Below are 63,201 nucleotides of genomic sequence, written 5' to 3' on the forward strand. Positions count from 1 at the left end.
AACAGCTTACATTGAAAAGGTGCATATTTTCTGCAGTAAATTGCTGTTTAACTTCAGCTTCAGTTTCTTTATAAAATCTGCTCACTATGCTGCTTCCAATTCTCACAAGGCCTACTTTCAATTTATGAAGTGGATACTTCTGATGCCTATTCCTTGGTTGTTTCCTGTTTCTTGTACCAGCATATGCTTTGCAAGCTTGATGATTGTGATGAGAGATTTTGAAGGCTAATTGCTTTACCATAAACTGGGTTATGATGTGTCTGTAATATATGATGGTCCCTGAGACCCTAAACTGTTGAAATTTTTTAATTTGTCCAAAATTACCACTGTCTCATTATGGTGCTATGGTTTAAAAGTTGCCATGCTTTAAGGAGAATCTCTCCATGTTTTCAGTTTTCATTTAAATGTGTGCCTTGTCCACAAAGAAAAATAGAACCCAGTTTATAAAAAGTGGGCTGCCACTGCAAGCTTTAGCTCTTGCTAATTTTATATTATTTTGAAAAATAATTGATAACAAGTGCAATAATTTGATTCCAAATTGAATTTTTATGATATGTGACTACTTATTTATGTTTTATATACATTTTATACAATTTTTACTCGATAATTTGTTAAAATAAGGGTCATATTGATTTTTAAAAAGAAGTATTTCTTAAGTAATGAAATAGATTAAGCTTGCAAAGCATCGAAATTCTAAAGATAGAGAACTATGTTGTACACTTGTATTCAAGATTTGATCATTGGCACCGATAGGAATAAGTAAATGTAACAAGGCAAGTAGGACATTGGAACCAAAGATAAACAAAACAAGATGAACAAAACAAGATAAACAAAACACGATGAAACAAAACAAGATAATTCTGTTAATCCTAAGTTAGAGGATAACCCATGAATGAATAATATAACTTTTTCAAGTCTTCGTAAGTTCGTGCTCAAAGCACTCTAAAATTTTAAGAATTTATCATTTGTCATTGATGACTTAAGACAAAAGTCAAGCGCTGAAATGGGGTTCTCCTAAATAATGATCTCTTATTGTTAACCAAATCTTGACGAAGGAGAAAGTGATGTCAGATATACTTGGATATAAACAAAAAAACAACATCCTTTTGAATTGTCAAATCAAACCCTGCCCTGAAATTTGTCGATTCGCTCCAATGAATCCAAACCGTCTTGTATTATACGATTTAGATACATGTTCTTCTAAAACCGTGCCAAAACGCAATGATACTCCGATACTCCGAAGATGTATTTATGCAGACTAGGTTCAATTATGTTCTTGAAGATTGTATACCAAAGGCAATACCATGCCAGTAGAAATTGAAACAGAGTCTGACATAGTACTAACATACACCATCGAGTCTTTACAAATCATTGGATCCCTTCCCATCCCCTTATCATCTGTACTCCTACTCCCGAGAGCATTCTCCTAGTGAAGAAATCGTCCTTTAATGTGTATCTGTGAACCTTTTTTTGATAATGAAGCATGTGATGTTTTTATTGTGAAATGAAAGACATGAAAAGCAATTTTTCATTTTGTTATTATTTTGTACATACTTATTTTTTGTCTTTTAAAATCTTCTTTTCATCGACCAATGTCGACATGTAGTAAAATAAATATTTTTTTGAAGTCAAACTTTTCTTTAGTTGTTGGTTTCAGTATAGATATATGTAGATCCTTTCAGATGGTATGTTTGTCGTGACATAGACTTTAAATCTCTGGCGGGGAAGGTTGAAGTCACAGTAACTTTAACTTGACCTTGAAAAGTCTTTTCAACTTTTCATAAGTTGCTGACTTTCAATACAGGTATACATCTTTTCAGACGGTATCTTTGTCGTGATATAGACTTCGAAGCTCTGGGACGGGGGTGGGTGGAACCACAGTAACACCGGGTCGCATTCCTTGAGATAAGCTTGACCTTGAAATTCAGGTCTTTCAAAAACCTATACATCCTTTCAGCCTTAAAATCCTGGGTGGTTTTGGAACCACAGTAACGCCATCCTTCAGATAATCGGGATTATGTTTTTCCCATTGCCAATATTGCAGGAAGCGGCTGTGACAATTATTGATAATCCGTTGCTGAGATAGATTTTATTTCTGTACGCAAACGACTGAGCATCTTCATCGTCCCTTACTGGATATACACGTTGGATATAACATGTATGCCGAGTTGATAATCCCATGGTGATTTCATTCCATTATGCTTCTTAAAAGCCTGCAAGACATCAACAAAATGGTAGACTTTTACACCTTAATAATCTTTAAACATTGTAATTCGATGTCAAGCTGATAACAGAATCAGTAACATAATATTTGCTATAACAACCTTTATATAACATCGCACTAGAGAATATTCTTTATACTGTTACAAAAACTTGATAATTAGAAAATATGTCCCTTGGGAGTCTGGACAACGCGTTAAGGTTTTTTATTTCATCTAAAACTATCCATGAGATAATTACATTTATACAGACTCGTACACATCTCAGTCTTCTCTACATACTCTTACTTAAATATCATTTTGATAGCAAATTATATAGGCTTATTCAGATCGATAGTTCAATGCTTTCTATCTCTTGTCATACATCGTAGTCCTTTTCACAGGAAATATGAGACTGGAAATCATTAACCGCGAGACACAATTCAAGAGAATTAGAATGCTTTTTTTAAGGATACGGGAGTGGAAACCAAATCAAAGGGTGAATCTTTATATATCTATGTTATAAACCATTAAATCAAAAATATGCAAAAATCTAAAACATTTTGCCGTCATCCTCTAACACTAAACACATCTGCAAGTGGAGTCAAATGGTTAAATAGTAACATGTCCAATAAATCAACGTGCGTAATTTGAAGAATACCGTTCTTTGTAATGATTTGCCTATTTTATGTAGTCCAAGCTAATATTGGAACTTCTTTTAGACTAATTAAAAGTACGAGGCATTCATCATTTCTCTTAGTTTATTTTACATTCTAGAGAAATGAGACAGGAATTAGATCAAAAATCACGATCCTAAAATACTGACAGTACATTCTTCACGTTCTATTATTCAACACACGTCCCAGGTCTCGACCTTCATACGGTGCCATTTTCTCCTGATATTTGATTTAATATTGTAACAAGATTAAAGTCAATATACGTGTTAGTCAATCTGCTGATTACGTGGCCAATCTTTCTCCATTTTCAACTTTTTATCTGAAATTGGTAATTCTCAGTATTTGCTGAAAATGAATCACAGAGGGAAAACAAAGTAGAAACTTGAATTATGTTATGAAAAAAAACTTTCATAATCCCTGTTTTTTCTCTAGCGAAATACTTTAACGACGGTTTGTCTTAAAAACATTTTAAGAGTTATTAAATAGTCTGAACAACGTGAATATTATCTCCGAGGAATTAAGGTTTCAGAGTTTCGTGCGTTCTGCAGATTATTATCTATTAATATTCACGGCGCATGTAACTACACTTTGATATTGACATCATCATCGGTACCATCTTCATTAAAGTCGTCGCATCATCAGCACAACCATGGTCATAATTCTACCCTTACAGAAATTCAAGACAAATAAACTCAGTACTAACGATCCGAACCGCAAAACGAAACAACATTTGACGAAATATTGGTAGCAGCTATTGAACTTTTCACATGAGGAAGTATTTCATACTGAAAAGTGGTATCAAGTGTCTAGAAGAGTCAGAATACCCTGCCGTAAGGGCTTTTCAACTTGATGAGAGAACACTCCATTGTTTGTGCGAATAGAATCAACAGAATTGACACTCAGTAGTGACTGGTGGAGACTTTTAACCATTTTCCATTGCTTTTGTTTTCAGTTTAAGAAGAGAGAAAAAGCATGTGATCAACCTCTGTACTGTTCATTAATGGAACAATTCATGAAGAGAGATCTTGCTGAAAAAAGTGCAATGCAACACTAATAACACTAACACTTATATAACAGTTTTAGCTATAATTTTTTTTCAAATCTTCCATATTTATAAGAAAGGGTTAGGTTCTTAGCCTACATACCAGGCTACCACAACCAGACTGTGTTTGAGGGGTGAAGATCAGAAATGGAAAATCGCTTCGCCAGCCTCCCAAGGGTACAGAAGGTCTATAATATATCTATAAGAGATCTGATCTTTGATCTACCATAAAGAGAGCAAAAAAAGAGAACAGACTGCTTATATGATTTATTAGAGATACTTTGAAAGTAAATATACGATAAACATATCTATAATACAATAAATATCAACATATACAAAATTTATGGACGGAAAACAACGAAATACAATTATATTTCTAACAGTTTAGTTCTCATAAACAGAATGCTTTATTCTTTAAGAAACAATAGTTAGTTATTTTCAGACTGACACATCATTATTCTAAATCAGTCGCAGTCAAATGAAACCTTATTGAAGTTCTGTACATTTCAGAATATTTGTAATTGTTGACTATTATTCTTCTTGTCAAATGATCAATCTTGAAGAAGTTGAAGTAAATGATCTATATGTCTAGAGATGATGACATGCCAAAATAGAAATTTACGTCTTCACGGCACATAAAGCCATCTCACAGACTTCCAAGGAAGAATAACTTTTCTGCAGTAGTAGAACATATCTTTTACAGAACTAAAATTTGTGACTTAGGCCCTCTTGTTACAGTGGCATCACCAATTCCATGTAAATACCAGGAAACTAATTATGAACAATGATAATCTTATAAACTTAAGCCCTGTTTATACGTCCAAATGTTACCCACATCAGCATATTTACTCCAGGAGTATAATTGCTTATAAGTAAATATACTTTTGCACAACGTCTTGGAGTATATTTGCTTATGTAACCACTTTTACTTGTGTGAGTTTATATACTTGTGTTAGCTTATATAAGTAAACGTTGCCGTATCAACGGGGCTTTAGTGAACATAGTAAGTTGATTCATTGTACAAATAATCTAAAAGAATATCGGAGGCTTCTATGAAATATAAAGGAATGTTCTTGTATTTCATCATGAAATGGACGGAATATAGAAAACAATATTCATTTTAAAAGCTTAAATCTTAAGTAAGACTTTTTTGGGACAGTTTATGACTTCTACCATTTTAAATTTTAGGATTTCATGAAGTTAATCATTTTGTATTATTGTAGACCAATAGTGTCCCAATCAACAACACTATAGGCCAAATAAGTGCACAAATAGAATACAAAATTTACTTAATTACAAATAAATCTTACATTCAAGGAATTACAAGTTAGAGTGGGTGGATTAAAATGAAATAAATAACTAAATATTTGGATCCAAATATCACAGAGTTCAAAATATAATTAACTTTCTCTATGGATGATAGAGAAATCTTATTAAAAAACAGCTGTATTAAATATATCATTTTTATGTCCAACAGTTTCCTCAAGACATCGTAAAACTGAGTAGACATCATGATTCAAATAAATGATGTGAAAAGTTCTCATGAACATTGACATTTGATAGGTTATATCATTTCTTGAGGCTGAACTAGTGATACATTGCAATGTCTTCAGATTCTAATGCAAAACTGAAATGATATACTCAAGCTGTATATGAATCATATTGATAATAGTGAATATTTGTAATGAAGTAGGTGTCTAGGATGAAGCTGCTAGTGTTGGTTTAGGATGAAACTGCTGATATGTTGGTTCAGGATGAAGCTGGAGCTGTAGATGCAGGTGTTGGTCTAGAACGAGGCGCTGCACTACCACCAGATGGTCTCTCTCTTTCTTTCTGATATTCCATTTCTATCTTAGATTCTATTTTTTCCCAGTCTATTTCAATCTGAAAATATAATTAATTTATTTATTACAATGAGCCCCATTTCTAGCAATTTTTTTGAGCCAAAGGTAAATCAACTCAGACAGTGAAAGATTAGAGACTTAGTGCATACATTGAAATTACAGCAACTGAGAGAGAATCCATTGATTCTATTGCATGTACATTGAAAGCAACTGGCTCTCTACATGCTAGGCTGTAGCCCTAGTCGTGTGATCATTTGACTACAGCTCTGCATAACCATGTTGTTCTAACCATGTTGTTCTAACCAGTTGTTCTAACCATGTTGTTCTAACCATGTTGTTCTAAGTAGTCGTAGATCAGGTGATAAGAGCAAAGTCACCAAAAACTAGGATAGCAACTTCTGATTGAGGGCAACAGTTGTAAGTGGCCGTACATCAACTGATTTAAGCAACTGATCGGTTGCAGACTGTCTGAGAGATTTGCCAATAACCATTGAGAGACTAGTTATACCCTGTTGCAAATGTTGATCTACCCCTTGCTTTATATTCAATGTGTATAAGTTATTACAATCTAGATATAGATAACACATTAACATAACTCAGGTCAAACACAAGAGTCAAATAATAACAATTGCATTAAAGTCACGATTCATCACAAGCTTGGAGACTATACAAGATACAAGTACCTCAACCAATTTCTCAACTCCCTAGCCTAATATACACCGATGAAATTTCAAGGGAGTTAGAATTAGATTTGAAATTTGAATCCTGTACATCAAGTTTAAAGCATGACAAAACTTTCAACTTAAAATTTAATATTAAATTGGATAAGTTTTCTAATTTATATTCATCAAATGGAACAAAATATTGTTAAAAGAAATCAACAAGCATGTCAGTAAATTAATAGAAAGAGAAATTTTATGAGATATATATTTTTTCTGTGGTCTGAAAGTCTAACAAGATCAGAAAATAAATGTTTGATCTGACCGTAATAAATCTCTTTATTCCTCTGACATTTATTGAAGTCTCATCTCAGACCTGAACAACATAAAATATCCATTTTGACTTTCTTCAGACATGTTAAGAGTAAAATACCTGTCTACTTGAGTGCTCATATATTTTCTATGAGATATAGTTATAATATTTAGTCAATTTATTGATATTCTACAGATAGTTAACATGCTATAATAAAAATATAGATCATATTACTATGATTAATAAAAATCAAACAAAGTCAATAGTTTCTTTAACATTGTCTTTTAATAAACTATTTGATAAACTGATACCAGTACATCTTTACATCATATAAATTGTCTGGTTAAAAAACTATTACACAAGAGACATGTTGAATTCAAAAATTTATTTGTTCAGTGGCATGAGGGGAGCCTAAAGGTTGAACATCATATAGTATCATATAGCCAATAATGTTTTATTCTGTAGTGACATTTTTAAATTTTCATGGAGAAACGCTGAAGAATTACAAAGCAGTTTTATTGGTAAGCAAGCTATCTATGTTGTCTCAGCAATCTTTCCCTTATTGCACACTCTATAAGTCAAATGATATGAAGAACCAATGCCCAACTGTTGAAGGAACGAAGTAAGTAACTATTAGAATTGGCTACCATATGTAGCTGGTGGTGATCTGTCTTTGAAGTGCTGGAAGGAAGTTGTGGTGACTCAGTGAGTAAGGAATAAGAAACTTGTTCTCCAATCTGAAGTTCCAGGGTTCAATCCCACCATGGGTCAAGACCTGTAGAAAATTCAACCCAGTTTCCTCCTCAGCTACACTGCAACCCCAAAAGAGGTATCTATACAATTTTCCATCCTTAAACATAGCTGTTGTTGGTCAATGAACTTTTCCTAGTATTAATTCCTGAAACCCACCTTCATTTTATATATATACAGTTTATATAATAAGATAAATTTCCCAATGGACTTGTCTCTAAAAATAAGAGAGGATAATTAGATCCCCTGAATTCAATTCAATTTGACCCTTCTACTTATTTTTTATAAATCCTAATTCAACAGAGAACTCTAAAGTACAAAATACAGACCAATCATTTGTTTTTCATCCGCAAAATTGATTCAATGCTTTGTGGGATTCCAATTGTCAAATGTCAAATAGAAAGGTTTCCGTTAGTTTGATACTGGTAATACAAGAAACATGTTAAGAATAGACAGTGACCTATGTTTCTATTGATTATGTAGTTTTGCGTTTCATTTCACAATTTCATGACAAAGAATATGAAGAACAGACACTCAGACAGATATCATTAGATTCACTTCATCTTTTATATCAGGCTCAAATTTCCACCTCAACATTTACATTTATTTTCCTCCAATACCAATTCAATCGGCAACCATTTATGAAATTACATACGTTTAGAACATGCAATAAAAATGAGTTTTGTGTCTGTGCTGGAGGTGAATTTCAGAGAATAAAGAGAAAGATATGTAATAACGCTGTTCTACTCTAGACGTAATATAATTAAAGATTTAAAATAACTACATTTACAAGTTTAGAATAATCAGAAAATTAAATTGACTGTCTAGATAGAGAGAAATATATTTATTACTGATGTATTATCTAGATATCAAGAGATCTCAATCAACAAATTTTACTATCATGTTTCAGAATACAAATGCACCCAGGAAGCACTAAAAATTAACGCACATATAGAGCTCATTTAATGTCTACCATAATTTTTATTACCTTGTTTATTCCATAATATATAAGTGCAAATTGGCAATTTTGATTTAATAATCCAAAATTAGGCTGAAGCCATGTCACCATGTCCTTGTATCACAGAAGTTTGTAAATGTAGCAATTTGGTTGTACATTAGCGAAAATAGCCAAGCAGTCCTCAAAAGATCTTTAAAAGATAAGCCATAATGTTTATAATCTTTCTGTCGAGGTCTCTGATTGGCTGTATTCGATGGCTTACAAACTAATCATATTTTTGAATTCTGTGAGGGTGGCTATTATAATCTAGGTATAAGTTCGCAATAGCTTGACATTGTGAAGATAATTGCTCTAGAGTATCACAAGCTATGCAAAAGCGAATGCTTCACATTTGAAACAACAACCAAACTTAAGTTTTGACTCTTTCATTTACTTGTATTTTTAAAAATACATCCAGGATAAATTTTTCTTAATTTTAACTTTGATTGCATTTGACTGCCTTGCTAAAGATTAGGGCATGGTCTTTTGCTCAAAATATTAAACATTAAAAATAATCTAATCATAAAACTATTGTTAATGGTCCTGAAGATGATCTGTGTTAGACATCACCGGTTTAGGACTTCTCATTGTTCAACTTTTATCATGTCAATTTACAGAAATATTTCAGAACAATATCAGTTCATAAGAATTCAGCAACACTGAATGCCAACTCTAAGTGTTTATGTCTACGGGTATCCATCACTATATAACAGACTTATTATGAAACTGAGGTAATGACAGTTGCAACAATAATGGAGGAAAAGGGGCTAGAAAAATGGTTTGTAGCCCCACTTCATATTTGACAAATCTAAAATATGACTTTTATACATTTTTGACTCAAAATATGTGTCAGAATGCGCCAAATCAATTCTATTATTCAAAACTTTTCATAGGAGAATCTTTTCAGACCCTCCATGGAATTTGGAATCCCAACCCTCCATTAAGTCAGTCTACCACCTATTCGTACCCCCAGTCCCAGGAGGTTAGCACCACCTCTGGGTAATGGACTGGAAAATAAACAGTGCCAGACATCACATGTCATTGACCATAACTTTCATTGTCCTTCATTTCATTAGAATCGTCAAAATACTGGCACAATAATTTGACCTTTTCTATTACAAGTGTCCTGAACCAAGTATAATATTTTAATACATGGATGGATCTAATAGTGACAAGCTAGACAATATATATCACACTAGACATATTATTATAATGTCTATCTTTTACAGACAATTTAATACTGTCTACTAATCAAGCTGAATAAAAACTATTGATGTTATTGCTAGACTATCAATATATTATAACACTCATGGATGTGGAAATAAAATTCAGTCATTTGAATAAAACAAGTCCAAAGATCTTAGACAAATGAAATTGAGAAAAGTCACAAGAGGAAATTTGACATATAACCTATCTGAAACTACAAATCGGAAGACAGAGGCTAAAAGCTAGCAAAAGTCCTGTAGCAGACCTTTAGTGAACCAATGGGAGTCTGTAATAACTAAGGAAGGTGGACAGTTTGTATGCCAGATTTTTTTTTAAGATTCCTGATAATTACCTAGTTTGCCACTTGAATCCCTCAAAGCTCCCAAAGACAATGACGGGACAATCCTCTAGAATATAACCTATACGTAGATCAAAAAGAGAAATGAATTGTTCACGTGTTTTGAACGGAAAGAGATATACATGGATCTAAACTAAAATCTATGCTGATATTTGATCTAGCCTAGACTATCTACCTTTATAAAAACAGAACAATAACCATATAAAGACAAGCCATTATTATTCAATACATTGAACAGAAAGTTTGTAAAAAAAAAACATGTAGAGAACCATATCACATATTCCATGAATTTATTTGTAATTTGAGTTGATTATATGGTAGAGATAATTTTAGAGCTACTGGATTCCTTTCTAATGAATAATGATATCCGAGTCAAGCCGACCTGTCCAAATTTATTCCAATCAATTTGTTGCAGTTTTTAAACTATCGTGAGCTGATTGCTTATTTTTAAGAAGAAGAAAACGGAAATTAGAAAGAGTGAGGAATTAGAAATTAGAAATCAAATACTTTTCATGCATGATGCAGTCAAGTTGAAATAATGTCATGTGGGAAACAGGTGACTAGAATACAACTCAACCAATCTGAAATGTCACAAATCTTCCACAGAAATTTGATTCCTTTTTAATCCTCATTTCATGCAATATTGTATCAAGTATTTCTTCTACACAAAAACAAAAGAGTTTTTTTTTTCTTTTTCAACACTAAGTTATATCTGTACAATAATTGAGAATATACAGATTTTATAAGAAATATCTAGAGCAATTACATGTTTTTTGATCTGCAAATATAGGAAACATGTAAATGAACATCAAGGTTAAAAAACCTTATTCTGACCCATTAACACCTATAATGGAAAAATTGTAGAAATATTGGTATTTTTGGGTCCCATTTAATGATAGTGGAGTTTATTTGTGGCAGCTATGCTTCATCTTATTCATACCCAATATATCTCAAGACTGAGTTTTGGGAAGCACCATGTTTTTTTATTTTTTAGTTTTAGTAGAATCCTTTCACCAATCTGGTAAGAGTCAGTATGTTTTATTAAGTGTAACATTTGAAATGTGTTGTACATCTAACATTACAGACATATGTAGGTAATATACAATATAAATAAAGAACTAGATAAAGTGAGACTAAGATCAAAATAAATAACTTCTACTTTTACTTTAGCATATATCAGCAGATTTCCACGTGCTAGGAGACCCTAGTTAATATATACAGATAAATATATTCTTGGTGCAATATATATACAATTTGTACAGTCATCTTCATTATATCATAGTATATTCTTAACTCAAATCTATTTCAATTACTGTACAGTACTATCAAAATATATATATACTGTTCATATAACTTCTGGGGATTAAAAACAGGCTTTCTTGTCTTTGTATCTTATTTGATGACTGAGGTCCTGTAAAAACTTGACCAATTACCACTAATTATCAAAAATTCCATTTGGCATATGACCAGCATTTGTGATCAGTACAAAGTTATCTATTAATGATTATTTTAATTGTCTAAACCACAGAATGTAGATGTTATATTGGAATGGTGATAAGACATGATACTCTAAAAGACTAAAAGATTTTACAATCCCTACATGGGGTGAAATTTATTTTGACTTTGAACAAATTTGTATAATGAATTAGAAGAACAGAACAAGACTTTGGTCAAGATCATTCTAGATTTATTAGCTAATTAGACCCTTAAAATGAACAGCTCTTGCTTCAGACCTTGGCCCATGTTTTCTATAAATAATATTTTCATTTCACATGAAAACTAGATTCAAGATATTATCTGACTATCTTCAATGAGATTAACTGTCTAGAAAGTTTCAATAACAAGGGCATTTCGTTCACATTTTTAAGTTGTCAGACAAAACATTTGTTTTAACAACTTTTAAACTTTACACATAATAATGTCATAACTGTTATTCAAAATATTTTCAGAAATATTCAGAGCTTATAAAAATATAATGAAGATATTTGCCAGCATTATCAAGATTCAAGATGTGTAGCATTTCATGTAATGTGTCCAAAAAAAAACAAGTAATTTTCACCAGCAACAACTTTTAAACTTTACACATAATAATGTCATCATTGCATCATCTTTAATTTCAAAAAAATTTTCAAAGCTTTTAAAAATACAGTTAAGATGTGTTGAGTATCACGTAATGTGACAAAAACCCAATAAGTTTTATCAGTAACGTACTGAAACATTCCACAACTATTCTCAGTCACGTTACATGGTTCAGGTGTAAATGTATTCAACATAAAGTTTCCAGTTTTTATTGTTCACTATGACTCAACTTTGAATCATCCTCTACAATCAGAGCTCTGGTATTCCCAACAATGGTAATAGATAAGAATTCAAACTTATTAATAGTGACGGCACACAGTGTTCAAACTCTAATCTAAAGATACAGGATTTCTTAAAATTTCTCAGTTTTTTGTTGAGAACTATAGTTGTTATACAATAATTAATATAAGACAGGACAGAAGAAATTGATGACTTAATGAGGATGTTGATTTGGCTCTGGTTTCTAGATCACAGATATGGGATAAGGATTATCACAGCACCATAAAAAAAATTGCAGGGTTACATTGACATATCCTTTCTGGCTAGAAAAAAAAACACAGTGAATATTAAAGTGAATGTAACCATCTTATACAATTCATTGGTTAATAAAATAGCATTTGACTGATTAATACGACTCGATTAATTAACATTTCCACGCCAAATTTTAGAAGGAAATATTTTAAAAACATTCAAGGCACAAATCAACCTCCGAACCATGGCCTTTAAGGGGTATAATGTAGAATAGGCTTGATAAAAGAACATGACAGAAGAAAAAGACAATTGAAGAGATAAAGAATATCAATACAAGAGACTAATGAAGAGAAATCAGTAGGAGATAGTTAGAGATAATTTCAACCTAATATTATTCCTAATTACCCTATAATACTCTCTCATAAATCTTACACATTGTCAACTGAAACACCTGGTATTACTCTCCACTTCACCATTACACAACATAATATTATTACTATAATTACAGTCGTGTGTCTTGACAAGCCTAATTCATGTCTTTTTATCCAGTCTCATGTACCGAACATCTTCTATTTTAGTTCTTAACATGATCAATTCTACAAATGATTAGGATTAATTATCCACTAATAAAACAGAAGACAATCTATTTCATGATGATAGAACAGAGCTCAGGTGCATATCTTCAATCAGACAACTTGACATGTATTATAATTATATATTCTAATTGAAAATTAAAGTTATCTTGAGTAATGTTTCAAATTGTATATATAACAAAATTTATAATACAAGTTATTAACAAGGGAAGTACAATATGAAAACATGACAGCCTTGATTGAAGAATGAAATTATAAAAAAAAGGCTTATGTCCACATTATCTGATTCTGATTTGGATAAGAAAGAGTATAGAGCAGTAGGCAATGAGGTGTTTTTTGAACAGAATGTTTACCATAATTGATACACCTCTGTACAATCTTAGAAGTCTCAAGATTTTTTGTGCGAACAGGAATTAAAAACCACATATTTCATATTATCATAAATAAATGTTTGTTTTTGCCATTTTCGAAACAATCCACGAAAGATTCGATCAAATTAAAATAAGATTACAATATCATTACTTTTCTTTCCGATATTTTTTGAAAAATATCAGAAGAAACAAAACAAAAATGTAATGTAATTTTAATTGAACTGTGGTTAATATTCCGAAGAATAAACTTAACACCAAGTCAACTATAAGCACTGAAAATATATAATATACAGTGATAGGTAACACATAAGAAAATGCGATTTTAATCATCAACTTTCAGAAAACAAAAGTTATATATTGTAAGAAATGTAAATGATTGTGTGTGAAGAATTTTGGTAGATAAAATGCCAAGTTTTATGAAGATTTATTTGGGTATTTAAAAGAAATAAAGATTATCTAACTGACGTGACATTAGAAGTTTAAAGTCAATTAAACAGGTAATTAGATTTTTATTGGTTGATATTACACAAGGTGTAACGAAATAGAAACCAAACTTTTAACTTTTTGATGTATAGTGATAGATAGACCAAATATCTTAAATAACATGTTATCTCAGACAATCTTATACCCATAAACATCCACATTTGATTCAAAATGGCACCTGCATAAAAAAAATAGTCAGAATGAATGTAAGGCAAAAAGCTGTAAAACTCAGGGCTATGTAATTCAACTCTACTCCCTTCTTCAAGATTGAGAATAAAAAACTGTTTACCCATAAACTTTCTGATTTGAATCAAAATGGCATTTGCAAATTTAAAAAAAAAAATTGAAGTAGGAACTTCAAAATTCAAGGCTATGAAACTCAACTTAACACCCATCTCCTAGACATCTCCAAGATTTAGAATAAAAAACTTTTCAGCTGCATGTATACCCATAAACATTCAGATTTGAGTCAAAATGGCACCTGCATAAATTTTTTTAAAAATCCAAGAACGAATGTAAGACAATAAGCTGTAAAACTCAAAGCTATGTAACTCAACTCTACGCCTATCTCCAAGTTTTAAAATAAAATTGTACATTTAAATAACTGTACACATATAACATCTGCTCTGGATATCAACAGTGATTGATCACAAACAACTATTTCAAAACCATTCTTCAATTCTATTTCAGTTTTCAACCATTCCACGCAAATAAGATTTCTCTTTTTAACTTGATTTGAAATTTGAGTCTGGCAAGCAATTAGTTTAACGACCTTCACCTTGCTGCCATGAGAGTGATAACGACCACGTCAATTAAAAAGAGAAGAGCAGATCTGTATCTCCACTAATTAAATTACTGAAGTTTTGACATTTTCAGGTTTATTGCTAATTTCTGTAAACATAACTCTATCTCTTCCATGTTCTGTACTACATTATCATGCAATACATTATCAAATACGTTTCATTAATTCCTACCTATTTCTCCTTCTTCTGTTTTGTTACCTTGATGGATTTTGATTCTGCCTCTTGTAGGGCAGAAATTTTTATGTTGAAAAATTAGCAATAAAAAATTATTCTTTTTCATGCACTGGATCTTATTAAATATGGCATCAGAAACAGTGACATTACTATATATTATTAGGTTATTAGTAGAGGCCACACAATTTTCATTTTCAAAAATTTTTTTTTTAAAAGGCAAAATGTTTTTCAGTACATCAATGCCTACATTTGCCAGTGTCAATATAAAATCTGTTAATTCATGTTCATTGAAAGAAAGATTATCGAGCAGCTCTTGAAACAAATGTCCACAGCAATTCTAATGACACAAGAAAGTATAAATACACTCTCTATTTTAAATCATCAAGTCTTTCAATATAACTGTATTTTCAAAATCCGTGCACCATAATTCTTCTTCAAGTAAACTAAAGAATTGAATTGAGACCTTCTATAATCTCTATAGAGACACAATGTTTTAAATGTCAATTGCTCAACTCATGTATAAGTTGCAATGTTAAGATGTTAATCTCTTTCTAATTTCGTTTCTATTTTAAAACATTAAAAAACTTGTTTCTTTTGAAAATCTATAGTTATAAGATTTAAAAGCAAGACTTTACAAGAAGTTTTATTGATTTCAGCTTAATATAAAGAGAGTAAAAAGATCTTGCAATTTTTATCTGAAAATTTTATTTGACAAATGTCAAAAGAATGCTTTCAAAGATGTTTATTGCAGTTTTGATCTTCTTGTCAATTTTCCTTTGATTTCAGTAAACCAAGCACAGGCTTTCTATCATTAACTAGGTGATTTATTGTAAGTAGTGTTTTATTTTTAGAGCTAGACATGTTTCAGACAAGGTTAAAAAAAAGTCATTTTTTCCTCCAAATGAGGTACAATACTTGATGTACAAAAGTCTATATTTTTTCACCTGCAAGAGGAACAATTCTTTTCAGACACCTACACTAATAAAAGACAATCCAAACTCTCCAAACTCTTCCATGGTGAAAGAAAGGAACAATTAGATTTTACATCTAAGATTCTTCCAGCTGGTCCTATGCAAAATCTCTTGGCATTGATCTTTCCCAGATTATCTGTACCCATTTACAGGTGAGTCGACTGGAAGATGACTTATTCAAGGTCATCAGCCTTACATATGCCGATTGAAATAGGAACCCACAGCTGCCATTTGCCTGACGTAACCAAGTAAATGATGTCATAAAAAGAACCAATGTAATGCTCTATAGAATCTCACATAAAAAAAATATAACTATAAAGCACATAAAAAATCTTGAAATGTCAGACACAACATCTAAGACTAACTAACTTTGTTTTTTAACAAACTGCAGTACCAAAATATAAAATTATCACTAATATACAGATTGCTTTTATGTGGTTGGTACAAACATACTCATCAATATTGGACAGCAATCTAGGGCATTTCAATTTAAATTATAACACAGGTATTAAGAAATATGTGGCACATGAACAATTTACAGTTCCTCAGTCAATGTGTTAGCGATAAGTGAAATCTAATAGAAAGGGACCTAAGCATGATAGACTGTTATTAAATATATAATATAATTATAGGTGTCTGGTGTATGTATTAAGTGGTATGGAATTCAAGCAAGATGATGGACACTAACTAGATTATACCTATCTAATCTGTCTAGCTATATAAATCTAGAGATTACCATGTAACATATTATGTCATGACATTACAGATAACATCCTAACTTAGTTTGACATTCTTAACATCTTCAAGACACTGTAAATTTAAACTGTCCTATTCTACAATCATTTTAAAGAGGCAGTCTAATTTTTTAAGTAGATTAAGAAAGGTTAGGTGCTCAAATTAATGATAACTCTAGACCAAAATCTAGAGAAATGTGTTCAGGTTAGTTTCTTTGAAAGTTTTAAGAAAAATATAGTGCTGTTAATTTTTCAAATGACAAAACTTTACCAACTATGCCACGATACGATACATATCACATTACTAGGACTACAATAAGATACGTATCATGATATGGGTAAAAGACAAAATATAGCAATTTATCTTCCATGTTTCAAGATTATTTACTATGGTATATTTTCAGACAATATAAGATTAATATTACAAATAATTCATTGTCAATAGACTTACTATTGCCACATTTAGGTTCATACATATGGTTTGTGCATTTGGATGGCATCTTGTTATATGTGAAAACACGTTCGTCAAGAATTCTTGATATTGTCAAGTATCAATACACGACCACACAATACAATACACATATCAAGGCATGTTGTATCCAGATGTATCAATTAAGATATATATCGGTGCCAGCACCATCAAAAATACTTACCCCTTCTTTATATTGTAAAAATCTTTTATTATTTTCTTTCTTATCAAATCTGTCTAAATATTTTAATCTGTATCCCATCACTGTATCAACATGAGTTTTATGTTTAACAGCCAGTTCTAGAGCTCTGAAACAGCAGGTAAATTGATCAAAATACTTTACTTTTTGTTTCATACTGGTCACAATGGAATCCATTTCTCAAAATACTGTCTAATATTCAGTCTACAGGGACAAAACATAAACAATGGTAAAGAATAACCTGGAGTAGGAATTCTTAACAAACAATATATAGACTTGTATAACTTTTAAAATACTTTTTCCAAATGAAAAAAAAAAACTTTAAGAAAGACATTCAAGGGACTGCAAAAGGCCATTTAATAAATAATGCCAATAAAAGTATTAAGTGGGCCCTGATATACATGCAGTGTTTAAAGTCCCTTTAATGTTAAGCCCTAACCCATTCAAAAATCAAAAAAAAATCTGACTCTATCTTACCTGTCCCAGTTATAAAGTTGAATATTTAACATGATAGCTCTGAATATTAAATTAGCTTGTAATAATATAGCTTCAGCATCAGAAGGATTACCACATAATAAAGCCATTTCAGCATTCCTAGCTTCTTTAATGGGTATATCTTTAATATTCATTATAAACTGTACTTTATTTACCTGAAATAATAAATCAATTACTCAATTATAATAAATATTTAACAGTTATATGTCAGTACTGGTACTAAAATAATATATCTGAAAGGAAATTGAATGTCTTAGAGCATCCTAGAATATTCTTAACCTTTGAGTTTTGCTTCCACACACTGTGACCACAACAAATTAGATGAAAATTCAGAATGACCAAATATCTGGGATATTGGTTAAAAAAGTAATAAACATGTTGTTGAATGTCATTTAGAAAAAGGAAACACATTGGAATATTAAGAACAAAAGAAAAATTTCAATTCACATACACAAATCTTTATAATGCTCTATGTGAATTAAAGGAAAGCATAGTATATCTATAATATTGTTCACATGTATCTCGTAATTAAGAATCTTCATTTTAGGGGATTTTTTTGGCCCAATTAAATATTAATGTATATATCTGTGTGTATATAGAAGTTTCTATTGAGAGTGTGATGTGAAGTAAGTACTATGATACCTTTTAAAAACATTTGGTTTTTGGGGTTTTAACTGATATGAATACTGAGCCCACTACCAAATGTTTACAATGTCTAGAATTAAATAGATATACAGATAGATAGATATAAATTAAATATATTATTATATATTATTATTCCTGATGACAGTGTGAGAACCACATTGAAACGTTGAAATAATAAATATACCAGAAGTATCTATCCATAAAATTGTCTTATTTATCTATATGCTTCTAAGATGCGGTTGAAAGATTATCTAATGTCTATAATGTCATTAAGTCAGGTGAAGGACTAAACGTTGTATATTATGATTACAAGATTATGTTTTTCTACAATATTGACATGAAACATGTGGAATGTGTTGCATAAACAAACATAAGGTTATTGACAGTCAACTCTAGGATGCACAGAATCAACAGAGTTTGAAACATAACATATTATAAACGAATTATGTCATCTTACAACAGACAATTTGTCAATTTTTACTTTCAGTTTAGCTTTGTTGATCAATATGTTTAATTCTGTACAGCATCTCTTTATTGAGTTCATATATATATATCTGTAATGTAAATTAAAGACAAATTAAGTGTTATGGTTTATTCTACCATGTTAAAACTATCAGACACTTCTCAGAAGAGTTGCAGTATGAACACAGAATGGCAAAAATCAAAATTTCAGGCCATCCACTGATTAGTTCAGAAATAAAGCTCTTGTGACAAATGGCATGACAAGAAATGAAGACTTTTTCAAGTTCATCAGCCTCTGATTTCTCTAATGTGTTTTCTTATTACATATAAGCATTTGAGAATAATAAATAAAATTATAGTATATGATACATCTACATGACTTTTCTTTTGCCTTCCAGTATATAGAATAGCCACTCTGAGTTTCATCATTAATTTTATACTCAACAAAAGCTATTACCAGAACAGACAATGGTTATTTCTGTAATAAAAACTTCAATAACTCACAGTATTAAATCCCATATTGAGTCAAAAGAGACAGCTTTAAAGATTTAAATATCGATGTCTACTTGAAAATTGTTCAGTTCTAAAAGTTATCAGTTTTAAAACCATTTTAAACCTGGAAATTAAAATGGTAATGTATTCTGTCACATTAGACAGGACTCTAAGATTACTTGTAATGGTGTTTTCAAGTTGAGAATATTCCACTACTTTTAACTTGGCAGTTTAGAGAATATTTAAAATGAGGTGGAAGTGAATAATGGTAAATGTATGTATGTGGAGATATTTGTACTAATTGATGATTGCTATATAGATAAGACTAGAATAGGGTGATACTATCACAGTTACCCATTACCATAAACTTTACATAACACAATATAATTAATTGTAAGTTGCTGGTATTTCTGACTCATTTTCATGTTCTACTTGGCACCTGATCAATTCATTTATCTCAAAGAATAGATCAGTAGATCTTTACACCTCGATTATGTTCAGGTATGTTAATTTCAGTGGCGGCACCAATGGGGGTAGAGCTCCAGAAATACTGTTATGACCCCAATTGTACATTTCTAAGAATTTCAAATTTGATATATATATATATCATATATCATATATATTTTGCTCAGAAATATGTGTCAGAATGCACTAAATCAATTCTATTTTACCAAATTCTTTTTGTGGAGAACAAATTAAGAGTCTATATTGCAATCTCAATCCTGAAAGTTGTCCTCTCATTAATCTGTCTGCCTCCTTTTTGTACTAACAATTCCAGGAGGCTGGCACTGTTGGTCAATTTATCTGGTTCCAGATTCATAACTCCTCATAACCCCATTATACTGTCTAACCATGGCTTTATCATCTCTATAACACTATAATATTACAAATAACTGATTTCATAACCAGTAATAAATAGAGAATAAAACTAATACCTCTAAAGTATTTATAGTTTTAAGGGTAAAAACAGGGTTTGGTATGTTAACAAATGTTACTATTTCTAAATATTTGTATGTAAATAAACTGGAATGACGTCAAAAATTAGAGGAATTCAAAATAACTAGACATGGAGAAACCAGACGGCGCTATTTAAGACTTCAATTTTCTTTTTTTCGACTCTTGTTCTACATAAAAAACACAACATTTCTCTCAATTCAATTATATCGACTATCAATTTAAATTCAGTTGGAAGTATCAGGGCTTTTCATGTCATAAAGTACTTACATGGAAAGATGCGGCATTTTGGGGGGTTGATTTTAGTCTTGAATATACAGTAAAAGTCTTCAGAAGTACTAGAAATGTACAAAAATCGCATGATTCCTTGAAGCAAAACAAACTGCAGGCCACACCAACAGTGACAAGAGCAAACGAAGCATTTGCTCGTGGGCTTCATTTCCTTCAAATTTTACATGACGCCGTAGGCCGCACGAAATCATCTACAGAGCCGCAGTTTTATCAGTAAATAAAGTGTAAGTAATTGTCTAGTTGTATCAATACTAACAGTAGGTATAGTGAAAGTAATTGTCTAGTGGTATCAGTATGTATAGTGAAAGTAATTGTCTAGTTGTATCAATACTAACAGTAGGTATAGTGAAAGTAATTGTCTAGTGGTATCAGTATGTATAGTGAAAGTAATTGTCTAGTTGTATCAATACTAACAGTAGGTATAGTGAAAGTAATTGTCTAGTTGTATCAGTATGTATAGTGAAAGTAATTGTCTAGTTGTATCACTATGTATAGTGAAAGTATTTGTCTAGTTGTATCAGTATGTTAAGTGAAAGTAATTGTCTAGTTGTATCACTATGTATAGTGAAAGTATTTGTCTAGTTGTATCAATACTAACAGTAGGTATAGTGAAAGTAATTGTCTAGTGGTATCAGTATGTATAGTGAAAGTAATTGTCTAGTTGTATCAGTATGTATAGTGAAAGTAATTGTCTAGTTGTATCACTATGTATAGTGAAAGTATTTGTCTAGTTGTATCACTATGTATAGTGAAAGTAATTGTCTAGTTGTATCAGTATGTATAGTGAAAGTAATTGTCTAGTTGTATCAGTATGTATAGTGAAAGTAATTGTCTAGTTGTATCACTATGTATAGTGAAAGTATTTGTCTAGTTGTATCAGTATGTTAAGTGAAAGTAATTGTCTAGTTGTATCACTATGTATAGTGAAAGTATTTGTCTAGTTGTATCAATACTAACAGTAGGTATAGTGGAAGTAATTGTCTAGTTGTATCAGTATGTATAGTGAAAGTAATTGTCTAGTTGTATCAGTATGTATAGTGAAAGTAATTGTCTAGTTGTATCAGTATGTATAGTGAAAGTAATTGTCTAGTTGTATCAGTATGTATAGTGAAAGTAATTGTCTAGTTGTATCAGTATGTATAGTGAAAGTATTTGTCTAGTTGTATCAATATGTATAGTGAAAGTATTTGTCTAGTTGTATCAATACTAACAGTAGGTATAGTGGAAGTAATTGTCTAGTTGTATCAGTATGTATAGTGAAAGTAATTGTCTAGTTGTATCACTATGTATAGTGAAAGTATTTGTCTAGTTGTATCAATACGTATAGTGAAAGTAATTGTCTAGTATAGTGAAAGCAATTGTCTATTTGTATCACTGTGTATAGTGGAAGTATTTGTCTATAGTCTAGGAAGAATTCCACCAGGAATAAGTAATAAAAGCTTTGGCTAAAGTAGCAGGTAGTTAGGTTAGATAACAAAGTGTCAGATAAACTATAAAATCACACTGACCCAGACAATTGTTAAACAATATCATATTAGTTACATGTCATTACAAAATATAAATGACTTTTTACTCAACATGTTTACTATCATTATATTTCAACATATAAAGTCAGGTTTTATAAAGTTATAAACAGTCAAGTAGTCTGTAGCCACTGGGTTTTTTATCATATACAATGAGCAGCAGTTATTAAAGGTTTAAAATTGAATAAAATGTTTACATCCTACGGAATTGCACCTTATAATATCTGAATAGTTCAGACTGGTAACAGAATGCAGAGGACAATTTTCAACTACTCGGGGATCCCAGTAAAAAGGGAGGAAATGGAAAATATCAGCCAGTGGGACAGGGGCAATGCATCCTGAAGCTGGAAAAATTCATAGAAAATTACCACATGCTTGTACTATACAGTGTCTTGTATTTTGCTCCAAGTAAACTGACACTAGACACTTTTATAGCCTACTTCATGTCAAGGGCATTCAATAACCTGTATGCTTGCAATATAATCCTACATGCATATAAAGTGGATCAATTATTTCATAATGTTTGAGGTGCAAGTAATATATCTGGAGGTGTAATGGCATATGGTGTTTAGTTGCAGAAATGGAATTGGTTGGTTGTCAAAACTTTGACAGGGGGCAATTCTTTTTTCTATGTGCCTGGTACATTAAGTTTACAAATACAGATATTTGTCCAGATTTACTTGAGAGTATAAGTGTCCACTATATTCACAATCATACTGTATTTTTTGAATGAGGCATTTGTACTTTAATATCATGCAAAACCATGAGTGTATTGGTTTGATTTAGACTGTAATTTACTTTATTTTGGTATTTTCCATGACACTGCACATATGGTTTATAAAAGCGAGTTGACCTACTAACCTCTTTAATGGCTGCATACGCTACCTCTGCTGTGTTCAAATCTTTGGCATAAGAAGCCATAGCTGCTAAACAGGACCATAAAGAATCGTCCTGAAATTAACATATAATTATACATATACCATCATTATAACTAAAATATCCTATAGAAGGGAGGTAACTACATTTAACTCACTTGAAATCAAACTACAAATAATTCCTATATTAATGTATTACATTGAAAGTTCAACATTAACTATGTGGACTCTCCAAATAGTTTACCAAACCAGATGTGCAGTGGCATCAGGTATTACCAAGGAACAACACAGCACCAGGAACAACATTCTACCTATTTGAACAACAGCCTTCCACAAATATTGAAAAATTCAAAATAACTTAAACAACCACGTACCTTGACAAAACGACACAATCTGACAGCATCTTCCCATCTTGAACCATTGACATAATCATGTAGAACAGCTATATAGGGTGATACAGATGTACTGACTAAAGAACCTTCAGCTCGACGTAATATTAAATGATTACCAATAAAAGATAATAGTTGAGGATCTTTACCAAATTCTCTAGAAATAGAATAATACAGATACAAGGTGAAAATAAGTCATGATAAGAAAGAAAACCTTGTATACTTGACTACTGTAAAATAGGTTAACCCTTTCAACGCTGAGTAACATAAGAAATAGTTGAAGTATGAGCTACATATCTTGAAACCTCAAATACCTGAAGCTCTAAACTATGTAGTTTGAAATGTGTATTATATCAATGATATGTTATGGTAATGTCATTCATTTTTTCTCATTTTTTCAATGAATGTTCAATGTTTCTAACAATTTATCAGTTACGCAAATTAACCAGAACTTAGATGACAAGACACTTACGTTGAGTCTCTAGTGAATATAGTCTTGGTTAACAAGTCTCTATCAACATATAATGTATTAGGGTAGTACCATACCATTAGTTTACCATCAGTCATACCAGCTAACATATTAGTCTCATCATTCCACGCCATAGACTGGATCATTGTACCTACAAATTGAAGTGATTTTGACAAGATTGTAAAAATAGCGAAATATGTCTTGTATGAATAAAATCAAATATTGAATGCCGAAAATGGAACAATAGAAAAGCAAGACTGTCTACATACATCAGGTATCACTCTCTAGGTCATCATATACAATAATACATGATGGGGTAGCCGTGACAATTCGGTGGTTCCAACTTATCCCATTTACCAAATTAAAACCACCGATTAGGAATCACTCTAAAGCTCAGCATTTATAGTAATGACAGAAAGTATCATCATAGATCTCTCTTAGGAGCCAAAGTATACAACAATGCAGTTACACAGCAAGAGTTAGAGCAAAAACTTTCACACCTCTTGATCAAAAGAACGTTTGATTAGTTGTAAGTCTGCTTTGTAAATCTCACACATATGATAAATGTTTGTCCTTAGACTGCAACAGAACCAATCAAATAAATAAGAAATATAGGATTTCAATACTTACCTAGTTTAGCTGACTTCCTCTCAGTACCAAATATTCTCACCGATGTTAAATATAGATCTCTATTTTTATCTATAATAGCTAAACGTCTTTCTGTTGTTGGTCCACATTGATCTAATGCTATCTCCATTACTTCTAACTATAATTATACATTAATATATTGTTATTCATAGAACAAACACTTATGACTCAATAGATAAAACTAATACCAATCTATTTATTATTTTTTTTTAAAATGACCACTCCTGGGGTAAGAAAAGATTTTCCATTATTGGAGTTGAACAAAAACAATTTACTTGTAAAATGCAAAAAAAAAAGCCCAAATGACTTTTTAAAAAATGTTTGCAGGTGCTCATTTTGATCTTAAACTTTAACAACCTTAAAAGACTGAGAAAGTTCATTCAATTGTACTTCAAATTAAATCTAAAAGTCTACCTTATTAGTTATAGGTTTACCATCTCCCATTAGTTTACCAGTTAGAGCATCAAATACATACACCACTAGAAAGATATAGAGAAACACATGTATTGATGTTGGCAATTTTTAGCTGCTCAGCTACATTGATGATATATAAAATGAAAAATATAACTAGGCCTGAACTACCTAAGCTAAATAATAAAGAATTAAAAAACTTTCAACAGCAACTTTATCAAATAGAATAGTTTTTTGTTTTTTTTTTAAATCTGTTTCAAAAAATGAGTAAACTTACATTTTTCATCGGTTTTATCTCTGATAGCTACAGTATCATTACTAATAGATATAGTTTGTGTATTTAATATATCTGCTTTCATTCCCTGGTACCGAGGTGAACATACCAATCTACCATCATACGAAAATACATATACACCAACTCCATCTACCATTACAAAATGTCTACAAATTCAAAGGTCATGTTAAGAATAGAAAAACTCATTTATTTATACAATTACAATATAGCAGAATCCAAAAAAAGCAACAAAGCTTAATGCCAATTTATCACTTAGCCTGATCAATTTAATGGCATAATATGGTATAAACCAATGAGGGGCCCTTAGTGGAGATGTGTTGTATCCAATTCTTAATATTTGGAAACTGGGCAATGACTTCTTTAACAGATTTTCTACCCGAAAAACACTTACTTTTCAGTCTGTTTGATCAATGTAACACTGCCTTCTTTTAAATCAAAGATCATTGGTGTATTCCAGTTTCTAGAGCTATAGACATAACATTGTGAAGAGGTAGCTACTACTAGATGGTTAAAATCTAATGATACTTTAACAATACGATCTCTGAAATCTAGTTTCTCTAATGTATCATTCATTACATTTTTCACTATTATCTGTTTACTAGCATTCACAGTAGCTTCAAAATTCTTCCATTCCAGTCTCCTGAAAATGGAATATAATATAGAGAATAAGCAAACAAGAATACAATTTGCCCTTATCTAAAAAGATTTCACGACTTTATGTGGATACATTTTATGATAAAAACTTCAGTCTATACAGGATGGAAAGAATGAAAGAAACATTGATTTTTTACAATGAAAATAAATTAGATTTACAAGGATCTATTTCTATCAGCTTGACCTTTGCCAATCCTCTCATCCACACTCATCTTTCTTTTCATCTTAACAGGGTCAGAATAATAAAGACCAAGACTAAAAATCATACCTTTCTATAACATTAGCAATAATGACCTGTCCATTTCCACTAGCCCCAGCTACTTGTGTACCATCACTAGACCAGGCTAGATTAAATATACTACCAGTATTGGGTTTCTCTAGGGCATATGACCACTGTAATAGAAAATACATGTAATTAGTGACTATCACATAATAGACTCAGTGTAAGTAATCCGATTCTATCAATAATTTTGTGGATACCAGTTGATGAGCGAAATATACAAGAGAATCCAAAGTTTTTTGTGTTTTGTTATATTACTATGTTTCTGTAACATAGGAGAAGAACAGGGCCGCATTCCACAAAGTCTTGTCATAAGTATGGTATTTTTCACAAGTACAATAAATTCATATTCTAAGATTTTTTAAGAAATCAGTACCGTACTTTCAGATTTGATTTATTTGCCATTAAGTATTATTAATAGAATAAGTTGTTACTTCTATATTGTTATATTAGATCAACTACATACCCCACTCCTATCACATAATCTTAATGTATTATATGATCCTACAGCAAACATTTCTCCATCAGGTGTCCAAGCGGCAGATGTTATAGGGTAATCATGTGTTCCACTGCTAAATAACATACGACCATACATATCCCACACCTACAGTATAGTATAAGAATAAACTTTAATTTAATATATCACTCAGTCTTTAATGTCAGTAAAATTCTAACAAGTTCATAATTCCACTATCCCAAAAGCAGTAGCTATATCATCAAACAGTTGAAGTGGAATTGCAAGAACCTTTCGATGTTATCAGTGTTTTAAATACACATGAAAAGCTTTTAAAACCTCTTTACAACCCAAATACCTTATATTTTACATAAGCCAGCACAAACTCAACTTCCAGATTTGAGTTCCCAGCTACTCAGTAATGAAAGCATGTAATAATTCTATAAGCTTACCTTATATTTACAGTCTTCTCCACCAGATATGATTAAATTATTAACTGGATTCCAATGTACCACTAAAATAATACCTTCATGGCCTTTCCACTGAAAATATCAACAAATTGATTTAATTCTGAAGTTTAATAATAAATTCTGTATTGTAATAACATTTAAATTGTTGAAACCCATAATATCATAATATAGTGTTATCGTTATCTATAATAATTCTCTAACACTCATGCCTTGAAGATAATGAACCTACTGCTTTGATCATTATAACTGTGCTGTTCAGTTACTGTGTAAGATTAATGTAAATAGTGGGCTCACCATGGTAGGTTTAGCATTAGCTTGTAATGGTTTGATAACCAGTTGTTTACCATTAGTAAATAAAACCTGTTCACCATCAGGACCCCATGATACAGAATATACTGGTAAACCTAAAAAAAAATTAAGATAATTAAGATTCATCAAAAACATCTTTAAACATAAGAAGCAATACATTTTTTTCTTTGACTACAGAGACAATAATTCCACAATGGTTCAGTGAAATTGATATAAAGTGGAGGTCCTGAGTTTGCACCCACAATTAACACAATTAGTGTTATTATATATACAAACATCTATGTATGTATTTGATATTTTATCAGTTGAATAACTTACTATTTTGTGTCAATGTTGAACGCAACATTCCACTTCTTGACCAAATCTTTACCTGGCCATCTTCTCCAGCTAAAGACATCAAAATAATATCATTATTCCTAATTTCTATCATACAATAAAACAAAAACAAAATATTTGCATTGTTAAAACATTTCTAACCATAAAATATAACTTTAGGACTTTGCAATATATAAACCAAAAAATAAAGTACTAAAGATAAAAGTCTAAATTTCACTTTCTTCATCTCTTCTCTTTACGGTAGTACTTTAGTCTCTATACACTATCATCATAACAACATCTAAATGATACATGTATAAAAGCTACAACTGTTATATAGAAGTACTTCTGTACTGTATCCTACCTGTGACTAAAGCTGTACCATTAGAGCTCCACTGTCCACATAATACAGCTCCTTTATGAGCATCAACTGTTTTCTCAACACGTCCAGTTCTACTGATCAACCGAAACTTTCCTACAAATTTTCATATAAACATAAATCAAACAATTCAATAATAAACAAGATCGTTAAAACATAAATATTTAAAAAAAAAATCTTTTATTTTGGATTGCACATGTGATATAAGATTTAAAAGAAACTTCAAAAAATCTATTCATTGAGGTTTGTGTGGCAAACACATTAGATTCTGGACTGAGATGAGACCAATATCAAATAATACTTGCCATCAGTTGAGGTTAAAACAAAAACATCAGATACTGATTTCTTGGAACCACCACCACTACTAGTTTTAGGAAACCAGTGCATTCCAGTAGGGTAACAATCTTTTGGTAATGTCATAATATTGGAAGTTTCGTGATTTCCAATTAAATTCCATTTTAAAATTTGATGGTCATCAGCACATGAAAAGACTTCATCTGGTGTTGTCCATCCCACACAACTGACTAAATCAGAATGTATGAACAGTTAAGGAAATTGAATTATCAGAATTTGTCCTATATGAATGGTGAACACTACATGACAGTGATAGAACAGGTTTCGGCCTTCTGGTCAGAGAGGAGACAGCCATTGTGCCCAGTTCAGTGATCTGTGAATTTCAGAATCATACTCTATAACTACATTTCAGATCTATTTATTTTTACATTATTTTAGTGGCTAAAACAATGTAAATGATATCGCTATCTCATCACAATCTGCCAACGAGGCCTTCACTCCTAGGCACAAATGTTATCCTTAGTTTGCCCTTGATATAGACATGGAAATCAATGCCATTAATACAAGAAAAAAAATTTTTTTGACTGCTATTGCATAACTACAAATCAACTGTATTCTCAACCAAATAACAAATCGAAGGAGCAAGAATAAGTTAAACTAAAAGTAGAAGAAATGATGGAGCTACTGTTACTGCTAGTCTGAAATCAAAACCTTAAACTACAACACTTAACAAATCAAAGCCAAGATCATCTATAAAATTTAAGATCTGGAAGTAAAGGATATGTTTAGGTTCCTTCTGTAAAGTCGTTTTGAGTCTCATCTCTGCAGATTGTGGTCAAATTCAATTAAAAGTCAGATATCTCCATAAAAAAGTTGTCTGCTAGGTTTGTTTACTTGATGGTATGTGATTAGGCGCATGCGCACGGTCAACTAATATGGTAGAAAGGCAACTAAAAGAAAAAACGTTTGGAGAAAAAGCACTAAGTAAAGTGGAGTGGAATTTTCTTGTCTTAAAAATGATGCGTTAATAATTTCAATATAAAAAGTAAATTTCGATTTTGAAAATATTATAACAAAATCTTTGTGTTTAAAGAAAGAAGTTTTATTATTTCGTGACACATCTAATAATTACACAAAATAGATAAGCGGAAAAGCAGGGAGTTGTGGGTAATGCAATAAAGCAATGTTTTTGTTTTCATTAGAAACGAAGCCTATTTCCGCAAAATGTGAAGAAAATATTTAAAATCAAGCAGGAATTTTAATCCTCTTACCTGAACTGTTGAGTAAGTTGCCCTCTTTATAAAATGAGATGAACCCGACCCATTATTTTATGACATTAGTTCAATTACTAGATAGCAATATAAAAAAAATTGCAATGCCAATAATTAGATTAGTCTAGCCTATCAAAATATGCGTGTTGAAGGGGGTGGAACAGAACAGCATAGGGTTGGGAACGATACTGATATTATGACGAACAGGACAGGTCTCCAATATACTTTTTCAGCCCAATGAGATGAAATGCTTTAAGTTTAGTGTTAGTCGTATTAAAATATTTGTTGGTTATATAAATTAGAAGGTTGAAACGAGTCAGTTTTCTTTTGTCTTTCAAAAATAATAATAGAACAGAACTGTGTATTTATTTTGCAGGAAAATGTCTCGAACACCAAGTGGAAGTAAACTGAGCTCCACTAATATTGACAATGGTGGTGACAGCAAAACTTCAATCAGTGTTAAAATTCCATCTGTTAGCTCACATGGTCATCCTGTCAGTCCTGATAGAAAATCAGGATCAGAGAGAATGATATCACCCTTGACACCTCAAAATACATTCTCAGCTACATTAACAGGACAGGAATACATTCCCTCTAGACCGGTACCATCTCCATCCAGTACTTTACATAGTGGATCAGCTCATCATACTAAAAGTCTGCGTAATGGACCTCAAAATGAAAAAAAGTAAGTTCATTTAATTGTAGTATTTATAAATTATTATCTATTTGTATATAATTCAGTGTTTGTACTGGGTACCATATTTTTGAAACTAATAAACTCATTATCATTATTATAGATTGACAGATTCTTAAGAAATAAAAAAGAAAAATTGTATTTGTACACTTGTTTCATGTAAAATGATGTTTTGTGAAATTTTTCTCCTATTTCATTCAAGATTCTAAACAATTTTAAAGATTGCTACCTTGAAAAGTACAAGCTGGTTGTGTTATAAGAAATCAAGTATTTTGATTTTGTTATATTTTCAGTTTGATCAGACAAGCTGCAGCTTCTATTATAGAAAGAGGTTGGATTTCTCATCGAGATAAACAAATGTTTCGTCTACTCAAACATTCTCTCTGTGCAGCTGTAAGTATCCATTTTTTCTTTCATGTCATATTATGTTTGTAAAAAGTAGTTTGTCACTTCCCCGAAGCCCTTGAACACTGGCATGTTTCTGTGATTAGATTGTTAATGCTGACATCCTTTGTTTCAGGAAACATCACTTTCTTATGAAATTCTACGGAAAGTTTGTCCTACAGAGGCAGAATTTTTCAAAGATAAAAGTTCACAAATAAAAGTTAGATTTAGGTAAGTTTGTCTTAATTTCCTGTAAATTTTTACAAATTTCCAGACAGCCATGACGTATGTCCCCACAGACAACATTTTCTACTACTCCTGTTGAAATTCAAAGCATTACTGACTTTTAACATATGAGTTGTCTACTTATGATCAACTACTTTTTTTTCTTTTTAAAAATATAAGTTAAGCATTCAGTTGAGTTAAATTTTATGTATGTCTATGATCTTTATTTATAGGTTTGGTGGAGGAGAGTTTCCTCCTATGATTTTCTTCAAGATATACGTACACAATCAAGGGAAAGGATTGAAATATCTTTCTGGTAAAAAAATGATTCGTGGAGCATCAGAGGTTAGTTCTCTACACTATTCAATGGATTCAAATTAGGAAAATGTTTATTCATGAGAATATTTTGTATACATTTTGCCGAAGGTCTGATATTTATTGAAATTCATGATGATAATTTGCTAGAGTTAAATAATTCAAATATATTTTAGGCAGCAGAAGATTCATTAAAATTAATGGGAAATCGAACATTTTATGATCACATGTTACAAGATACAATACATCATCAACAGTATAAAATAACAGATGAAATAGATATTACTACTCTTAAAGATTATATGCAGGTAAATTCTTTAATAGGCCACACAATATATCCAGTATAACGACCTTGATTCTTTGGATACTATCAAGTAGTCTACGGCATCAAGGCATTGTCTCTTCAATACATCTGAAACTATGCTATTTTTTTTACTGTGTTTCACAGAGACCTTGATTAGGGACAGAAATGATATATATCTATGATATTATCTGATTATGATATTATCTTATAGGCCAATCATCTGTTGCCTGTGGCAAAGTTTACGTTTGGTGAAACTCATGAATAATATATGATATATACGAGCAAACCATCTCTTATAAATCTCAACTTAATTGACTAAAATTCACCACCTCCTTATGATGTTATTGTTATATGTTATTCACTATATCTCTATGTGATATGTCATCTCACTTTGTAGTCTTTCTCCATAAGCCCAATAAGAAAAGCAGGACATAAAACTCCATTCATTTCTTTCTTATTGCAGTACATAGCAGTATTAGATGAAACACCAGCATATTTAGGTGGTAAAGACAATTTTTGGAGAAAACTCACTTTAGATGGTAGGTCTACAATTTTTATCTTTTTTTTACTCTTTTCTACTTACTATTCAAACTTATTTTCACCTTTTTTATTTCATTTCATCTGCTACATGGCAATGTAAACAATTCACCCAAATTCTGTGGATAAATATTGTGATATTGGCCTCTATTGTTAGGGTAGTAGGGTTTTTGACGAGGGATCTGCTCTTGCCAAGCATAGGGGTTATTATAGGGACGTGGGTTGTACGAACGTGGATTATGCGGACGAGAGTGGTAAAAATTTTCCTGCCAATGGTTGGGGTGAGAATAAAAGTTGCTCATGATAATTGGTAACAAGAATAATAACAATATGTATGTTAATGATTTGGAAGGAAGGGGTAAATTGTGGCGTAACAAAGCAAGGTACAAATAATATTTATTTGTGTGTAACAAAAATATGAAAAAACGAAAAACTTACAACAAATAGAATAACAAAAAATGAAAAAACTCCTCAATATTGTATAAGTACTGTGGTTGACATTAGAGTATTGTATTAGACAGTAAACTAGTTGATATAAAAACAATTGAAGCTTCTGTAGTCTAAAGACATTTTTCTTCCGTCGAGAGAATGATAAAGGACTAAAAATTGAGAGTAGCTTATCGCTTCAACCTTTTCAAGCAGTTTGATTGTTTGATTGTAGACAAACTTAATGTCAATTTCCTCATTCTGAAAAGAGTGTGGGAATGTAATATTTTGGTTTAAGCAGCTGGACACATGAACAATATTAATATAAGATTACATGTATATCCCTTTCAAGTGGAATCTGTTCTTGATTGGTTAAATTACTGCTCTGTGATTACGGTTTATATATTTTAATTTCAGTTTTACCACGACACACAATATTTTATGATATAGTGGATTATGCGTATAATAACCGGTTATCACGTAGATTAAAAGATGATATAACAGTCATGATGACTAAACCTATTACACAAGAAATACAAGTTCTACAGTTAAATACTATAGCTCAAATGAGGTATGGAATCCCCATGTGATACCTTGACAGTTTGGATGTTAAAATGATGGTGCTATTGTCCTGGCACAGTTTCCCTCAATTCATATTATATGGCTTTGCACATCTACACTAGCCCTTTCAGGTGCAGAAAAGTAGGACATAAATTACATTTCATTTCAAATGAGGTATGCTCAATAATGCTTTCAAAACATAAGAATGTATAGATGTTATGTCATTGATCTGTACAAATCTTTTTAATGGCCTGAAAGCAAAAATGGACAAGGGTTTGCTCCAGTTATTTGTATGCAATTTGTAAGCTTGGCAGCTTAATTTTTGTTGTTAAATACAGATTATAATTTAGAAAATGTCTACATTATTAACTATAATAACCATGGGCCATGTATTTTTTTCAGAGCGCCTTGGACACCTCAAGTTCCAGTTCCAACTCCAAAATCTTCATTTAATAATCAGTCTGCAGGCAGACGTACCAGACAGGCCAGAACGAGGGCTTTAAAAATGAAAAGAATGTATGGCTTGGGAGAAAAGGTAAGATATTAAGCAAAATTATCATTGGATATAAGCTTATATGTTTGGATATATATGTAGTTAGTGTTATCTGGCAAGTATGTTATGCTTTCGAATTCGGAAATCACTTGTGCCATATTCATGGTACACAAAAACCTCTTTTTTCAAACTTTTTCAAATAGAATAATATTTGTCTATTTCAGAATAAAACGGGTAATGCTGATGAAGAGTGTTATGATGATCATAAAACTTATCTTAATATGATAGAGGGTGATGATCATGGTGCTGATGATTGGGAACATGAGGCCAATAAACTTTATGAATGGACACAAGATTTATCTTTTCATGATGAATTAGTTGCTACTCCACGTCTCCTGGCATCATCCTAGCTACATTCTAGCTTATCAGAGAGAATTCAGGCCAAATTAATAATGTGGTGATTTAGGTCAAGATTTTTAAAAATCCCAGCCTTTTGATAACTTCAAATGAAATGAATTGAGTTTTAGGTCCTACTTTTCTGCACCTATTTTTAGGCTAATGAAGATGGGTGTTAAAGTTTATGTTTCCTGTCTTGTTATCTTGCGAATAATGATCCCTACTGTTATTGATAAGTTGTAATATTTGGTCATCTGAGAATGAGTTTATCTATCCTGGTACAGTTCATGTTATTGAAGCTCTAATCAGGATAAACTGAATATTATATAGATATATGAAACAATTGATAGATATAATGTTTGTTATTTTTTTTCCTGTGATATATTTTGACACGATTTTAATAGCATTTTGAACTTTTTATCATTAAATCTGTATTATGTTATTATTAAACTGTCAATTTTATTAAAGTGTTTAGTTTATCTTTGTAAGACTTGAAAATTGAAAGTTAGATCGGTATAGATCACAAACACAGCGTAATTTCTTTTGTAGAAATATATATAATTGAATATTCAAAGTTTCTCTGAAGGTTTGGAGACTTTTGAAATTGTTTTATTGTGATCAAATGAATAACCAGTATACTTGGTATTGTTACCTTAAAATACAAATTCATTGTGGTCTGGATTTGTCAAGTGGTTCTCTTTCTTGCACTGTCACCTGACGTCATCATTTTCTGCGCACATGCGGAAGTGCCTGAAAAATATTTTGGCTCTGCCAATATTTTTATAAAAATGACAGCTCTGAATCTTTATGTGTCAACATGCCGTTATGTTTTGAAAGCAGATCCGAATGACCAGTCAACATGGTCAGAATTGTATCGCTTCATCCCGTACCTGAGGCAGATATTTGCTTGCTCTGTTTGTGGTAAAATTCTGCAAAACCCGAAATGCCCATCTCACAATGTTTGTCAACATCACGTGTGTGCCGGTTGTCTTGGTGGGAAAATGCGCATCAAACCGCAGTGCAGCTGGTGTCGAGACACTACCGTTTTTGTTGACAGTCCAACAGTACGCATCATGATCATGTGCTTCAGGAAACTGTGTGATTACATTTATAACTCCCCTATTGGAGTACAATTGTTATCAGAATCTTCAAATAGCAAAGTTAACTCAAGTGAAAGAACAAACTTATTGTCTGTCATTCTGGAAGTTCGAGAGTTTAAGGATGATTATTCTTTTCCTGATGTGAATCCATCATTTCTGTTCCCACCTGTCATAAACCCTTGTCCTACTAATTTTAAAAAGGGCAAGAGTCCCAAGAAGACCCACCTCACAAATATAAAAACAAATTTGAACAATGCAAAGGTTGGAACCCCTTCTCCTAGTCCGCCTGTGCTTACTAGATTTGACAATGAAATGGCAGTTAAAATTAATGACAGTGATGAAGAAGAAGCGTCAACATCCATTGTCATTGATAAAAAAAACGAAGAAAGTAGTCCAATTGATGTTGTTACCGTTAGTCCAGTTGAGAATGCTTCACTCACTCCATTGCCAGTAATTGATAACGGACCGCCATGTCTTCAAAAAATTAGACCTTCAGTTCTGAATAAACCTAAAGTACGGAACTTTCGTCCAGTGTTAAAGAATGGTAGTAGAAAGGGACAATTTAAGAAATTAAGTGACATATACAGTAAAAAGAACAAAGCTAAGGTGATTTCATTTGAACCGCCATGTAAGCGAACTCGAACTGCAAACAACTCGGAAGCGCCAGCTAGAAAAATTTGTAAATGTGCTCGAAATAACAAGCCAAACCGTTTGACATGCCTTGGACAAAGATGTCCATGTTACAGTGAAAAACGTGCTTGTGTTGGCTGCCTTTGTCGTGGATGTCGGAATCCAAGACATGAAACTAAGCCTCCTGATTCATTAGATGTTGATACTACTTTTAAAGACAGTGGCTTTTCACTTGAAGTTTGCAATCGTAATTAAAGAAGATATCTGTGTAGGGCTGGTCCCAAGTTCACTGTACATTTTGTCATTGATTTTTTTTGTAATATAAATCATTCTTTCATTCATGTTATTTTTCTCACTCACACAAAACAAACAGTCATTCATCCTTTACAGTTTATATTTGTATTTTGGATCTTACTTTCATTTTCATTTATTTATTTGCATGTCATCTTCATTTCAATATTTTTAAACGTGACATTTTTTTCTGAATATTTTTGGATTTGGAACAAGTTATTTAAAGAAGTTAATGTGATCAAATTGGAACAAACTAAACTGTCTTGCCTTGATTTTTATTTGACTTGATTTATTATTGTCTGTAGCATCATTGTTAGATTTGTTACTGTATAATATAGAATATTGCCACTGTTAATATTGTGGTGTATGAAATATTATGTTGTTTGTTTCAATAAACCTGATAGAGATTACTTTTAATGTGTGGCCTTTATTCCTTTTTAAAAGCTTGCAATATCACAATTTTGTTAAACAGAGTTGTCTCCCTTGCATGACTGAGCATGAGAAATTTGGAATATTTACGAGATAAAATTTCACTGCAATGAATAAATGTCGAAATTTTTCTAAAGAAAACAACCCACAAATGTTGACACTTAAAGCAGTTTTCTGCTATTCCTTTCAAATGCCCATAGTTAACCAACTGGTGACATATTAGTTAACAGTGTTCTGAAAGTGTAGTTATTTCCCTTGATTGAAAGATGTACTTGGATGTCCATATGAAATAGCAGGTGATGGAGGAATCTGATGATTGAAAGAAAAAATTTATGTCCATGACAATCAATGGATTGATCTAACTGAATTCACGTTTAAATTCAGAGAGATTTGCCTCTATCAGTTAATTATTTCTATGGCTAGTATTTTATTTAGTTTGATAGAATGAGAGGACGTCCTTATTTTGCCGGCACATGTTCAGGGTAAAACTTGCTTTTGCCATTTTCGTTTCCATTATTTGATTTGATTCCATATGCGGAAGCGCCGTAGACGCACAATAAACATAGAATTTATTTGGTGCATTCTAACACATACTTTGGACCAAATCGTATAAAAACCATACTCTGTACCCCCTTTTGTATCCCACTTCATACCTAAGAATGTACAATCTATTTCTAAAGGGAGGGGAGGGGCAAATGTACACCCATTTGCTCCGCCACTGCAGAAGAAATAGACCAAAATCTAAGACTTTATATAGCGTTAAGCGTCAAAACCATTATGACGTTATATTCAAGCCACCGCCTTCCCATAAGTCTTATAACGTTGTCATAGGCAATGTCTATTATGGAAGACGTTTCTTAAATAACTTGAAGGCTGTAATAGAAATTCAACATTTTAAGGTAAGAAAGCTTCACAAATATTCATTCTAATTCCTAAAAGCAAACAAAACACGATTGCATCACAATTTGCCATGATTGCCATGAATTTGAACGCAGTAAATACCTGTAGGCCTATACAATGCTGAAAGCTTATTAATGAATGCGACAATAAATGAAACACTAACACATTCCTAATACATACCACACTTCATTTCATATGCCTTGCAATTACAATAAGACCAGCAAACATAATCTTGCTTCAATTATATTTATCTTGGTGTAGGGTTTGATTTAGTAACATAGATCTAGGCATAACGGCTAGGCCTTACGTCATTAGCCTAAATGTCCATAATAGTCTACGGACCCATACAAGTAAACACTTTATGGTATGGCCTATCAAATAATCAAATAATATTTGAATATAGACTGGTTTAAAAGTTCTAAGCCTAACTATGAAATATCTGTAACAAGTCGATGGCTTTCATTTATTTCTCCACATAAAGTCCCCTTCCAGCTTTACTTTAGCCAGCGATGCTGCAAAGCCTGGATGCTGATTTATAACCAATTTTCTGCAGCCACCCCTAGAAGGTAAGTGTCAATCGGGTAACTGATTAAGGGGGTTACTTATTTGAGAACTTCAAATCAACATAAATTGTCACCACCCATTTTTTTACCATTTTTAACCCTTCTGATTTCACCCCTTCTCTGTTAGGCCCCCCCTTCTGTTATTTTTATGCAGTTTGGTATGGAATGTGGGAACTGTTTGCTCTATGTATTTTAGCTTACACTTGATCCAACTGCTTCGGGATCTTCTTTTCCTACTATGTAGTTTCAGGAGAGAGTTGCTCATACTACCACCAACGAATTGGGAGTGACAACAGTTGCTGCAAGATGTGTGCCAAGCTCTTGACTTATCTCTGAAAAAGAATGTTGGGGGGGGGGGGGGGGGGGCCCCTTCCCACTTTACCCTTTTTATTTGCTTACCTAAGAAATCATGCTTGTTCCATCCTGGACAAATTAGCAAATGTTTCAAGCTATGATTTTGATATGCACACCATCCGAGATGGATTCAAAATAAACAGAGCATGCGCGGCGAGGGCAATTTAGTTATATTTTCCAAGAATAACACAACAACTGATAGTATTATAGTATAACATACAAAAATACAAAATTGACAGAAACACGTCATACCCAAATCTCCTGACATGTGTTGGCCAACAACAAGAACCTTCATAATATTATATAGAATCTAATGTGACAAATTAGTAAATTATAAATAACAATATGCAAAATAAATTGAACCAATTTAAATATAACAACAAATGCAAATTGATAACCAATGTAAATAACAATATTCTATATAATTATTAAACATTGTAAATAATAATAACCAGTGTAAATAATAACTTAATGTAACTAATAACGAATATAAATTACTAACGAATGTAAACAAATAACGAATGTAAATAAAAACGAATGTAAACAAAAAACGAATGTAAACAAATAACGACTTAATTTAAATAATTATATTTGTATTGAATGATAAGTAAAATATCTAAGAGGACTACTCGTTCATGCTTTGAATAAGACCCGCATGGGTAGATATATCTTTACCGTACTTCGATTTCATTATGTGGAAGATATATCTTAAAGATCAATTATTTTAGTGATTTTAGTTCAAAATTTAATTTGATCATAATTACAGTGACAAACCAAATCATACCAAAAATAGAGGAGCAGTATTGTAATTTGAAGGTCTACAGTAATTTATTAACTTTTCTAAAATACATGTATATTTATGTAATTTTGTTCAACCTGAATTTGTTTTAAAAGAGGGTAATTAAAAGCAGAACACGAATTGCCTAGTAACCAGTAAAAACTAATTTTGGCGTTCCAAAAATTAGAGGCCAGATATTTTTATATAACAAAAAACACATGGGGTATATTATAGTATAATATCAATTGATCAATTTATTGATGATATTTTTGGTTAAAAATTTCAATTAAGGTAAGGGACATGTTTCTCTTGGCTTTGATAAATAATAAATGAATTAATTTGAGCACCTTTTTATAGCGACTTGCTGTAAAAATCAAAGTGCCACATTGGCATTAAATCCAAATCTTTATAAATGATACTCGATCAGCATATTAAGCCTACATCGTAAGTTTCCAACCACAGGGACATATTCCCAAGTGGGGAAATTTGGACCTTTAGGCATTTGATGTGTCACAAACTATTAAAATACTATGCAATTACTAAATAAACATCTCGCATAACTTACACTAAATACGGTCTCAGTCAACATTGTCTCTGGAGTATAAAATGCTGCAAATAATTATCTGAGTACTCAAACTAATTTTTTGCAGCATTTTATACTCCAAACTAACCAAGAATGTGCCCGATACCAATCATAGTTCACTTTCGATATCTTGGGACATACAATAACGGATTGAAACCATCGACCTACATGGATACATGGAACGGTTAAGAACATGTCCAGTGAACGAGTATCACCCCTATCTCATCTATTCTTAGTCAGTCAACATCATCTCTAACAGATGAATCTCGGCGAAGCCGAATGGGAAGAATTAGAACCTTACGCCCTCCTACACTCGCCTCCCTAACGCTAGCCCTATCATAGTCTTACCAAGTTTCAATGAGATCCCCACACAGAAACCAATGGAAATATTTTGCTGACCAGCAACGCTAAAAGAATTATCAAACCTAACATGACATTAAACATGACACCTAACGGAAACCTAACTCGATAGAGAGGCGAGTGTGGGAATGCGTAAGGTTCTAATGCTACCCATTCAGATCCCCACAGATTCAACTGTTTGACATGATGTTAACTGATATTATAAGCTTATGGATCACCTTTTATCTGCCTTTTATGTGCCTGAGAGGGCGACTGAAGAAATATGTTGAAACGTTGCATAAAATTTTAACCAGCGATTGTGGATCCATAAAGCTGTGTCAATGGATCACACTTTAAAATTGCTAAATGTCGTTTACTGGGACCAGGCTCGAAGCTGCGAATCCGGTTACTTGCCCCTCCAACTTATTTAGTCTGTTTACGGGCTTGACCAGGACGATAGTCCCCGTAGATAGAATGCTCACTTGTCTTGTGTGATGTGTGTCGCCATACTCTTCTAATTTCCTCTAACGTGGCAACCTAAAATATAAACAAAATCAGGACACAAAAAAAGCATTAGATAAAAACATTGAGACTAAGAATGGTTGTTGAGCTCGGTTGATTGGTTGCAATCTGCTTGACCGTACAACGTTCAGTTGGTTCAGCTTCCCTCATGGTATGCTTCCACGGTCAGTGATTTCGAATGCCAATCTGGTGTCAACGCTTTAACCCTCCATTTAAATAAGAGCTAAAAATAACAAATTAATAACGTCTTGAACCTTAAGGTAAAAAGAAAATGTTAATTAGTTACTAATACCAGCTTACAATAAATCGTATCAATTAGTACACAGCCCTACTCTCTAAAAAAAAAATGCTAGTTATAGTGTAGCGGGTCGGGGGGGGGGGGGGGGGGGGTTCAACCATGACTAAGTGTAGGGCAAGCATTCCTTGCTTCAGTGCAACCCTTGCTATTCGGCTACGAAGGCCGGGGTGGGAGCTTCTAGGGTATGTATGCCCGTCACAAAGATACAAATATGCAGATCCAATGAAAGAGGTGGTTTCATTCTCCGCCCAAACCATGGGAAACGAACAACCAAAATTTGAAATAGTAAAAAGGCTATTAAAATTGAGAATTTTGTGTTAACGTTAAATGGTTTTGGTTAATATTAGTACTTGACCAACACCACGTGCAAAGAAAAAAAAATGGAAAAAAAAGAATATAGGAAAGAGTAAAATTCTCAAATTCAATAGAATCTTTTGCAATCAGTTGCAGAAAATGAATCTCAAATATTCGAATGTAACCATAAGCCAAAATAGCAATCGAAGCGACTCTGTATCAATGGTATTCTATGCATAGAATATCCATTGCGATACCACCTAACAGAAAAATGAAGAAATAATTAGTAGTGAAATCCAGCCAGTTAAGTCAGCTCTGTATTATCTTCGTTAACTTCCCATAGACATCCTGATTCGGGGATTTCTAGGTTCCAATTTTAAACCGGAGATACTTATTTCCAATTCCAGTAAACGAATATATGAAAAACATATGTCCTTGTGCTGAACTAAACAGCAAGAGAGGCCTTGAACAATTCAGAATAATGCAATTTCAAATCTGTCAATGACGTTCAGGCCTTGATGGTCACAGAAAGGTCCCACTCACATACACACACGCACACATGTTTGAGAACTTCACAGCAGCAATGCCAAACACATTGCAACAAAACACAGATGTCAAAACTGGCAGCATAGCAACAGAGTAGAAGAGTAACATGAAATGACAAGGTTGACCGTGCACAGAGAATCTTTAGCTGTCCCACGTGGGCTGATTGGAAAGACACCGACCAGCCCATGACAGAGAAACCGAAGGTCGTTGCACCAAACGAAGAGCGGTGTTGCCAACGTTGCCTCTCCGTTACCACTTCCTTGCAATGACTTCAGCAGCAGTGAATGGGTTAAATCACAGATCAGAACACTCGCTGTAACCAGAAGACTTCGGACTGATTGTTCTCCTCCCCCTCTTACAGATAATAGGCCTACTTATTACTGGTTCTTCAAGATAATTTGAACTAGCTACGTTTACTATTTTTCTACCTGATGTAGAGTAATTGTTGCATATTAAGATACACTTGGTGGTTCTCACCATATTGCCATTCGTTATTTCTTGTATTGACATTTAGTCCACATATATTGGCATTTACTATCTCTCATATTGACATTTAGTCACCATAATATATTGGCATTTACTATCACCAAATCATCATATATTGACATTTACTATCACCATAAATTGGCATTTTCTATCACCATAATATTGGCATTTACAGTCACCATAATATTGGCATTTTCAGTCACCATATTGGCATTTACTATCACCATTTATTGGCATTTTCAACTACCAAATTATCATTATACAGGGTTTATACATGTATAGTATTGCAATCATCATACGAACTTGATATCTCTATCATGCCTATTTCTGGTATTTCTAACCATACACATTACCACATTCGCATCTCTAACGCCCCTACAATATCCAAGTTTTATTGAAATCCGTACGAAAAATACGAAAGTATTTGCTGGTCAGCAACCTATAGAATAATTATAACTATCACGACAACCTAAAGACAACCTAAGACGAACCTAACTCGAGAGAGATACGAATGTGGGAAGGTGCACGGGTTGTTGGCAATCTTCATCAATATCAGTTCAATTTGTCTTTAAAATGTTCAAAATAAAGGTTTAAGAGTAATTATTTCTAAAATTGTGTAAAATCATTAATAGCCTAATGTCTTAAACATTTAAAAGCTTCAAGAAATGTAATATGTATAAACATTTCTTTATGATCAAGTAATGCCTCAATACATGCAACAGTTGAATGAGCCTACGTAGCTAGTTTAAATCATCTTGATGAACCAGTACTAAGTATTGTCTTTAATACGAGGGAAGACGAGAACATCATGTAGTCAGTTAAGTCTTCTGGTTACAGCAATTGCTCTAAATCTTGATCCAACCCATTCAATGCTGATGAAGTCACTGCTGGGAAGTGGTAATGGAGGGGCAACATTCACAGATGCCGTTCTGCGCGTGGCACAAGAACCTAAGGTGTCCTTGCCATGGGTCTGACCGATATCCTATCAGCCAGCCTAAAACTACATGGGAACAACTAAAGGTTGTCTGTGCGTGCTATGGACACAGCCTGATCAGTGCAAGTACTCAGTGAGTAATGTTACTATGATCTCAGCCTGGGCATCTATAATGTGTTTTTCTACAATGCGAATGTTTGACATTGATACTGTAAAGTTTCAGACACGTATGTATGTGCATGTGCGTGACACCTCTCTGAGCCAATCAAAGCTAGAGCGAGAAGCAACCATTTAGAAATCACATTATTTAGAAATGTCTAAGGTCTCTTTTGCTATTCATTGCAGTAGAAATATATCCGGTTACTGCAATTGAAAATAGGTACTCTGGTTTGAAATTGGAACCTGGAATTCCAGGAACCCGGATTTAATCGACCTCTTCTTGTCAACCTCCAACTCAGCAACCACCTACCTTGAATGTCTCGATTCTTTAAGTGTCTTGGTAAAGTCGACCCAGCTGTAAACGGGTATGGATAATCCGGGAAATATAAATTCCAAGAGGCATTGGCTGGCAGAAAGGCTTATCCATATAAAATATAGATGTTTCTTTCTTATTGGAGTAATACATCTTTCAACCATTTTTTATTTCAAACAATATTTTTGATATCTGAAACAAAGGATTATTTATCGTAATATATTGGTAGGAGATGGGTACATAGATAGATATAACAAAAAAATGTATTATTACGCCCTGCTTTTCAACATCAAGTTGGCCTCTCCCTATCCAAAGTTCTGCAGTCGCCAATGGGCACAAATGTTGCAATTCTTAACAAAACAAGACATTGCAGTATTCAAAACACAAATTAACATACCTTTTGACAACTGATATATCTTCTTCAGTTTAACATTCAGAGTTTCATAACCCTAATCATCAGTATCCATGTTTTTATATTGGATATATCTGGAAGAAATGATCAGTTATTATACATCTATTGGTTGGAGATCAGTAAACAATCTTTACGAAATAAATAGAAAAAAGCTTTAAAATCTATTCAATAATTTGCCCTCTTGCCACATTTGAGGTGTGGGGGGTTTGTTTACTATCCTGATTAGGAATTGAAGATGATCGAATGTCTGTATGCAAAGGGGGAGGGGGGGGGGGCGTTTGAGGTGGCATTATCACTATATATCAGGGACCCAATTTTCAAAATATCTTCATGCACTTCCTGGGGCTTCGAGCCTCGCTTCGGAAAAACACCTCTCATTTTTGGCCCCCCATTCAGTTTCTACATACGCCTCTTGCCAAGCTCAATAGGAATTCTTAAAAATAAAAGACAATGTATAGTTGTTATACAAACGTAACATACCTTTTTAAGAATCGAAGCCTCGTTCAGAGCAAGCAACAAGAGGTACTGTCACGTTGGACCTCCGCTTGAAAAATAACTAGTGTTGAACCACGCAGTGAGTTTTAAATCTTAATCCCTGATTTCAGCTCACAACTAAGCTATGAAACAAAAGATTTAGTTTGAGGGTAAACATTTTCTTGAACTATACTGATTACAATTCAGTCTCAATTAAAAACTACTTGCTAAGGTCTTTTCTATATTTCTATTTTAAAGAGACTATAGAAAGGAGGGGGTGGGGCACTTATAATCGTGCGTGTGTCCAGGTTTTCGTATTTATGTGTTTCTTTTCAAAAATTTGTCAAAACAATGCGCCACACACTGCCCCACTCATCTAGTTGAGCCACTGATAGAGACCCTGTCAGCAAGTAACTGTGTCGGAGTAAGCCCTTTGTATGGAGTGGGTTTGATGACCTCTATTTCACCAATGTTGCCCATTTCTTGTGATTCCGATGTTTTGGTACAAAAAAGTATAGTGACAGTTCTTATGTCTATGATTCATTAAATTGCTGGTCGCTCAAGTTTGCTTCAAGCCGATTGAGATATGCAACTTAGTAGATAAGTTATCACCCTTTTCTTGTCAATGGATAAGCTTTCAGAGATCATAATATTCAAAATATATGCAAAAGACATTAGCGCAAGTCTATTTATAGCGCTAAGCGTCAAAACCATTATGACGTTATATTCAAGCCGCCGCCTTCCCATAAGTCTTATAACGTTGTCATAGGCAATGTCTATTATGGAAGACGTTTCTTAAATAATTTGAAGGCTGTAATAGTAATTCAACATTTTAAGGTGAGCCCGCTTCACAAATACTTCATTTTTATATTCTTTATGTTCCTCAAAGCAAACATAACACGATTTGATCGTATAACATATGCAACGAATTTGAACGCAATAAATGCCTGTGTATCCATTCCATGTTAGCCATCGCCATGTCCTGCACCCGGGGCCGGGTAATGTTTTCGGTATGTGGCTGCTGAAAATCTTCTTCTATACCGATTATCGTCAAGATTGTGTCTTCCAAGTCAACCCACTCCTTTATGAAAAGGAAAGGGAATCATCACCTACAGTTGAGACCATGTCAGCATGTCGGAGTTAGCTCTTTCAGTTATTGGAATCTTCATGACTTGTGTCTGTTCTTTCTAGTGATTTCCATGGGTTGATTTACAAGATGACCTGAAGAAAAACACAATCGTAACACTACAGTTGTTGTTTTTATGTCTATGATTGTACTTTATGGTGGCGAAAGTTTGTTTCAATCCGATTGAGATATCCCAGTTAGGCTTAGAACCAGCAAACCCTAGTAGAACGACCCCATCCTTTCGTAAAGACATGTAGGCTTTGTCGTGGCAATACATTTCACCAGTTGGGGTGGGGGTCATTGGAAGCGCACAACAATGCACGTTCTACACCGCCCCCTCACACGCACATTCTCATTTTTGAGAGCAAAACAGCTTACGGCTGACACATTGTATAGACATGTACATGCAAGCAATTAGTCCAATGTCCATTGTCAATGTCTAGACACACCCGGTATCCCATCTTCACAATGTCAAGCTATTGCCAACTTCATACTTATACCATGACTGCAATACCCACTATTCTTTTATCACGGAATGAAGCGATTTGGTTTGATTGTATACCAACAAATACAGCCAATCAGAGCCTACACAGAAAGGTTATATACATTATGGCTTTGTGTTCACAGACTTTCTGTCGAGGCCTTTGATTATCTGTGTTCAATAGCGTACAATTCGATCGAATCGCGTCATTTACAAACTTTCATGATACAGGAATAGTGGTTATTACAACCAAGGTTTAAGTACAAAGTTCGCAATATCTTGACATTGTGAAGATTTCGGCATCTTTCGTCAAATTTTGTCTTAAGATTTGTAAGAAACTTGTAGTCCTACTCAAAAACTTACGAAAACAGTCTGTTATAAAATTGTTTTCCTTTTGGTTTGTAATCTACACATTTCACAGTAACTAACATCAAAGCACACTTTCCGCACAATTTTAACCCGGCAAATCAGGCCCTATCCCTTCTTCGGAAGTGATAGTTTGCGGATGTGATATCGTCACGGTTAAGGCCAGACCCAAAAGGTCACATTTTATGTGAGTTGCTTGGATCCATTTTTTGTATCGATACAAAGCTGAACCAATAATTAATCATTAAAGGCATTTCCAGATATTCTGCAATGTCCCAGATTTGAGTTCACTGGAAACTGATTACGAAGACGCATTGGTGTCTGATAATCAGATGAAAAAGGATAAACGCAATGGTAAATTTACCAAGAAGGCTAACAAGTCAGATGAAGATCAGCTACCATCCACTTCAAAGTCAGTTGAGCCAACTGATAAAAAGAAGGAAAACAGGCTTACAACGGATGAAAAGGTTAAGGTAATTCTTGCTATACCAGTTGATAAGTTCTTTGATGCTGAATATGATGATTTTTATACTGGGAAGAAAAGCATTGATGAAATGCCGGACAGAGTTGATGTTCGAAAGCCTTGTATAGCACCAGTAAGGCAGGATGGAACACCAGACAGTTCAAAACTGGGTAAAGGAACTGGTACTAAGAATAGCACCGTGTCTGTAAAGGTTGGTATTAATGGACGCGAGGAAGCAACTTCCTTAACTTCTCATAGCAAACCGAGTAATCAAAGAAAGGATCATGGATACCAGGATGTTAAAAAGCCACCAAAACGACCTGCACTACCAAAGGTATATCTTTACGATACAGATACTGCCATTATGGAAAAACCCAGTGTTAAACAGGCCAGTTCGAATCAGGCAGGTACTTCTGATATGCAAGAGTGTAAACCAGGACCATCTAATGTTAAACGAGCGCATAGCTCAGAATACACAGAGAAATTTGCTGCCGCTCTAAGCTCTACTCGTGGACAAAAAGTCCACAGTGATATTCCAGAATCTAAGACGACAGCACCAAAAGAAGAAAAACCACAGATTACACAGTTCAAATACCAGAATAATATAGAAAAACCAAAACGAGCTCCACTACCAAAGGTTTATCTTTACGATACAGATACGGAAAACAAAGAGAAAGTTGCTACCTCTCGCAGCAGTACTAGCAGAGAAAAAGTACACACAGCTGTTCCAGAAGTCAGCGGATTTGATCTTGTAGAACTGTATCTTCAACATGGAATCAGTATATCTCAGACTTCTCTGATACCAGAGAACACCCACAGATCCAACCCAGAAAGTTTGACCGATGTAACCCCCACTTTTACATCCAAACCTGATGTTAAACTTCCTTACATTATGACCAAGGAGCTAGGAGTATCATCTCAAATGTCCAAGGACTCTCGTGATAATGTCGCTCCAACTCAAGAAGTTAACCAAAGCGATTTGTTAGAACTACTCCTTCAGATTGATAATGGCGATTCAAGCGACTCATCTAAAGCATTCGCATCTGCTGATCCTTCTACCGAATATTTTACGATTGAGAAGTCTAATACAGGATCGGGTAAATCCAGTCGTGGCCCTGTGCAAGATTCCACAACAGATGTAACAAACGATATCAAACCTCAAGATACAAACAGAACGTATGATATCGAATCACCTCAAATTAAGATGAGTGGAGCTGTTGCTTTCCAACAGCAAATACCAGAAGAGGAATCTGGATATTCCAGCTATTTATCATTATCATCTGATGCCACCCTTATACCTAAAGGAAACAAAGTGCAACATCGCAGAAGTACTAATGATGCCAACGATGTCCTGCCGGCATCTGTTGAAAAACCCAAATCAACCAGAGGTAGAGGTAATAAATATCCATCTAATAAACTAGAACTAGATGGAAATGGTATCCAACAACCTGAAGTTAGCTATGAAGACATGCCTACAGATGGATGCAAATCATCCAACCAAAGTCAACCTAAAAAGCCAAAATCTGAAGCTGATAAAAAGTCAACAGATGTTGACGAGGATTACTGGTCGAGACCAGAAGTAGCAAAACTTGTCAGAGTCCTGAGTTATCGGGGAAGTCCTGAAGACATAAAAAGCGATGATAGAAAAAGTAGGAAGAAAAAAATCGACGTGGATAACACAGCTTCTATTGACCTGGTTATCAGGAATGACGTCCCAAATCTCAACAAATCGCTGACAAGACAAGATAGAGCTTCCAGCAGTTCTAAACTATTAGCTTCAGACAATGTAACTTCCAAAACTACAGAGTCTGCCAGGTCTGATATTGACGGGTACCGGGATGCGCTCAATTCAATATCAAATCATAGCATGCCTAGTGTTGAAGGAAAAACATCTGGTACAAGGAACCAGGATATGTCTGCCAAAGGTCCACCTAATAGCTTATCACAACTGAAACAGTCAACTGTAAGTGAGTCTAATCTGAACCGAGCAAGCTCAATACCTTGTGCACCACAAGAGTTATATCTGGAAAAAGAAATTTCAACAACTACAGACATGGATAATTCCAAATCAACTGTGGAATGGTCAACAAAGGTATCAAGTACTTCAAATGTGGGTAATGATCAACCTAAAACATCTACTGTGAAACTTGTTGATTCGGAGGTGACATCAAAGCGATCTAGTCGGGAAGCCGGTAAAAATAATAAAAATATCGCTACTTACCCTGCATCATCTTCTGTAGAAAGGATACTGTCAGATGTTGAAATCAAACTCAAGAAATACGATCCTTTGCCTGTTGATTCATTATTTAATGGTGTTACAGAAACAAAATCTACACCTTCAATTGGTATGAAAATCTCTATGAAAAGCATAGAACCATCTAAAGAAGACCAAAGGGCGAGACCAGAAGTGGTTTCTCTCAGTGAGGCAAAGGGGGGAAGTGGGGCCAATATTGGTAAAGTTCAGAGATATACTGAAAGTTCGTTAGAAAATACAAGAATCGAACACACCCCTATTAAATCTGCTATTCAAATGGAAAAAGCTGGGAGCGACAATACCAAAGCAAGACGATCTGGATCACGCGGATCAGATATAAAGGATAGGCAGAAGGTTAAAAAGAATTCCAAGAAATACGCCCCTTCGAAGAAACCATCCTTGGGAGAGCTCATAGTAATGAAATGCAGAGAAAATGAAAAAATGGATGAAATGTCGAAACCGAAAGTGGTCCCGCTAAGGACAGTAATCAGTGAGGCAATTCAAATGAAGAAGGCAAAGGATAGAAGACATACTGGAGGTTCGTTAGACAATGCAAAATTCGACAATACCGCCACCAAATCCGCTTTTCACGTTGAAAAAGAAGGGATCGAATATATCGTACCAAGAGGATCAGGATCACATGGATCTAATGTGCGAGATGGACAGGATATTAGAATAATTCTCAAAAAATACGATCCTGTCACAAAATCTACACAGTCAGTGGACAAAAGTATCTCTATTCAGGGCAGAGAACAACCAAAAGAAAATCAAAGGTCGAAACCAGAAGTTGGTCCTCTAGTAAGATTTATCAGCCATTCTGGAAGCTCACAAGACAATAATTTTGGAATTATTCCCATTAAAGCTACCACATCTTCTAAATCGAGAGAGAATGTTGAAATCAAGCTCAAGAAATCCGACCCGTTGCCCGTTGATCCATCCTTAAATGGTGTTTGTGAAACCAAGTCCACACCGTCTATAGGCACGAGAATCTCTATGCAAAGAATAGATCAGTCCACAGAAGATCAAAACACGAAACCAGCTGTAGTATCTCTTGCTCTAAAGAAACATACCAGTCATACTGGAAGTTCACAAGACAATAATTTTGGAAGTATTCCGATTAAAGCTACCATCTCATCTAAATCTAGAGAGGATGTGGAAATCAAGCTAAAAAAATCCGATCCATTGCCACTTGATCCATCCTTTAATGGTGTTTGTGAAACCAAGTCCACACCGTCTATAGGCACGAGAATCTCTATGCAAAGAACAGATCAGTCCACAGAAGATCAAAACACGAAACCAGCTGTAGTATCTCTTGCTCTAAAGAAACATACCAGTCATACTGGAAGTTCACAAGACAATAATTTTGAAAGTATTCCGATTAAAGCTACCACCTCATCTAAATCTAGAGAGGATGTGGAAATCAAGCTCAAGAAATCCGATCCGTTGCCAGTTGATCCATCCTTTAACGGTGTTTGTGAAACCAAGTCCACACCGTCTATAGGCACGAGAATCTCTATGCAAAGAACAGATCAGTCCACAGAAGATCAAAGCACAAAACCAGCTGTAGTATCTCTTGCTCTAAAGAAACATGTCAGTCATACTGGAAGTTCACAAGACAATAATTTTGGAAGTATTCCGATTAAAGCTACCACATCTTCTAAATCTAGAGAGAATGTTGAAATCAAGCTCAAGAAATCCGATCCGTTGCCAGTTGACCCATCCTTTAACGGTGTTTGTGAAACCAAGTCCACACCGTCTATTGGCAAAAAAATCTCGATGCAAAGCAATGAACAATCCACAGAAGATCAAAACACGAAACCAGCTGTAGTACCTCTTGCTCTAAAGAAACATGTCAGTCATACTGGAAGTTCACAAGACAATAATGTTGGAAGTTTTCCGATTAAAGCTACCACCTCATCTAAATCTAGAGAGAATGTTGAAATCAAGCTCAAGAAATCCGATCCATTGCCACTTGATCCATCCTTTAATGGTGTTTGTGAAACAAAGTCCACACCATCTATTGGCAAGAAAAAGTCTATCCAAAGCAAAGAACAATCCAAAGTAGACTCTGTGTCTAAACTGGAAGTATCCACTCGAGGAAAAGTACCCAGTCACAAAAGAAGCTCACAAGATAGCTTTAAGTCTGCTATTGATATCACGGAAACAGCCAGTTTAAAAACCAATAAAGATGAATCGGAGGTCATACAAGGACGTACAATTTCAACGACCAGTATCTCTGGATCACAAAAGGAATCTTTTCAAAATCTGCTCGATAAGGCTATCGAAGATATTAAACATAAGAATGATAATGGTACTCCATCAACAGGCAGTTATGACAGAAAAACCGGTGCCGAGGCCATTCCTGATAATTTATGGGATGGTTCCAAGATGAGTCCAAGGGAAGCATATATAGAAAGAAGACGATCTTCTGCTTCCGAACTTCAGTCTTTACCTCTTAAAATCACGGATGCTCCGTTTACCCCATTCATTCCTGTAAGTAGGCATAATGATGTAAAGACTCTCTATAAAGATATCGAATCATCCTTTGATAACTTAACACCACATCATACTTATCATACCCCAATTGTCAGTCCTCGGGTCACACAGGTATATTCTGTCACAAGTCCACGACCATTGTTTGATCATGATCCAAGCTCCATGATATCAAATAGAACGCAAAAGTCGTCTAATGGGGAAAACTATCAAGCTTCATCAAGTGGAGGTACCCAGAGTAAAGATTTGGAAAATGATAAAGGAAACATCCAAAGTCAACAGGAAGTGCTGTCTATCATTCCTGCTCATGATATGTTACAAAGTGGTATGGCTTCTGGATCGTCCCCTGTGGAGATAAATAGAGCATCATCAGGAAGTGGTCAGTCTCAACAGGATAGATCCAAAGAAGAGAAGAAAGAAAAATCCACTGAAAGCGGCAGCGCTTTAAAACGGGCGACCGATTCATGCGACTCTGCAAATGCAAATGGTGGATCACACCACTCTGTACACAATGAGAGTATCAGAGAATCAGAGCAAGCACAATCTTCATCTGCTGGTAGGAAACAAATAATCGACCGAAGAGCAGACAACGGCGGCGATTCTTTTTTCTTTCCTCTCCAAGGGTTTAATATGGATAATGTCCATTGGACAGCATATTCTAACAGCAATGATATCGTTCAGCAACGGGATATTCTAAGGGGTATTTCAAGGAGACTGGCGATGATCGCTGACAATCCGGATATAACTGAGTGTAACATTGTGATCTTCAAAAGAGAGCTAAAGAAAGAGAATTCTAGAACTGCTCAGAGACACATATTAGCTAATGATTCTAAGGATAAGGTTGAAGGATCTAAATCTGATAGTTACAGACCAATTCCTAAGCGGAGAACTAGCCTAGACAAAACAATCAGTAAGCAGGGAATCATCCAAACTTCTGTGCAAAAGACACTCCAAAGTGCACAAGAAAGGAGGGAAACTACTCAAACAAGTCAAGAACACAATACGAGAGAAAATATAAATGGCCCAGAAGACACTCCTCGAACAAGTCAAGAACGCAAGGTCAATGCTATTGAAAATATGGAGCCCCAAAGCATGTCTTCTAAAGATGGATCAAAAGAGATAACGCAAAGAAATGATGAATCTGAACATGCAGCAGCTGCACTTAAAAATATTGATCTTCAAGGCCAAGATTCTACAGATGTAAAAGAATTTAGAAACTTTATCAATACATTGCAGCATCAAGAAACACTGGATACGAGCGTTGATGATACCACTGTTTCCAAGGAGGAAACAAAATCCAACAAAGCATCAGATGATTCAACAAAGCGTGCATCCAATGATAAAAGTCCTTCTGAGAAACCTATTGATACTAAGAAGTTAATTTCTAAAGAAGCAAAATCCGATAAAGACGGAGAATTCTCACCCAAAAAACATGGTGAAAGCAAAGGATCGGGATCAAGAAATACTGAAAATTCCGAAGAACCACAGCAAAAGAAATATAGAAGTCCAAAACTTGGTCATCGTGTCATGCCGAGCGACTCTAGCAGTAATGAGGAAGCCACGGGTAAATCCAAAGAATCTTGGATTTCTCGGAAACCACCTAAGTCCTTAACGACGGAAAAGTTAACCGCTGCAAGTCAGCCTATTTTAAGTCAGAAACATAAGGTCGAAGTAGACAAATCAAAAGATGCAGTTAAGCCAACAGACTATTTTGATGTACCTTATGTTCCAACCAATGCCACATTTTCGGGATACCTTGCAGATACTGAGTCGTGCAATTTGGCCCTGAATGAACCTACCACATCCACTGCTATCCTAACACAAACGAAGGCACCAAAACCAACTGCCCCAAAACCTGGCAAGTCATCTGATCCCATTCATACTTGCAAAAAAGAAGACAGCTATACGAGATTCATAAGAGACTCAGTTGGCACTGATCGTGAAAACGAACCACCCAGCACAATTGAATCTGAAACTCGTGATGCAACAGCCACAACACCAAGTAAGTCCTTAACGACAGAAAAGGTAACCGCTGCAAGTCAGCCTATTTTAAGTCAGAAACATAAGGTCGAAGTAAGCAAATCAAAAGATGCAGTTAAGCCGACAGACTATTTTGATGTACCTTATGTTCCAACCAATGCCACATTTTCGGGATACCTTGCAGATACTGATTCGTGCAATTTGGCCCTGAATCAACCTACCACATCCACTGCTATGCTAACACAAAGGAATGCACCAAAACCAACTGCCTCAAAACCTGGTAAGTCATCTGATGCAATTCATACTTGCAAAAAAGAAGACAGCTATACGAGATTCATAAGAGACTCAGTTGGCCCTGATCGTGAAAACGAACCCAGCACAATTGAATCTGAAACTCGTGATGCAAAAGCCACAACACCAAGTAAGGCACATAAATTACCAAACCAGGATGCCATCTTAAGTAACGATAAAACGGATTCTAAGATGGCTGAGAAAGTGAAAAAAGAAGCTAAGTCAGATCAACCGACTTCTGCTCCACCAACTGGTGTGAAAATGAAAGAAGATAACCAATCAGTTGTATGTTACCAAAAACAAAAATCCACCAGCGCACAAAGTAAACAGCAACGCCCAATAGCAATCGCTGCAAAGGAACCCCGGCAGAAGTTAAAAGTACTTCATCCACCCTCTCCAAAGGAAAACCATTTGAGAACTATGCCAAGTGAGCTAGAACCTCCAATGAAGGAACAACCGGTCGGTTCTGTAAGGGGCGGCGATCAAAAAGTTTCTTTCTCAAAGCGGAGTACCAATAAAGATTCGGCAGAGCGAGTCATTACAGTTATGCCCAAAGCCATTACTGATGAACATAAACATAAGATGCAGATGAGGTCGAAAGAAGTTTGCCAAGAAACTGCAGTCAACGCCAAGGAACGTTCGAATCGGCTATGTAGTAGTCTTTCTACTAGTCAGCCTACACTGGTTTCCATCGAACCTGATATGACGAATGAAGCCATTAAAACAACCGAAAATTGCGATTCTTACATAGCTTTCATTCATCAGACAATCCAGAGTCCCTGTGAAGAAACCGATGATCTACTCTCTTCATCTTCTGGGAAAAGGTCAGATGACAAAAAGATTGATCGTAAAGAAAATGACTCCACCACGAGAAGACAAACCAAGAAAGTTGATATAATTACTCGTTCCATGGCAACTGAGACTAGTCAAGAATTACCAAAAGAAAATATAAAATATGGTAACAGCAGGCCAAGGACTAGCAGTAGTTTCACTAAACATGATGATGTCAAGCCACAACAAATTTCAAAAGGGAACGCTGGGGAAGATAACGGGATCCAAAAGAAGAGTAATGTACAGCCTTCAATATCCACTGGCAAGGGATCTGAAGTCAAAACATGGGTTTTTGTAGACGTCTTTTGCGAAAATAGCTCCCCAGATGAAGAAGATGCCACAGGAACAGAACATAAGACTATACAGCCTGATTCACATGTGAAATTTATTGAAAGTACTCTACAATATAAAGAAGAACAGAAAAGAAAATTAAAGAAGAAAAAAGACTCAGCTGAGAGTCGTGGTGATGAAGATGGAGTCCAACAGAAAAGTAATGTTTTACCTTCTTCGAACAAAACTGTAGATCCGGTCCTGAAATCAAAATATGTTTATGAAGGAAAGCAAAAACAAGAAGAAAGCATTAGAAAGCAAACAGAGGAAGCTTATTCGGTTGTAAAAACAAAACGCGTTAATGAAGGAAAGCACAAACAAGTAGAAAGCATTAGAAAGCAAACAGAAGAAGCTGATTCGGTTGTAAAATCAAAACGCGTTAATGAAGGAAAACTCAAACAAGAAGAAAGTATTAGAAAACACACAGAGCAAGCTGATTTAGTTGTAAAATCAAAACATGTTTATGAAGGAAAGCACAAACAAGAAGAAAGCATTAGAAAACAAACAGAGGAAGCTGATTCGGTTGTAAAATCAAAACGCGTTAATGAAGGAAAACTCAAACAAGAAGAAAGTATTAGAAAACACACAGAGAAAGCTGATTTAGTTGTAAAATCAAAACGTGTTCATGAAGGAAAGCACAAACAAGAAGAAACCATTAGAAAACAAACAGAACAAGCTGATTCGGTTGTAAAATCAAAACGTATTGATCAAGTTATGGGAAAACAACAAGAAAGCACTAGAAAGCAAGGAGAGCATACAACTATCGAGAAAGATTTACAAGTTGGCAAAAGTCGAACTGGCCAGGTTGTAAAATCAAGACGTATTGCTGAAGGAACTAGCAAGGTGGAAGGCGCTGCTGAAAGTCAAGACAAACAAGTTACCTTGCGGAAAGACACTTTGAACAAATCTTCTGATCATGCCAAAAAAACTAAAGATGAGCATAAAACTAGGATGGTGGAGTCATATTTGATTTCCGGAGAATTTATAAATCCCCAAGATAATTTGAACGATTTGGAAATACCCAGAGGAAACTGGATCTTTAAGGACATGGAACAGGACAGAAAGCGAGCGGAGCGCACTATCATTAAACGTGCCGAATCTGTTGATCATGTCCTAAAAACTGTTGCTGAAGTACTGAAGATGCAGAAGTCAGCTGAGCTCACCAAGATGGTTTTAAGTAACCATGGAAATGTTGCCGATGGTCATAGAAAGTCAAGCGATACTCAAAGTGCCACTAAGCGTAAAGATCCTCAACCAAAGGATGATGTTAAAGAACCGGATAGGTCGAGTAAGACAGCCAAAGCAACGGAATCTTTAGTAAAGGAACGAATTAAGAGTTACCAGGAATCTGGAGAGCAGGTAAAACCTAGAGAATATGTCCCCTATGAACACTGCAAGCCTAGAGCTTCAACATATTCCAGCATCAGATCGGATGGCAAAAATGGTGTTCGCGAAGAAAGCTCATCGAATCTACAAGATGTCACAAAAGGCAAGCATGCCGAAACTACTAAAAAGACAGCTCTGGAACATGGAAAGAAGACGCAACAGCCATCAAGTGAAAACATAAGTTCCAAGCTCGCTGGAAAGAGGATATTGAATGACACAGAGCAAGTTCACCATGATGTCATTTATAAAGGCAGTTCTTCTGGTGGAGGTAAATATGAAAAAGAAACTACCAAAACAACCAAAGGACAATATAATGTACATCCTATCCAGAAAGCTGTGGAGCAAGAAAAACCCAAAGAAAGTGTTAATTCTGAGTACACCAGGCCAAGGACTAGTAGTACTCTTAGTCTTAAAAAATATAGCGAGGATAGAAAGATCAAAGAATCGGATATGCAAATTAAGACTCGCTTGATGGTGGATAATAGAGACTCCTATTCCCTACAAGGAAATGAGGATCCTAGGGACAATCACATTATCCGTGAAAAGGGCAATTTTATGCCTGCAACATCTAATGCCAGCAGAGCAGCTGACAAACGAGATCCACATGAAGTCGTTTACCAAAATGGTTCATATATTGAAAAAAGGCTCGAAAAAGAAGAATATTTCACAAAAAAACAAGCACACTTTATCCACGGAGAGCCAGATTACCAGGTCGAACCACTCGATCTCACCATGAAATATTCTGGTGAACATAGAAATAAAGCAGAGAAGCCACCTTTGATTAACAGTGAGTTTAAATGTACCCAGAAAGTGGAGACAGGTCAGACAAATGGAATGTCGGCAGACGGACATAGCAAGCCAAGAGCTAGTAGTAGCCCCACAAACCGAGAACCCGATCCGAGAAAACGGCTTCCCAAAGAATATAATGCACCTATTCAGACACCTGAAACATTGGAGAATAAAGGCTCCTACGTAGACTTCATCAAACAAACAATAGAGGGTTCTGAAGAAAAGGTCGAAATCAGTAGTAAGAGCAATAGATTGCCTTCATCATCTGACGAGAGGCTAAATGAAGATACTCGAGATCAAGATATCTTCTCTGAAGGTATCTCATCTGCTTTTTTTGCTTATAAAAAAAAAAGCTCTTCCGATATAGAAAAGAAAAAGAAAGAAGACATACTAAGGAGGCAAACACATCCTTCTACCTCTGAAGAGGTTTCAGCTAATAAAGAGGATACTTACATCAAATTTATTAACCAAACTATTCAAGCACCAATGGTGTTCGATGACCAAAGGGAAGAAGAGGATCATATATTTAATGTTCCTTTCCGACAAAGTCAAAGTGCACCAGAGAGAAATATACTCTGAATCATCAAATGAAATAAAGAAGTATGAGTTTACATGGGAGTGTTTCAACAGTTTATCGAAGGAAAACCAAGCGAAACAGCAGTCTTCGTCCACAATTATAACAAAAGGTAGTTCTAATGGCCGGGGATATCAAGAACCAGGCGGCTCTTTACCACAGAAAAGAGATGCGCCCAAAACTGTTGGAGAAAAACGATTCCGAAGAACTCCAAACAGGGAGTCTCATCCTACAGTTTCAAAACCTATATATGATGATACTTCAGAAGAAGATGTTCCTTTAACATGCACCTGCAGAGATAATGCTTTATCATGCCAGTCACTTCTTCTTGCTCTCAATGAAATGATAGAAAGCGAAGAGCTCGAGAGAATTTCTACGCCAACATCTCTACCTTCAGGAAGATTTGATATTTCGATGTTTGACAGTCGAATCAGATTCAGAGAGAAACAGTCTGATGGCTTGGATATCGATTTTGATTATCGATTACCGATGCTCATTAAACAATTCAGAAGGCGTGAAAATGATGATAACACCTATGAATACTTAAGAGAAACCTGTGAACCAATTATCGTGAAGATTTGTCAAAAGACTGGGTTGAGGTACAAAGATTTGTGCGATCTAATCTATTCCAGAAGTAGTATGAAATGTGATCTGTGCAAACAAAGAGAACAAAGGTAATTAAGGTATTTGAGAATGTTTTCCTCATTATCAAACACAAAGCATCAGTATTCAATCCATAGCTAAGAGCCAAAACATCTTTGTTGCAAATCGTTGGCATCCAACCCAATACCTTTTGGCATCTATCTCATTACCTCTTGGCACCAAAGTCATTATATTTTGGCATCTAACCCATTACCTTTTAGCATTAAACTCATTACCTGTTTGGTATCCAACTTTTAACCTTTTGGCGTCTATCTCATTACCTTTATTGGCATTTTACTCATTACCTTTTTAGTATGCAACTCATTACCTTTTTGGTATCTAACTCATTACCTTTTTAGTATCCAACTTATTACCTTTTGGCATCTAACTCTAACTGGCATCAGACCATTAACCTTTTGGCATCCAACTCATTACCTTTTTGGTAATGTCAGTTTTTAGTATCCAAGTTATAACCTTTTTGGCATCTATCTCATTACCATTTTGGTATCAAACTCATAACCTTTTGGCATATAATTCATTACCTTTTGGCATTCAACTAATAACCTTTTTGGCATCTAACTCATTAACTTTTTGGTATCCATCTCATAGCCTTTTGACACCAACTCATTACTCTTTTGGCATCTAACTCATAGCCTTTTTGGTATCCAACTTATATCCTTTTGGCATTTAAAACATTTATTTTTTGGCATCTAACTAATTACCTTTTTGGTATCTAACTCATTACCTCTTTGGCATCTAACTCATTACCTTTTTGGCATCTAACTCATTACCTTTTTGGCATCTAACGCGTTACCTCTTTGGCATCTTACTCATTACCTTTTTGGCATCTAACTCATTACCTTTTTGGTATCTAACTCATTACCTTTTTGGTATCTAATTCATTACCTTTTTGGTATCTAACTCATTACCTTTGGCATCTAACTCATTACCTTTTTGGCGTCTAACTCATTATCTTTTTGGCATCTAACTCATAACCATTTTGGTATCTAATTCATTACCTTTTTGGTATCTAACTCATTACCTTTTTGGCATCTAATTCATTACCTTTTTGGTATCTAACTCATTACCTTTTTGGCATCTAATTTATTACCTTTTTGGTATCTAACTCATTACCTTTATGGCATCTAACGCGTTACCTCTTTGGCATCTAACTCATTACCTTTTTGGCATCTAACTCATTACCTTTATGGCATCTAACGCGTTACCTCTTTGGCATCTTACTCATTACCTTTTTGGCATCTAACTCATTACCTTTTTGGTATCTAGCTCATTATCTTTGGCAAATAACTCATTACCTTTTTGGTATCTAACTCATTTCCTTTTTGGTATCTAACTCATTACCTTTGGCATCTAACTCATGACCTTTTTGGCATCTAACGCATTACCTTTTTGGTACCTTACTCATTACCTTTTTGGCATCTAACTCATTACCTTTTTGGTATCTAGCTCATTATCTTTGGCAAATAACTCATTACTTTTTGGTATCTAACTCATTACCTTTTTGGCATCTAACTCATTACCTTTTTGGTATCTAACTCATTACCTTTGGCATCTAACTCATGACCTTTTTGGCATCTAACGCATTACCTTTTTGGTACCTTACTCATTACCTTTGGCATCTAACTCATTACCTTTATGGCATCTTACTCATTACCTTTTTGGCATCTAACTCATTACCTTTTTGACATCTAACTCATTATCTTTTTGACATCTAACTCATTACCTTTTTGACATCTAACTCATTATCTTTTTGGTACCTTACTCATTACCTTTGACATCTAACTCATTACCTTTTGGTATCTAACTCATTACCTTTTTGGCATCTGACTCATTAACTTTTTGTCATCTTGCTCATTACCTTTTTGGCATCTAACTCATTACCTTTTTGACATCTAACTCATTACCTTTTTGGCATCTTACTCATTACCTTTTTTAGCATGTAACTCATTACCTTTTTGGCATCTTACTCATTACCCTTTTGGCATCTAACTCATTACCTTTTCACACCAACTCATTCATTCTTTAGAAAAACTCATTGCCTTTTTTGGCATAACTTTAGGGGGATATGAATATGCAAGAAATAAATTACAAGTTTCCTATCAATGAATTTTATTCACGTCTTTTTTTTTTGTTAAGCAGGGGTGAGGTGAGGAGGGAGGGGGGGGGGGGGGTAGGATCTGATTATGCAACAGATATTGTCAGTTAAAATTATAAGTTTCCAATATACAATTTTTATTTCATTTTCGTGTGAGAGTAGATTTATACTATCACTCGGCATAAACGTCTATTTATATACATATCGCATCTGTTTGGGTGGTATCTGGGTGGTGGATGGTTATATCTGCTTTAGATTCATTGAATGTCATCAAGTGACCATCAAGTGACCATCAAGTTTTGATTATAATTCCCAAAATTTGCAGGAAATATAAAATTACAGTTATAATACTTTGGATTCAATTTAGATTCACAATTGTACCAATTTAGGTGACAAAATTGTTATGAAATTAAGAAAATTCAAAGATCAGAATATTCACTCAAAATTTTAGATTCTTCACTAAGCACTAAAAGGTGTGCATTTTTAAAAGATGGATATTGATAATTTCCGGTTCAATAAATGAGCGAGATGCCTAGATTAATTTTACAACTTGTTCAGAATCATTTAAATTTAGATAATAATTTTTTAATTGGCTTTTCAGAAATATCAGCATTGAATTCATTGAATTGGCTTACATATTCTGGACCATTAAGTTTTGATTAAAAAGCCCAACATCTAAATAAAAATCTCAATTTTCAGTTTGGGAACTAAATTTAATTTCATAAAGCCATCCATAATTCAGGTGCCAAAATTTTAATGAATATATGAAAATTAAAAAATGTGAATGTTCACTTAAAACTGTATTTAGATAGATCTCTTAGATAGAAACTGATACATTTCCGATTAAATTAGTGAATTCCTGCAACTCGTTCAAAATCATGAAAATTTAGATAATTGTTTTTAATTAGCTTTTCAGAACTGTCAGCTTTATAATCATTGAAAATCATTTTGTGGACCATGAAGTTTTGATTTAAATATTCAAAATTAACTAAAAAAACGCAAATTTCAATTTTGAAAATTCGAATCAAATTTAATTTCATAAAGTCATTAAAAAATCAGGTGCCAAAATTTTAATGAAATTTTGCAAATTCAAAAATCTGAATATTTACTCAATTTCATTAAATCTAATAAATATTAGTACTTTGCCTTAGTACAGAGAGGTGGGTTATTTTTTTTATAAAGATAGAAACTGATAAATTTCCGGTTCAATTAATAAACTGGATGCCGATCATAATCATAATATATTGAAATTATGATAATTGAATTTAAAATGTCATGGCTATCACTGTATAACCTGATACTTAAATGATTTTAGATAAACATGGAAAGAAAAAAAAAATCCAATCTATCTCCAATGAATCAACAAAAAAAAATTTGAATATTTAGATTTTGTGAGAGGCATAAGCTTATAATTATATAGGATATTCTCCGTTCCAAAACACACGATGCCACTCGGATTTCTATCAATAGTTCGATGTTAATTCGATGTAAATTTTTGGCCCATGCTCCCTACCCCCCTACGATAGTAAGAAATGAAAAATTTATTCTACTTTCACTTTTAAAATCGTTTTAGATGTTTTTCCGGTTTCCCATATTAGAAAGAAACGCCGCCATATATCTATTTTATAAGAAAGAGAAAAGAAATAAAACTAGATCGTCAAAACACCAAATAAAATATATATATATATATACAATTAAAGAGAGAAAAAGAAGAATAAAACCAAATGAATGTAAGAATGTAACAAAAGAAAAGAAATAACCATAGGAACGAAAATGGATCGTCAATATAGCGAAAATATAACTATGGAAAGAACTAATTATTGTATATTTAACAATCAAAAAAAAAAAGAAAAAAAAAAGTTAAATAACTAAAGAAAAAAGACGGATCGTCTATTTAACCAAAATATTTGATCAAAAACAAGTTATCCAGAGAGAAGAACCGAATATTCTATGTAACCAAATAAAAGAATAAACGGAAGAAGCATAACCGGATCGTCTATGTAACCAAAGAAAAGAACAAGCGGAAGAAACAAAACCGGTTCTTCTATATAACCAAAGACAAAGAAAAATAAAAACCAGAGAGATGAAATTGTATGAAAATAAAAACGGATCATCTTTGTAACATACAAAAAAAAAAAAAAAAGAAAAAAAAAAAAAAAAAAAAGAAAAAAAGAAAAAAGAAACTTTTTTTTTTGTTATATAACTAAAGAAAAGAATCGGATCTTCTATTTAACAAGATATCAAAAGAAAAGAACTTGGTCGTCTATTTGAACAAATACAAGATATCCAGAGAAAAGAACCGAATATTTTATGTAAACAAATAGAAGAAGCATTACCTGATCTTCTATATAACCAAAGACAAAAAAAAAAAAAATAAAAACCAAAGAGATGAGATCCTCCGTGTAACAAATATAAAAAAAAATCCCATGTGAAAAAAAAAAAAAATAAAAAACAAAAGCTAAAAAAATTAAACAAACACAGAAATAAAAAAAAAAAAAAAAAACCGAATAAAAAACAAAAAAAAACCAAACCAAAAAACGGAAAATCCTGTATATATCGAAAAAAAAAAAGCT

The 63,201-nt window shown here is 33.8% G+C and overlaps 3 protein-coding genes across 3 annotated transcripts; 2 read left to right on the forward strand and 1 right to left on the reverse strand.

Annotated features, from left to right (window-relative positions):
- Positions 1–5,666: 5,666 nt before the first annotated feature.
- On the reverse strand, positions 5,667–29,410 carry LOTGIDRAFT_225973 (hypothetical protein; the record flags this gene model as incomplete). The annotated part of the gene is made up of 18 exons (XM_009050813.1): positions 29,277–29,410; positions 28,507–28,735; positions 28,187–28,297; positions 27,826–27,894; positions 27,493–27,602; positions 27,181–27,270; positions 26,741–26,878; positions 26,263–26,387; positions 25,732–25,980; positions 25,323–25,486; positions 25,049–25,113; positions 24,617–24,752; positions 23,990–24,137; positions 23,503–23,674; positions 23,115–23,204; positions 17,869–18,041; positions 17,377–17,500; positions 5,667–5,801 (listed from the first exon to the last, which is right to left on the reverse strand). Exons 1-18 carry the CDS (start codon positions 29,313–29,315, stop codon positions 5,667–5,669), a joined length of 2,367 nt encoding a protein of 788 aa, XP_009049061.1. The 5' UTR covers positions 29,316–29,410.
- Positions 29,411–30,745: 1,335 nt separating this feature from the next.
- Positions 30,746–33,759, forward strand: LOTGIDRAFT_141099 (hypothetical protein; the record flags this gene model as incomplete). The annotated part of the gene is made up of 7 exons (XM_009050814.1): positions 30,746–30,853; positions 30,981–31,075; positions 31,303–31,414; positions 31,561–31,692; positions 32,152–32,227; positions 33,069–33,222; positions 33,615–33,759. Coding segments are annotated over 7 exons (822 nt in total), but the record flags the coding sequence as incomplete, so codon positions are not given.
- Positions 33,760–34,889: 1,130 nt separating this feature from the next.
- LOTGIDRAFT_141106 (hypothetical protein) lies at positions 34,890–35,330 on the forward strand (the record flags this gene model as incomplete). Its single annotated transcript, XM_009050815.1, has 1 exon — positions 34,890–35,330. A coding segment is annotated over one exon (441 nt), but the record flags the coding sequence as incomplete, so codon positions are not given.
- Positions 35,331–63,201: the final 27,871 nt, after the last annotated feature.

This window comes from Lottia gigantea (genome assembly GCF_000327385.1).
Source record: "Lottia gigantea unplaced genomic scaffold LOTGIsca_156, whole genome shotgun sequence".
NCBI classification, from domain to species: Eukaryota; Metazoa; Mollusca; class Gastropoda; family Lottiidae; genus Lottia; species Lottia gigantea.